Genomic DNA, 72,089 nt, shown 5'->3' on the forward strand with positions numbered 1-72,089 from the left:
CAAGATTATGTGATGATCAATTGTTATGGACTTGAATCTTTTCAACAGTGTTATGATTCCAGGCAATTTCCAAGAGTTGAAATGGAAAGAGCTATCTGCATCCAGAGAAAGAACTATAGAGACTGAATGTGGATCAAAGCATAGTATTTTCACCTTTTTGCCATTGTTGTGTCTTTACTTGTTTTTTTTTTCCCCTTTTGATAAGATTTTTCGTGTACAACGTGACAAATTTGGAAGTATATGTAAAAGAATTGCACACATTTAATCCAATTAGATTGCTGTCTTGGGAAAGGGGGAATTAAGTTTGTAAGGGAGAAAAATTTGGAATACAGTCTTGCAGATATGAATGTTGAAAACTATCTTTATATGTATTTGGAAAGATAAAATGTTATTGAAAAAAATGTTAAATAATCCAGACTCAAACCCAGATTCCTAGGCCACTTCACGGGACATGTCTTTTCAAGTTTCTATAGATTTCTTTGGATCTGGACATTTGACCAATTCCAAATCCCACTTACCTTTATTATCATCTTGTTAACATTCCTTCATTTCATCCACAGTCAGGGTAAGAGAAATTCTGACAATGCCTTGATGAAATCTAGGTAAATTTTGCCTCCAGGGTGGATTTTGAGTCCAGGCCCCACAGCTACTGTTTCTGTTATGATTGTCTGACACCTGGGAGATACATATTAGGCAGCTAGATGTTATAATGGATAGATCTGGAGTCAGGGACACCCAAGTTCAATTTCAGGTTCAATCACTTACAAGTTGTATTATCCTGGGTAAGTCAAAATCTGACTCATTTTCCTCATTTGTAAATTGAGGATAAGAATAGCATTTATCTTCCAAGGTTATTGTGAGAATCAAATGAAATATGTATAAAGTGCATTTCAGACCATAAAATATTATTGTTACATCAATTTTGGAAGAAGATGAAATTATTCTACTAATCTAAGAAAACTAAAAGAGAGAGATATATAAGAAAAGGCTATTATCTTAGGAAAGTAGTTGAAAGATAATTTCTGGGTTTATTTAGTCAAGTAAATAGAACCAATCTCTCCCTGGAGAAATGTAACTTCTACTCAAAATTTTAGCTCATAGGTCCTATAGAATATAAGTGGCATGAGTCAGAGTGTATGACATCTCCCAGAAGCAAACTATAGTTTGTCATCTGACAGAAGACATCAAGGAAATGGAAAATCACACAATCTCAGATTCTGTAGGAATACACAGTCCAAATAATTTAAGCCACCCCCAATTCATATAAGATCAGCAAGTGATCATCCATCCTTTGCTTGAACACCTACAATAAGGGAGAATCTACTACCTCTAACGTGAGCTCATCTCACCTCTGAACAAAGCTCATGTGCCTAGGAACTTTTTTTTTAACTGAAGATAAATCTGCTTCTCTGAAACTTCCACCTAGCAGTCTGAGATTTATCGTCTGGGGCCATGCAGAAAAATCTAATCTTTTCTCCATGAAAGCCTTTTAAATACTTCAGGATAGTCAACATATCTCCCCCCTACATTCTACCCATCTTCAAGCCAGACATTCCCATTTGATTTCTATAAGCATATCAGCCAAAATTTCCTTCTCTTTCTCTTAGCTGTGTTACTCATCTAACCTAGATTAATGCAAGCAAGGAAAAGGAGGTCACAGAGATGGCAGTTACTGTAATAACTCCCTGTTTTAGGGTGCTAAAGGTAATCCTGATCTGAGTGATCTATCCTTCTTGCTGATTACCAGTGAGTCCCCACTGGTGTGCTTTCAATTTAACAAATTAGCTGACTGAATTTTATCAACTCTTAATCATTTAATTTAATTTAATTTAAAAAGGAGACAAAGCAAGAATATCAATAACTTAACATTCCATGTTTAAACTGAGGATGTTTTGTATCACTAATGCACATTGTCTATATCCATGGAATGAGTGGGTAAATTGAACCATATAATAGAGAGGACTAGGACACATATGCCCAGGTCAACTCACAGTTCTGTACTTTAAGCCTTGATTTCCTCTGTCTGCTTCAGGAAGGATCTGAACAATTAATTGATGGAAAAGATTGTTTCTCCCTTGGCTACATCAATTCATCTTGTCTTTTGAGCCTCTATATTTTCCTTTTGGATCAGGCTACTGCTCTCTTGTTCTGCTGACATCCTATTACCTTATTTCAGGAAAAACAAAAACCTCTAAATTAGGATCCAAGGAGTTCATCAGAACTGCTTACTTAGCTGGATTCTGAAAAGTTTTTCCCACTCAGTAGATGCAGCTCAGGCAAAAGCCCAACTTGTTCCATGTCACTCTGCCAAGTATCATGGTCATGCAAAATCTATCTTACTCTCTAGCTTGCTTTTCCAAGTTACAGATGTAAGTACAGATGTACAATCTCAAGTACAAGCAAGATCTCTTCATTGAGGTGACTTGTCCCTTTCTCATGGTGATAAACCCCAAATCCACAATCCTACCAACTATATTGAAATTTGAAATATATATTTGCCACAATCACAAAACAATTTTAGGAATTAGTTTTCTACCTATTGCCTTCAAAGTCCTTATTCCAGTTTTATGCAAAGGTACATTGGAACCAGTGCATATGGGCTCACAAGAGCCAACTGGTAATTTTTAGTGTGATCATTATTCCTAGAAAATCAGAAAATATTAAAAATCAGGGATTTATTGTTTGATTTCTATACTTTAAAAGTGATGGAGAAAATATTAACAATGAAGATTAAACTTAAAATTGAGTTGGGTTTTTGAAGAATTGGTTGTTAAACAATCACTGTATGAATCCTGATGTATGCAAATTAAATACTGAAAAATAGAACACTTCAGGCCATCTCTACATAGAAGAAATTGCTCTAAAGAAAAAAAAAGCATGAAAGTAGAAAGATCAGTTGTGAGAAACTCTGCTTTCTTTCCATTGGCCACACTGTCTGCATCTGAAGGAGATGAAAAGGATTGATGACTACACTTTAAATCCAGTCATTCAATTGATTTCAGTTGTATCTCATGCCTATAATTCAGTTGATATCACTTTAATCCATAAGGATAAATGGAATCACTTTGCCAAGCACTTTCATGAAATATGAGTGTATCATTCACTTAGTATTTTGCTTTCTAGACTTCCTCTATCATTTTCTAAGTTAGATGCTTAAGTCTAGGGAAGTGATTGTGATCCCATCAAGTACTTCAGTCTACTATCATAGTAATGGATCTTTCATCTTCTCTCATCATGATAGATATTTATTAAGTGTTTTGTAGATGTCATGAACTGTGTTAAGCCCTGGGGACACAGAAAGAGCCAGAAATATTGTCCCTTCTTCAGGGAACTCACATTCTTTTTTATCTATCTATTTATTTATTTATTTAGAATTTTTTTCCCACAGTATATATGCATGAGCAATTTTTTAAAATAACATTATCCCTTGTATTCATTTTTTCCAAATTATCCCCCCCTCCCTCCACTCCTTCCCCCCGATGACAGGCAATCCCATACATTTTACATGTGTTACAATATAACCTAGATACAATATATGTGTGTAAATACCATTTTCTTGTTGCACATTAAGTATTGGATTCCGAAGGTATAAGCAACCTGGGTAGATAAACAGTAGTGGTAACAATTTACATTCACTTCCCAGTGTTCCTTCTCTGGGTATAGTTATTTCTGTCCATCATTGATCAACTAGAAGTGAGTTGGATCTTCTTTATGTTGAAGATTTCCACTTCCATCAGAATACATCTTCATACAGCATTGAAGTGTACAGTGATCTTCTGGTTCTATTCATTTCACTCAGCATCAGTTGATGTAAGTCTCTCCAAGCCTCTCTGTATTCCTCCTGCTGGTCATTTCTTACAGAGCAATAATATTCCATAACCTTCATATACCATAATTACCCAACCATTCTCCAATTGATGGACATCCATTCATCTTCCAGTTTCTAGCTACAACAAATAAAGCTGCCACAAACATTTTGGCACATACAGGTCCCTTTCCCCTCCTCAGTATTTCTTTGGGATATAAGCCCAATAGCAGCAATGCTGGGTCAAAGGGTATGGACAGTTTGATAACTTTTTGGGCATAGTTCCAAATTGCTCTCCAGAATGGCTGGATTCTTTCACAACTCCACCAACAATGTATCAGTGTCCCAGTTTTCCCACATCCCCTCCAACATTCATCATTATTTGTTCCTGTCATCTTAGCCAATCTGACAGGTGTGTAGTGGTATCTCAGAGTTGTCTTAATTTGCATTTCTCTGATCAGTAGTGATTTGGAACACTCTTTCATATGAGTGGATATAGTTTCAATTTCATCATCTGAGAATTGTCTGTTCATATCCTTTGACCATTTATCAATTGGAGAATGGTTTGATTTCTTATAAATTAGTGTCAGTTCTCTATATATTTTGGAAATGAGATCTTTGTCAGAACCTTTAACTGTAAAAATATTTTCCCAATTTGTTACTTCCCTTCTAATCTTGTTTGCATTAGTATTGTTTGTACAGAAACTTTTTAGTTTGATGTAATCAAAATCTTCAATTTTGTGATCAATAATGATCTCTAGTTCTCCTCTGGTCATAAATCCCTTCCTCCTCCACAGGTCTGAAAGGTAGACTATTTTCTGTTTCTCTAATCTATTTATTATTTCATTCTTTATGCCTAAATCATGGACCCATTTTGATCTTATCTTGGTATATGGTGTTAAGTGTGGATTCATATCTAATTTCTGCCATACTAATTTCCAGTTTTCCCAACAGTTTTTTCCAAATAATGAATTTTTATCCCTAATGTTGGTATCTTTGGGTTTGTCAAAGATTAGATTGCTATAGATGCACCCTTTTTTGTCCTTTGTATCTAATCTGTTCCACTGATCTACCGGTCTATTTCTTAGCCAATACCAAATGGTTTTGGTGACTGCTGCTATATAATATAGCTTTAGATCAGGTACACTTAGACCACCTTCCTCTTACTTTTTTTTCATTAGTAGGGAACTCACATTCTAATGAGAAAGAAAAAATAATCATTATATACAAATTATATATATATAATGTAAATGCCAGACTCAGGGAATGAGGTAGGGGTGATGCAGGGGCTCAGTATAGCTTTCTGTAGAGGGTGAAATCAGAGATTTTAATCTTGAAAAAAACTGAGAAATTTGAAATCAGAAGTAAAGACCAGTTGCAGGACATGAAAAGAGTAGAGAGAGGGACTGCAATTTTGGAGAAAGAGTAAATGTGATTCCATCATTAAGTCATAAAATTATTCAGGAAAGGGACTATTTCCCTCATCAGAAAATGGAGTCACTAAGAAATTATGTTTTCATTCTTCCACCAAACTTAGAGCTCCAAGAGAGAACTTAACACAGAATTAGTACTTCCTTAAATCTACTTAGGGGCATTTAGAGAACATTATAGTGTGCCTCGAGTCAGGAAGACTCATTTTCCTGAGTTCAAATCTAGCCTCAGATACTAGTGACCCTGGTCAAGTGGTCAAGTCACTTAACCCTGCTTGCCTCAGTTTCCTATCTATAAACTGATCTGGAGAAATAAATGGCAAAACATTCCAGTATCTTTGTCCAAAAAACCCAAATGCTTCATATAGAGACATGACTGAAAAAAAAAATCTCTTAATGAACAACAACAAGAACAACAAATAACTTAATTCAACCAACATTTGCAAAAACCATCTATGTTCATGCTCTTCATCTCCCCATAAACACCTGGTGGTTATATTGTTCTATGGTTTCCTCTTTTCACCACAGGCTCCATTTCACTTCTACTTGAATACCTGCCAGGATGTGGCAGGCCCAGATAATGATGATAGGAGGGCAGAGCCTTAGACCCAACCCCAGATGGAGAAGAGAATGGGGCTGGGAACCCTGGGGCACAAAAAAGCCTCATTTCCCTCTCAGTCATTGACAGAAGAACAGAACATGGGCACTAGTGGCTACAAAAATTGAACTGAAATTGGAGGAAACCAAAGAGTCTCCAGCAGAATAGAATGGTGAACTGGAGAAGAAAGCAAAAGAGGTCATTCTTATTCTGGATACTCATTCTAGAGGTATTTGTTCTGAGAGGGAATGAGGCAGGTGAGCTGGGTGAAGAAAAGGGGGCCAGCCTTAGAATATTGAACTCTCATTATGATGGAAGAGATTCAGTCATTGCTCTTAAGGAACACCTAGTCTTGTGAGGGTGACATAGTCCATGACTTTAGGTGACTAATAGAGAGAGCTGATCTGATGGGGAGAAGAGATGCAGACAGCATGAAGGCAATGTACTAAGAGGGAACTAGTAATAGACAGTTTTTCCCCAAAATCTGTTCTCATTCTGAAGGGAAGATTAGCCCTTTCTGTAACTTTTCCCCATTCTATTAGTCATTTATGAAAGCATAGGGAAGTGAACCCATTTTTATAGGAAAGAGATTATCTCTATTTGTTAATTCCTTTTCTTGTCATTTACATAAATTTTATATCAAAGCTAAATGTTCTTATTCTTGGGTTGATGTCCCCTGCATCATCTGGATGGGCAGAATGGGCTATTGAATTTTACAAGCCTTTGATGAGCATACAATAATTGTGAAGCACAATGCTAGATGCTAGAGATACAAAAAAATGAGCAAGAAGCTCTAATTTTGTATTTACCATATTTCTGTGATTAATTTTGGGGGAATTCCCAGAAAACATTGTATAACCACAAGCTAGGACCTCATTAAAGCAAGAGTCCTTATTCTTTACCACTTTTTCTTGGAACTTTCTCACTCTCTATTTGCAGAATTGTAAAGGTTCACCTCATTCTCTTGTGAGGATAATTAAAGGATAATCCTTAGAAGGATAGGCTAGTTGGAGGTGAAATTAAGACTAAGAATGGAGTTAAAGTTGTCTCTATATAAGGAAAATGTCATAATAATCAAAGCTAACCCAAAGCGAAGGGGCTGCTTCATAAAATGGTGAGATCCCCATTATCTAAGGCCTTTAAGCCAATGGTTATATGATCTCTTGCTGGGGATTCTTGAGTAGCAAAATTCCATTTTTATGTGATGTCTACTAAGGTGTCATCAAGGTCCTTTCCAGCTCTAAGAATTTGTGCTTCTGGAATTCTTTTTAGAAGGTGCAGTATTGCAAATAGCACCCCCAAAATATGAACTTGTTCTGTCCCTTGGCGATCTTGCCTTTCTACCCCTTTCCTTCTGTCCACATACATGTGGACTTCCTCTTCTTTCATGTAATGAATGCACCAAAATAAAGCCTATCAGGACACTCGGAGTCACAACCCAAGGTTTCTTCTTAGGGGACTTTATAGGAGCTGCAGGAAAAGAGCCAACAAATTAGTAATGGAAGGCAATATTTGTAGTGGGGGTGGAATATATGTTCAGTGGGATATTAGTCAACAGGCCATTTACTTTTAGTGATAAACATGAAAGCATCATATCTAAAGCTCATTAAGATCTGTTCTTTTCCTTGTACTCTGTACTTCCCTATTCTTTTTCAAGCATTCTGTATATATCTTGTTCCAAATTAATTGCATGTAATCCTATTCATTAGGATAGATAGTCCATGAGGACAATGACTAGTTTCACTTTTTTAAAAAAAGTTTCCCAGTTTTTATCCCACTGCCTGGCACACAGAAGTACTTAATAATTGCTTATTATTATTGTTAGTCATGATAAGCTATTAACATATGGAATGTATTACCAGAAGAGAGATTGTTTTCCCTCTCATTGTACTGCTTTTGTTCAAAGGCTAGATGAGCAACGGTTGGGATTGTTTTCAAAGTAATTATTTTTTCAAAAATGAGATGGCCTCCGAGGTCTTATCTATTCTGAAATTCTGAGAATCTGTCAGACCAGGAGATGTTTAAACCAAGTTCAAGGAGTAATAAGCATCTTACCTGTTATACAAGTTTAGGACCATAATCTTCCAAAAAGCTCAATACTTACAAAGATCTGCAGGTGTATCTGTAATTTTCACTCTTCAAGTGAAATTTGAATCCCTCCAAAATGTTTTAGATAAATGTGGCCCAAAGGATTCATTAAAAGGAGAAGAGTAGAGGACACAATTCTGAGCCTTCCTGAAATTAGCTATATTAATCTTTGCCCAAATGATGCATGATCTGCCCTCATATCTCTACTCAAAGTTTAATCTGCTCAATAAACCAACCATAATAAACTGGTGCTTAGCTGTTGTTGCCTTAGATCATAGTTCCCTGCCTGTGAACCATTAGTGCCTGGTGACTTATTCAATGATTCAGTTTAAGAAATATAGTTACAAGAGAATATGGTGGAGTGGAAAGGATGCTGAGTTTGGAGTAATAGCATAACATCTGATTAATTGAAATCCTGCCTCTGCCTTTATGAAACTTTGGACAAGTAGTTTCACTTCTCAGTTTCCTCTACAATGATATGAGAGGGTAAGGTTAGAGGGCCTCCGAGGTCCCTTCAAAACTCTAAATCTGTGAGCCATGCAGAATTGGAAGGGAACTTAGATAACATTTAATCCAAACCCTTCACTTTACTGAAGGAAAAATTAAAATCCAGGGAAATTAAATGTTTTCCAGATTCCTATAGCAGATCTGAGATTAGAATCAATGCTCTATTTTATATATTTTTGATAAACAATAAAAATGTCCACATCTTTGTGTATATATATATATATATATATATATATATATATATATATATAATTTATCAAATATATGTAATTCTGTCCTCATAATTGTTTGTATTATGTCTTATTACCTTTGTAAAGGTGTTTTTGAATCAAATAACCAACTCTTGGGGTTTTTTCCTTTGTTCATGTGATACACTATTCCATTCTTTTTACAATATAAAATAATCCTGGGTTCTTCAAATTTACTTTCCTTATTATTTGAACATCTTTCTCCTTGCGACTTGCAAAATGTGTTTGTCGTTGAAACTGTTAAATTTAACCACCACATATTTTGGAATGGGAAGAGTAATTTGCATTCTCTCAATCTGTGCTTGATTGTGTGTTTAAAAAAGTCCTACATGATTTTGTTATATTTTCTACATTATAATTGTAATCGTTTGATTTTTTTGTTTTCTTCTGGGAGACCTATGGTCCTCAAATTCTCAGTATATCCTATCTTCAAAGCCAGCTGCTTCAGCATATATAAAATTTGCATTTTTATGTCTCTTCTGACAAATTTTCTCCATTTTAGAAATTTTGTTTTCCAAATCTATTGTTGATATTACAAGGTATACACTGGGTAAGGGCTCATAAGAGATCAAAGTTCAGAGGAGAAATTTCTCTTATGACTTATTTGGATTAATAACAGAATATAGATGAGGATAAAAGAGGAATTATTCATTAATCAGGGAAATAGACAAATTCCATAAAGAAATACAAGACAAAAAACCACGTATTTTGTCCTTAAGGGTGAAAATAAAAACCAGTTGAAATTCTACCCTCTATATTCTAACCTATTGGTCATCTATCTGTCTCCTTTTTTTTTCTTCTACTCCATTCTCTTCAAAATCTCTTATCCCTTCCAGAACATCAGCAGCTCACTTTATTCTGAAAGAATTTTTCTGGTTATCTCAGCATGGTCTAGTTCACTTCGGAATCATTCCAAACCCTTTCCTGAGTTTCAGGTTTTGTCCTTGTTTGTGTGTCTCTATGTATGTATCTTCTGAATACATTTTCTCTCCTTTCTCTGATCTGAGAATATTTGAAAGGAAATGTTGTTTCTCTTGTAGAAGGTCATTATCTCTGTCTTCCATTTCCTTATCCTGGTCTTCCTTGACTTATTTGCCTGGACCTAGTTGAGGGATCCACACTAAGCAAGAGTATATAGAAGGTGAATGAATGAGTTCCTTTCCCTCCATGATTCTCTATTTCTATTCTGTAAACAATTTACTGGTCTATTTATCAATATTTGGTTGGGGAAATTGTTGATCTTTAAATCTTGTAGCCCAGATATTGTCTACATGGGAAATATAAATCTTTTATTCTCGAGGACTCTTGATCTCTCATCCTTACTTGGATTAGGGAAGGCTCAAATAAGATTTTACCTTCCTATCATTGTGTAGGGGAAGGGGTTTGGGAAGGGGCTAATTATAGAAAAAATAGCCTCTTGATGGTAGGTTGGAAGTGAAAATGGAATCTATAGGAATTGCAGAAACCCCTCAGAGAGACCCAGAGCAAGAACCAAGATAGTGCCAGTAACATTAATGACATTTCAAAATGTTAGTAGAAATAGATTTACCTAAGAAACTCCTATGGTTAATGAGGAAGAAAAAATAGGTCTTTGAAGAAGTGTCAGAATAGTGAGGAAGATTAAGTACTAATATGTTCAACTCTTGAACTCTCACTGCAATAGTAGGTTGTGTTCTCGTAGATAGAATGGGGACTGTTCCCATCAAAGTTAGAGAGATGATTTTTGAAGAGATAGCATATTGGACAAGCTCTCATCCATTGCGCTCCCCATCTAACAGCTCATAACTGTTCTTGCCTCACTCATCACCAGGAAATTAGATTTCATCTAATCTAACCTCTTATATTCTACTCTAACCAGCTCAGTATTCAGTTAAAAGATTCCATCCTCATGCAGCAAGCCAACAGGAAAGTCATGGAGTGTCCAGGACTGCTCTGAATCCAGGAAATACCCTGCCTAGGAGCATCTTACCATTGCTCCAGCTGGCACTAGGCAGAGCACAGTGTGCTTCCTCAAAAGTCTGGACCTAATTACCTAATCCCCCTCCCATCAAATTTGATTCTGTCTTTTAAAAATTCTTTTTCTGATTCTTATTCTTCTTATTATTATTATTATAGCTTTTTTGTTTTTTTTAATTATAACTTTTTATTGACAGAACATATGCATAGGTAATTTTTTACAACATTATCCTTTGCACTCACTTCTATTCCAACTTTTCCCTTCCCTCCCTCCACCCCCTCCCCTAGATGGCAGGCAGTCTTATACATATTAAATATGTTATAGTATATCCTAGATACAATATATGTGTGCAGAACCAAATTTTTTGTTGCACAGGAAGAATTGGATTCAGAAAGTAAAAATAACCTGGGAAGAAAAGCAAAAGTGCAAGTAGTCCACATTCATTTCCCAGTGTTCCTTCTCTGGGTGTAGCTGATTCTGTCCATCATTGATCAATTGGAACTGAATTAGATCTTCTCTTTGTTGAAGATATCCACTTCCATCAGAATACATCCTCATACGGTATTTGTTGAAGTGTTGTTGAAGTGTATAATAATCTCCTGGTCCTGTTCATTTCCCTCAGCATCAGTTGATGTAAGTCTCCCCAGGCCTTTCTGAATTCATCCTGCTGGTCATTTCTTACAGAGCAATAATATTCCATAATCTTCATATACCATAATTTACCCAACCATTCTCCAACTGATGGACATCCATTCATCTTCCAGTTTCTGGCCACTACAAAGAGGACTGCCACAAATATTTTGGCACATACAGGTCCCTTACCCTTTTTTAAGATCTCTTTGGGATATAAGTGATGAGGGAGATTCAATTCGTGCCCTCCAGGAGTAGTTGATTTAAAATTGTAGTTGCTCCTAGAATAATAGTCTGTTAAACATGTTCATTTTGTCCAGCAAAAAGGCATATCTTTATCAATGACTGAAAACACTGCTTTCCTGGAGGGCAGAGACTCTCTCTACCTTTTCTCAGTATCCCTAGCTTTTAGTATTTCTGGCATATATTGTAGTAAGTGCCTGCTGATTGAATAATAGATTGATTTTTGAGTAACTTTTGTGAAAAGGTTTCTGGTATTAAAGAAATACTTGAAGTGTTTGAAAGTGAAATGTCAGTGTGTATTTATCCTCTTATGAATAGATGGCAACCCACCTGAGGACTCCAGCTAAAGTTGGAATCTGGAGGTAGAGAGAAACATTCTTCATGGAGCTTCAGTGAGTAGCAACTGATAATGACCAAAAGACCAATGGGGCAGGAATAGCAGCCATATAGTATCAGCAAGGACCAGTACTTATCAAAGATTATTCACTGACAGGGATGACAAGAACAGTACACTCCTTGTCATTCAGGATTTTAAATTTCCAGGCCTTGGGAAAGAAAGCAACAGGTTGACCTCCCTAGGATATGACTTTATAGCATTACAGGCATGAATCATCTCTTCATGAGTGTGCTTGATCACTTATGTCCCTTATGTATGTATTCTTACATGCATATTCTTTTTGCATGTCTTTAAATATACTTTCTGAGTTCTCGCCATTGTTGATTGTTTTTATGCATGTGCTTGTGTTTCAGAATGTGCTCCAACTTTATAAGGGACACATTTTCTTACTAATTTTCTTACTATGTACTTTCAGTAAATGCCTTTAGTTTGAATTGCATATGTCCTCTGGCTGATTACTACATCTAAACACAATGGTGGGGGGTTTACAACCTATGACTTTGAGTAGAAATGGATCCACAGAATACCTTCAACTCTAGATAGTTTTGTTGAAGGATCCACCATGTAAGTTGGATTTGCCTCCACATGTTATACTTTATAAAAGCATATAGTTCACAAAAGTCTTGGTGAAGTATTAAGCCTTAATAATACTAGTTCTTTTAAGAACCTTTGTATTGTTTAGAATTTTCTTACAATTGCAGTCATCATTTGTCTATAGTTCAAGAAGTCTGACACATCTATCTGAACTGATTTCAAATGAAGCATGCAAATCCAAGAAAATAATATACTCTGGGTTTATAATTATATAATCAAACAACAACAGCAAAAAGAAACTAAATGTGAGTGTTTTCTAAGATTATCACATTTCTACTTTGTTGGCAAGTAGGTAGCATAGTGCTACCATGGAAAGGCTGACTTGAAATCTCAAGTCAGCAGCTCTGTGATCCTGGCTAGATCTTAACCTTACCCCCTCAATTTCCTTATTTGTAAAATGAGGTTAATAATAGTCATCACAGGGTTGTTGTGAATATCAAATGAGATATTTGTAAGCACTTTGTAAACCATGAAGTGCTATAGAAATATTAGTTATTATTTTCTATATACCTATATATGTTGTAAATTTCATTACAATGTAAATTCTTTGAGGGCAGGAACTATATTGTGCTTTTTTTTTTTACTTCCAGAAGTAACAAAGTAACCTAACATATAGTAAGCATTTAGTAAAAGTTCTTTGATTAAGAATGCATTCAAAGGCAGAGCTTGACAATTATGCTTTTTTCTCATATCTCCTAAAGTCATTAGTCTAACAATAAAGTATGTGATCTGGAAATAATTGGTTAACTTCATCGTTTTGGGGTTTAGGAATGATTATTCACGTACTGGAGATTTAGAGTCTTGTAGAAGTAGTGCTAACTGTTCCCAGACATCTTCAGAAAGAAATTTTGTTGCATCAAACCATAAATCTATTGAAGAGGATAATGTGTTCCTGCATGATGGGACCTGGAGAAGTGGGAGAGATGGTGTTGAGAAAGAGAGACAGAGACAGAGAGACAGAAACAGAGAGAGAGAGACAGAGAGAGACAGAGAGGGAAGAAGAAAGGGAAGAAGAAGAAGAGAGAGAGAGAGAGAGAGAGAAACAGAGAGAGAGACAGAGAGGGAAGAGGAAGAAGAAGAAGAAGAAGAAGAAGAAGAAGAAGAAGAAGAAGAAGAAGAAGAAGAAGAAGAAGAAGAAGAAGAAGAAGAAGAAGAAGAAGAAGAAGAAGAAGAAGAAGAAGAAAGAGAGAGAGAGAGAAAGAGAGAGAGAGAGAGAGAGAGAGAGAGAGAGAGAGAGAGAGAGAGAGAGAGAGAGAGAGAGAGAGAGAGAGAGAGAGAGATTCACAGGAAAAGTCTTTATACCCCTGAACATGCCTTTCACTAAGAAATGATTTCATTTTATGCTCCTCCTACCTTTCTTTACCTCATAATCTACTCTTTAGACATAGTCTTCCTTCCAATACTAACCTCTTGGTTTCTGTGGTATCTGGGGCTCAGCCCACCTCTCACACTGACAAAGCAAACCAGGAACTGAGAATTTAATCAGAGAGAAGCCTTTTGGTGGTGAATCAATTGTTGGCCATTACTGGGGAAGTGAGTAAAACTATATGTCAAGTAGGTGTCTGTGAGAGGAGAATTAGACCTCAGGTTGTGGGTAGAGGAACTCCAAGGAGGAAGAAAAAGGGAATTTATAGAAGACTCTAAGGTTATCTCAGAGTCATTTGCTAGTCACTTGATTCCTACTGAGGGAGGGGGAAGGTATACACAAAATTTATACACAATATGAAGGAAAGTGAAAAAATGAAAAAGGTCTAGGGAAAGTGTTATGAAAAATTTGATGAAAGATCACTTTTACTGAGTCAGTACTAAGGGAAGGTAGCATGAGTAGCACATGAATTCAACCAGTAAAGAAAGAAATATACTTGACAGATTGAAATTGGAGGCAGAAAGGAGTTTATTCCATAGAATGAAGACTGCATTACCTAAGATGTTGATATAGGAGAAGACAGGATAAAAACATAATGTAGAGAAAACTCCAGTTATTTCTAGAATATAGGTAACAGGGAATAGAAAGTTAAGCCAGGAAATGTAGGCTAAAACTACAGTAAGCAAGCAAACAAACAAACCATTTTAATGCTGAAGTTAAGGATTTTTATGGGTAGCTCCCCACAGATTTTTGTAAAGGAATGACTTACCCAGGGTGGGATATGAGGAAGATTAAATGGTTATGCCCAGCAAAAAAATGGGAAAGATAAAAGAAGTAAGAAAGCCTATTAAAAACCATTAAAACAGAATAAGTGAGATGAAATGAAGCGTTGAAGAAGGACATTTGGTGTCCTTCACCATCATTCATGTGGAAAAAAAAATGCTCAAACAAGAAGAATATCATAGAGGCTGAATCCATAAGCCATGGTAGCTGGATAATTGAGGTGGTTGAGGTAATTCCAAAACTGCTTACGATTTGGGGAACTTGGTAACTTCAGCAATGTGACTAGAGAAGTTAGAAAAAGGAATAGGTTTTGTTATAAGATGATGTATTTATAGGACTATAGGATCAGAGAAGGGCAATTAGGTGGCACTGCAGTGGATAGTGCATCAAGAAGACTCATCTTCCTCAGATACTTACTAGCTATATAAGTCTGGACAAGTCACTCAATCCTGTTTGCCTGAGTTTCTTCACCTGTAAAATGAGCTAGAGAAAGAAAGGGAAAACCACTCCAGAGTCTTTGCAAAGAAAACCCCAAATGGAGTAATAAAGAATCAGACATGACTGAAATTACAATAAAAGGAACAGAAATCTAGAGCTGGAAGGGATCCAAATGGGCATTTTGTCTAATCCACCTATTTGACAAACAGTAGAACTGAAGCTCAGAGATGTTAAGTGCTTCCTGATGTCACAGAGGGAGTAAATATTCAGGTAAATACCCAGATCTTTAGGAATTTGAACACTCATTCATCTTTCTGTTCTACTCTGTTGACTTAGACATCTTCTTGGCCTTTCTGCTGACTCTGACATTGTGTATCACTCTCTTCTCCTTAAGATTCTCTACTTTCTAACTTTCTGTGACTCTGCTCTCCCTTGGTTTTCCTCCTACCTGTTATACTGCTTTTCCTTCTTTGTTTTGCTGAATTTCTATTCATGTCACACACAATAACTGAGATTATCTTTCAAGCTTCTGTTTCAATTCTTCTTTTATCATTAGCTTCTATGCACTCAGTTGCCATCACTACACAAATGATTCTCAAATGTATTTTCCCATCTACTGTCTTTCCTCTGCATCAATTCTTTATCATCAATTTCCTATTAGATATCCTGTTGTCATCTCAAACTCAGTTTGTCCAAAACAGAATTTATTACCCTTTCCTCCAAATCCTCTCTCTTTGTAAATTTCACAGTTATTGTTGAGAACACCACTATCCTTTCAGTCACCAGGGTCTTACTATGCCTTCACTGATTCCTTTCTCTTAAACAAAATACCTATCACTTGTTAAATATTGTAATTTCTTTCTCTGAAACATCTTTTGATGCCATCCATATCTCTATTATATAGCCCCCATTCTATTTCAGACCTTCATCAACTCTCCTCTGAACTATTTCAATAGCCTCCTAACTGATTTCACTGCCTGAAGTTTCTCCCTACTCTGAACCATCCCGTACTCTGTGGCCCAAGTGTTTTCCTAAAGTTGAGGATGTCAATTCTCTATTCAATAAACTCCAGTAGTTTCTTATTACTTCCTGGGGAAAATTACTTTCTCATTAAAAATTTATCATAACCTGTTTCCCAACATGTCTTTTCAAAGTCTTTCTGCTACATTCCAGATATCCATAATAGCCTCACTGTTGTTATTTGTGTATGACATTTCATCTTCCATCCCTCCTAATTTCTGACCTTAGGATTCCTGAGTTCCTTTTAAAACCCTCCAGGAAGTTTTTCCTCAGCTGCTAAACAAATTAAAACTCTAATGATGATTTTGTGAAGCTCTGCCTCACTTAAATCTAATTGGTGATGTTATGATCCTCTTTGATAATGAAGGACTAATAACAACAATAACTATTTTGACTTCCTTTGAATCTTTGGTATTTAACACAATTCCTAATGAGAAATGAGGTTGGTGACTTTGTACAGCCCTCCCTCACTTAAATTCAATTCACTTGCATGTCCCTGATGTCATAGTCCTTTTTAAGAATGAAGGACAAACAACAACAGTTCCTGATTCATGGTAGGTACTGTAGAGGGTCACAGACAGTGGAGAATCCTGGGCAATGTATAAGACCCTTTAGTACAGTAAAAGAAACCTTGCTGATACATCTGGTTTAACTCCCCATCCCCCGAGGGCATTTCAGCCTTCCTGAGAAGTCAGGAGACATGTTATAATTAAAGCAGAGTTACACTAAAGTGGCAAGGAGACATCTGCACACAATAGCAAGTTGTTTATATGTTCCCACATGTGCAGTATATAATTAGCACATGCACACTGTGCATATAAGGGTATTAGGGTATATAAGATTGAGAGAATTTGGAATAAACAAACTCAAGAATTCCGCCCCTTCATTCCTCATTCATGATCAGGATTGGGGTTGGTACCTAAATCATCTAGTGAGCAGGTCTGGATATGGTACCTAAGAAATATTTTTTCATTGGTTGTTAATTGATTGGCATGAGCAGAGCACCTGAGGTTTACAGGCAAAGCTACTTATGAGTCAGTTAGAAATACAGGAGCTAAGCTCCAGGAAGATGAGATGAATGCATAGTTAAAGTAATTACCAGTGTGTGAGTAGCAACTAATACCCTGGGACAAAAATGAAATAAGCCTCTCTATGATCAGCAGCCAAGGACCCTACATTCATGCAGATCCATACACTGGGATGAGATATAATATAGTTGTAAGAAAAAAACTTATCTTCAGACAGACAATAGAACGCAAATCTTACTTGTGAGGTTTAGTGACAAATTCTAAGAAATAACCCAATTAATTAAGATCCTGATACTGTAGAGACTGTGACCACTGATAATAAAGTTATTGTTGTTATTATGTTATTATTGTGTCTACATCTATGTGCCCACTGTGCTTTGTACATAGTAGATGCTTAAAATTTGATGAATTGGACTGAATTGAATCAAATGTAATAAAAAGATCTTTGGCTTCATAAAAAAATGCTAATTTGTCACCTTCTCTCTGATGACTCTGTTTCTATAGCATCACTGCATAGAAGGCTGGCACCAGAGAACTACAGCCCCTTGTTGGCATAAGTGATTGGACATGAACATACATCTAAAGGTATCTATGGTTTTAAATTCTCTTACGGGGAGGAATAGCATTTCCCCCATTGATGGCAGGTAATTCCAAGTACTTTGAGAACAACTATGTTCCCCAGAACAACATCCCAGTCCCCACAAACCTTTTCTTTTGTGGAGAGGTGACCTCTCAACCATCTCTGTAGATTCTCTCTGTCCCCTGCTCCTCAGCAATCACTGATCCTGAAGACCCGCCCCACTGAAAAGCAATGTCTAATCACCAAAGCCCCCAGCACTATCTGGTGTTTTGACATGAGAATTGGTTGTGATTTTGTCGATGGAGATGATATTAAGGAAGAAACATTATCTCTGTTTTACCACTGCACCCATGGGATCTTTACATCTGGCGTCCAGATGGCAGCTCCTATGTGTATTATTTATTATAATATTATTATTATGTCTTTGTATCCACATTTCATAGAATGGTGCTTTGTACATAGACCTTATTAATTTATTTTAATTCATTAAACCAAGTTTTCCCAAAGCTTAAGAATGCTTTCCTCATTGGACTGTGAAATCCCTTAAGGTATATTTTATCTTAATTTGAATTCAATTGACATTTACAAATGTGAATGGCACAGTGCCAGCCACCATTCTGGGAAACACCACTTAACAGTGATTAGAATCTGGGGTTTCCTGCCCTAACCATAGACTCTATTTCCCTTTCTCTCTTATACATACCAGACTGAGATGGGTTCTGCCTGGTGACAAATGTCCTAGTTTGTACTGACAGGAAGGCAGAGTCCTGGAAGCACCAATACCCATCTGAGCATGGCTGAGGAATTAGGAAATGCATATATAGGGTCACATTTCATACCTGGGCACTACTTTTCTTAACTCCTGCAGAGGCAAGGAAGCCCTCTAAAATATAGAAATGGAGAATAAAAGGATGAGGAGGAGAGAATCATTCACATGTTGGCTGCTCATGCTAGGTGTGTTTGGTCTGAATGAGCTCCAGGCAGGTAAGTCCAAGGGGAGGAGGGAAGGAAGATTGAACAAATGCATTTGGGGTTTAAAAAGGGAGAGAGAGCTCTTGTACCCAGTGCTTATCAGAGGGAAGGTACAAGACTGAGAAGATACAGCTATACAAATAGACAAATCAAAATAAAACCCAAACCTAAACAGGGCTTGGGATGTTTCTTAAGTGAATTCAACCAAGTAGAGTTAATTAGAAAAATGTTTCAGAACAAAACAGTGAGCTTCCTTAAATATACAGGGAGGAAGTAACAAATCCAGATTTGGGAGAGCCTCTAAAGGCAATGAAGGAAAAAAATAAGGAGCTATAAATTGACAATCTTTGGAGACAATCTAGAGGATGAGAATGCCATAAATTGCTGACTGGAACTTCAGCACTCTATTATTATTTTAAAGTTTTGTACCCTTTGTGCAGAAGCCACTTACTGGTAATACAATCTATAGAATACTGAGACTAGAGTCAAGAAGATGAGTTCAAATCTGATATTAGACACTTATTATGACCTTTGACAAATCCTTTTGCCTTGGTTTGCCTCAGTTTCCTTAACTGTAAAATGAGGATAATAATAGCATCTACCTCACAGAGTTCTTATGAGGATTAAATGAAATAATATTTGTAAAAAGTGCTTAGTCAATGTGTTAGCTGACACATAGAAGATACTCTATAAATGCTGATTCTCTTTCTTTTTCCCTATTTTATGATCACTTTTTTTTCTGATATCACTTTTGACCATAAGGTGTCTCCAATAATTAATTAGGGCAGGTCAAAAAGGAAATCTCTCTCTTGACCCAAGGAGAAGCAAGTGGTAATCTCTTCTGAGGTCAAGATTGTGTACTTCTTTAGAATTAGTAAGAAGTGAAGTAAATAAGCATTGGAGTCTGGATTGTGGAGGCAGCAGGAGCCAGACCCAGGATAAGAGGAAGTGTATAGGAGACAGAGAGGAATTCAAAGGAAATAGAAACAATTCTGGGTTTTCTGTGTCTGCCAAGGTTGACTTTGAGGTTCATCATTATTACTATAACTGGGCTTTTCCTTGATAGCTATAAGACTGGGCCCAGCCTCAAACATTCAGATACAAGATAGAGAGACATAGTAGGCAAGTAGCTGATCTACTAAATGGATCTGTAATTTGGCTTTAAAAACTTGTGGCAGCACATAATGAATGAGGAAGTTGTTCCTTTCTTACCTGGTTCTACATCTGTGGGGACCTCTAGAGAATGGAGATCAAGTAAAGCCTGAAATAGCAATACTCCACTTTAGCTTAGTAATAGTACTGTTGGACAAAGGAATACTGTTATGCTTTCATTTATTCCAATATATACCACCCACAGACCCCTCATTTTACAGGTCTGCATTTTTCTTCCTTAAATTTTATCTCACTTAATTTTATCTCTTGTTACAGTCTATATAATATTGGATCCCAAATCCCATCCAGAGTCATATTATCTTAAAATTTTATAAGAATGCTTCCTGTACCTTCATGCAAAACATTGATAAATATGTTGGACAGAATAATGCCATGGACAAATTCTTGGCACAGTGGACCCAAACCCTGACTCCTGATTGATATTAAATAATGTAAAACAATACTTTGGGTCCAGTCATTTTACCAGATCTGGATCCAATAGGAGGCACCTCTTCATTTGATCCTCAAAGATGCCATGAAAAATACTGTCAAATATCCTGCTGAAGTCCAAATATACTATGCAGAATTCTTTTCATCCATCACCCTGGGAACACTAGTAAAAAATGAAATGGACTTGATCTGCCAGATCTGAATCTGATACACTCACATTGACTTATTGGGGTCATTACTTCCATTTTTGAACTGTTAGCAATTATCTCTTGAATAATGTATGATAGACATTTCCCATTAAATGGATTCAAAATCATTGGAATATAGACATAAGAAACCACCTTTTAGAAAATTGGATAATTTATATGTCTCCAATTCTGCATTGTCTTTCCCATTTTCCATGATACGTCAATAGCAATTCAATAAGACCACTTGTGATTTCTTTATTGGTGTGGTCTATGGTGTGGTTTGTCCAAATTGAATGACTTTACCCCATTGAGAACAGTTAGAGATATATCACCTTCTCATTTATCTTGGATTTCAATGACATGTTTATCCCATTTGTTCTATCCATTCATTTATAAAGATGATTCTCTATGGTAGAGAATATGGACACAAAATGGGAGTTGAGGTCCTTCAAATCATCTTTCATTATTATTATCCAAGCTATGTGAAGAATGAGTCTTGCATGCTCTTTGATCTTCCTTTTGTTCCCAACATAGTGCAAAATCCTTTAATATTTCCATGGCATTCCCAGGGAGTCTCAACAATTACGACTCAAATTTAATTCAAATTTCAAGTGAAATTTAATAATAAATATTTGCAAAATGTCCATTATGTATAAATTCCTATACTCAGGAACTTAACTGTGGAAAAAAATGAAAGAGCCTTGTTCTTGTATTCAGTTCATCATTATTACAACTAGTACCTATAGAGCACCTACTATGTGCCAGGCACTATGCCACACACTTTACAAACATTATCTCACTTGATCTCACAACCACCCTGGGAGGTAAATACTATTGTTGTCATTTTCCAGGTGATATTGAGACAAATAGAGATAAAGTGACATTTCAGTCATTTCAAGTGTGTCCAAATCTTGATGACCCTCTTTGGAGTTTTCTTGGCAAAGATATTAGAGTGGTTTGGTATTTCCTTCTCTACCCATGATCACACAACTAGCAAGTGTATGAGGCCGCATTTAAACTTAGAAGATGTCTTTCTTCTTCCAGGTTCAGTGCTCTAGCTACTGTGCCACCTAGCTGTCCATTAAGTGATATATAACAAGCGTAAGATAGAAGACATATCCTCACTGACTTAAATTATTCTGGAATTTCGTAGTTCTGATATTTTTACAGATTATGTCACTATTTTGTGATCATTCCATTATCTACCCTTAATTCTGAATTTTGTATTTTTTTAGTCTAAATCAGAAAGTCTTTCTTGTGACTCCTAAGATACTTCCACAAATCTTTGCTTCTTTATTGAAATCATTTGTGCTTATTTTGTGAGAATTTTGGTCTTGAAAGGATCCTACAATTAAAATAGCACTGGCTCTAACCTCTGAAGACTTGAGTTCAAATCCTCCCTCTAATGTTCAAGTGATCACGTGATCTTGGGTATGTCACTCAACTTTGCAAAGAAGTTAAGGAAGCATTAGTCTTTCAACTCTACTATAAAAGTCAAGTTTGTCTATTATCATTTCATAATGTTTAATTTCTTTTTCTTTTTACCCTGCTGTAGTTATTGATTACATTATTTTTGTGGTTCTCCTTTTTTTCTCTGTATCAATTCATGCCTTCCTAAGCTTCTTTGAATTCTTCATATTCATAATTTCCTAATAGCATAGTAACATTCCATTTCATTCATGTATCACAAGATGTCCAACCATTCACCCACTGAGACACCTCCTCCCTCTCATTATCTATTCCTCTCATATTTTCCTTGTAATTTGAAATGGCATAATATATTTCTTCCAGAGTTCTAGTATTTCTACTTCAGCAACCCTTAACTCTTTTTTTCCTGAGGCAATTGGGATTAAGTGACTTGTCCAGGGTCACACAGCTATGAAGTGTTAAATGAACTCACATCCTCCTGACTTCAGGGCTGGTGCTCTGTCCACTGTTCCACCTAGCTGCCCTAATCCATAACTCTCTAATAATCAAAATAACATACATAATAGCATTCTAACTTGTTATGAGGGATAAAGTTTTCAGTAGATGAACAAACCCTTCAGTGCTGAATAAGGTTGGCTTGAAGCAAACGGTTCCTCATTCTCAAAGCTTTCAAACAATCACTAAAAGCAGATTTTCACATCCTCTGTAGAGTTCTAAGCTAAAAGGAGTGATATTATTAAGTCATGGAATTATAGGATTTAGAGTAGGAAGAATATTAGTAATCCAAGGATATAAAATTCAAACAGCAATGGATCCATGAAGACCATACATCTACTTAGAATACCACAAATTAAGATTATATATGTTGTATTTTATTTATTGTGTTAAATATTTCTTAATTACATTTTAATCTGGTTTAGGCTAAAATCTAGAGTTTCATAAGCTACTCGTGGCCTGTTGCAGCTAGTTTGGCATTTCTATGACCAACTGACATTTTAAATGGAAGAAACTGAAGTTCAAAGAAGTGAGTAATTTGCCAGGCTCATATAGACAGTCAATAACAGGGCCAGAACTCTAGGGTGAGTTCTCTAACTCCAAATCCCTCATGGTATATCACCCTCATGACTGGACCCACAAGCCAATAAGTCAAAAAGCATTTATTGCTTACCCTATGCCAGGTACTTTTGTGAGGATTATCACCGCAGGTTCTCTCATGTGCTACAAATGAGTGGGACCTTTAGGTATTTTAGAGAAACAGTTATAACCTCATGAAATGTATTGGGGAATCACTGACAAAACAGTCCCTTGTTTCCCTTTTCAGAGGAAAATAAAACTAGCCTAGCACAAGATCCTACCCATGTGGATAAAAATCCTGAAGAACCCAAAACACTGAAAGGTATGTTAACTGAATGCCCTACCTCACTCATTTTCTTTGTCAACCCTGACTGTGCCAGTCCATAATTGCAGAAAGATAATGGGCCAGTCTCTTGGACACCAGCATTGCTTCTCATCCTTAAATTCAATGACCGTCTATGAAGCCAGAATGAATGAAAATGCTATTATTCTCTACGAGAGCATTACCCATGTCTACTCCTCTAGCACTCTCATATTGAAGCCAGATTACCATCCTGTCTTCACTAATGCTTCTAATGTTTACATAGTCTAATCTACTCCTTGATAAAACAGAAGACTAGGATTAGAAAAGTACTTATCCCACCAAGGAAGAACTGACACAATCTGTTAACAGATTAAGTAGTCTTGCTGTGCACTCAGTCTAAATGCTATATACCAAATAATGCCAGGTACACTTAGCTCTCCTGACTATTTCGAGGGAAATTGTCATAGTTATCCTACTGATACAGAGAATGAAAGGGAGATGAATAAGAGGTATGATGTATGGTACTGAAACTTCCTTGTTTTTTTTCCCCTTCTTGTCATGCAGGGTATCACAGGCACGAGGGACAATTTATTGCAATGGGAACAAAACATCATCTCTTCAACTTCACCATAATTCATGTTATCGATGATGTGCAGGCGTGCTCTTATGATAAACAGGGCACACAAACTATATTCAATAAAGCATGGATCACCGAGGCACTAGGGAAAGACTACATTAAGCATAAGAAGGAAGTTAATTTAAGCACTCAGACTTATTTCAATTGGCTCCTCAAGTTCCTTATACGGAATGACACCAAAAGTGATGGTAAGTGAGCCAATTGGAATCCATACATTCAGAGTTAGAAGGGACCTCAGTGGTCATGTGGTTTAACCTATTAATGAAAGATATCTCTGCTATACCATACCCAATAAGTACCTATCCAGCCCCTAAAGATATCCCAGAAGGATAATTGCACCATCTCTTGAAGCAGTACATTCAATTTTTGGCCAGAAGTGTTTATTAGGAACAGCTTAAATTTCCTTCTTATTATCATCTGTAGGGCCAAAGCAAAGTCTAGTCATTTCTCCACGTCATAGCACTTCATATTTTCAGACTGCTATCATGTCCCTGCTCTTGCTACCAAGTTTTCTTTTATCTAAGTTTAATATGTCCAGGTCCCATACCATTCTGGTTGCCCTCTTATGTACTCTCACCAGAATATCAATAACATGGTTTATATGATGTCCTAAAATGAACACAATACTTCAAGTGAGATCTGACTAAGACAGAACACAATGATATTTGTTATTGATGCTTCAGTAATTTTATTATGTCCAACTCTTCCTAACCCTATTTTAGCTTTCTTGGCAAAGATACCAGAATGGTTTGCCATTTCCTTCTCCAGCTCATTTCACAGATGAAGAAAGTAAGGCAAATGGAGTCTGATGACTTGCCCAGGGTCACACATCTAGGAAGTATCTGAGGTCAGGTTTGAACTTGTGAAAACGAGTCTTCCTGACTCCAGATCAAATACTCTTAACTATGTGCAACCTTGTTGCTTGCACACTGGCATTATCACCTCCCAATTTCTGAAACTGATGTTTTTTATATTACATCTCAAGATCACATGAACTTTTTGTCTGTTGTATCATATTGGTGACTCAAATTAAAATTGAAAATTATGAAATTATGATATGCTGATATTCTTTTAAAAAAACTACTCCCTAACTCAATCTCTTCTATTATATTTTTAGTTGATAATTTTGTACTAGAGTGCACGATTTTTTACCATTTTATGCAGTGTAGTACTTTAGTCTTTTAAGATCCTTGTGGATCCTGATTCTGTTGCCCAATAGGTGTCACGTGCAAATTTGATAAATATGCAATCTATGACTTCATCTAATTAATATTTTAACCAATATGGGCAGCTGGAATTAAAAAATTTAAATGTAGAAGGTGCATTGCTATAGAAAGAGAACTGTATTTGAAGTCACTAGGTTAGGGAAAATTTCCTAACAGCTAGAGCTGTCCAGCAGAAGTGAGATGACCATATTGGATTGAGATAGATGGATTCCTCATGATCTGAGAGTTGATTAAATGACCCCTGAGATTCTTTCTAATTTGGAGATTCTGTTAATCTGTGAAGAATTCAGATCTTCAGGTCTTGTCAGTGATGGTGCACATCAAGGAAACTCCTCAGGAAAGACATTTTTCAGAGTAATAAAATCTTAGAATTTGTCCACAACCCCCAAAACCATCTTGTCCCCTTTCCATTGTTGCTTTTTTATGGCCACAACCACCATGTCCAACTGATGAGTTCTAGATCACATTACCCTTCCCTTTTCTATTCCCTAATGCTAAAAATATCCTCAGATAACAATTGTGTTTTAAAAGTTTGTCTCCAAGAATGTATAAATTCAGAAAGTATACAGTAAGACATGGTTGGAATGAGGAAGATTCGGTGTTTGAGGTCCCACTTTAGTAACTTATTAGCTATATGGCAAGTCACTGGGCAAATCACTTAGCATCATTCAGCCTTGAGTGCTCATAAAACGAGTACAAATATCACCTCTATAAAATGGGCTTGTAAAAGTTAGCTGTGATGATACTCTATATGTAAAGTTTTCTGAAAATCTTGATGCTATTATGTAAATGTTGGCAATTGTCACCATGATAACTTTGAGGGTTAAGTGAATTACTCAAGGTTATATAGTTAGCAAAAATAAATGACTGCATTCATATTGGCCCTTCTAACTTCAATTGCAATCCTGATTCCATTACATCATACTTACTCATAAATGGTTCTACAGAGAATCACATCATCCAGCTCTTTGCAGACTGTGAACTGGATAATGATATTGAGATTGGCAGCCATGTCAAGTTTGCCATGGATGGTGAAGATTTTATAAAGACAGATGATCAGGATAACCACTGGACCGTCATGAAGCCTGAAGCGGAGAGTTTCAAATCCTTAGCAGAAAGTAATTTGGGGGCCAAAATGAGAGAGAAAGCTATGAAGAAATATTGCTTTGACATGATGCGGAAAATCCTGCAGTACTCAAACATGAAGGAGAATGGTAAGTTGTCAGTCCTTTCTGTTCCTGCCAGGGTTCACTAAGGCCATGAAAGCAAAGCACAGGCTCTCAGAAATTTTATAAACTGAGAAAACTATGACCATGGGCTTGGGACAGACTGTCTCTTGTCAGAGAATCAGTCTAGGTAAGTGTTGGGATTGTCATCAACAATGGAGTAGTCACTAGGTAATAATTCTTCTAATTTACAATAACTGAAGAACATGTATTTGGTATGGTATGGTATGGTATGATATGGTAAGAGTATACTCAGCAACAAGTGAGAGAATACTCTCACTAAGGGTAACATCAATCCTTCCAGGAACTAAAATATGCAAGATTCTGTTCTTAATCCATGAGAATGATTGCTTTAGGGATCTAATAATATAATCATGATCACTATTGACAAATATTCATTAAGAGGCCTCTGTGTCCAAAGTACTATTGTAGGTACTGAATAAAGAAGTATAAGTTACTACCTTAGCCTTCAAGGAGTTCAAGGCCCCTTGAGTCTGAGAGCAGAATGAATGAACATGTGAATTAATGAAAACTGGAAAGAAAAGGTGTTTATCAACTGTTTATGATGTACCAAGCCCTGTGCTAAGCTCTAATTACACAAACAGAAGAGTAAAACAATCCTTTCTGTCAAGGAATTCATAATCTAATTGGGCTATGTTCTACATTAGCAAGGCCCCAGGGATCATAGTGTGCTCTGACATACTCTATGGAGTGTAGGGCTTAAAGAAAGAGAAGCTGATAAAGCCCAGTGATTCTTCATCTTACCAGAATAATTGCAGTTTGTAACTCCTTGGTCATCTAAATAAGCATTGTGAATAGTCATATCCACTATGAGGGTATTTTAAAAGGGGGGGATTACAAGGAATCAGTCCACAACATGTGAGAAGAAGAGAATAGACCTAAAGTTCAAATTAGAGTGGGGCTCTGGTTCTCCTTCTCCCTTGAAAGAGACAATGGGTAAAAATTAGTGTACAATCAGGAGGTAAAAAGGGAAGGAAACTTTGGAAAGAAGTAGGGGAAGTAGGCTTCCAGTGGGCCATCTGGTGCCAAAGCTAACAAATCAGAATTGGGTCTCACATGTTCTAAAGGTTTCATGGTAACAGGTTTAATTTTGTTCACCTGAATTCTTTAGAATCTATCCATTTAAATCCTGTTATTATGAAAGAAATGGTAGGTTAAAAAACTAATGATTTCAGAATGTCCTAGATTCAGAAAGAATGAACAATATATTATATGAGTACAGGATTATTTTCACTTACAATGCTGGAAATAAAAGCAAACCACTGTTATTAATGTGTCAGAAGCAGCATTGGAATGAGAAATTTGAGAACTAGGGCCTAAGGAGAAGATGATTTTTGCAGCAGTTAAAATAATAATAGCTGCCATTTGACAAAGTTAATATTAATAGAGAAAAGAGGGTCAAGTAATGTGGAAGGAAAGGAAAAGAGTTTATAAAAATGATAATAAAAGAACAGAATGTCACTGGTCTTTGGAGGTAACACTTTCTCTCTTGACTTCTCTCTTCAGTGGCCCCTGAAGTAATTGTGTCCCGCCATGATGCTCCAGATGGTGGAGTCACTTTCAACTGCATAGCCACAGGCTTCTACCCTCACTCTATCCAGCTGCATTGGGAGAAGGGTGGGCAGCTGGGTGTGTGGGGGCAAGAGAGCTCCAGTGGCATTTTGCCCAATGCTGATTCTACCTTCTACCTACATATCACACTGGAACTTCCTCCTGGAGATTCAGGGACAGACTACAGCTGTGTGGTAGAGCATATTAAGCTGCAGAAACCAGCTGTGTATCCTGGTGAGTGTTTTTCCCAAGCTATGTGGGCTATGGAATGGGATGTTTCAACCTTTCCCCTACCTTTTCCACACTGAGTAATGTTTAACAAAGCATGTTTTTCACTGCTCGAATTGCCTTCCCTCTCAAAAACGCTTCTTGATTATTTGTTGCCTTTCACACCTTGTAGTCCCTGAGAAGCCCCCTGTGAAGAGGCCATGGGGAATGGCCCTGGGTCTCCTAACAGTCATCATGCTGGTGCTGGGCTGTGCTGGGGCCTTCATCATATGGAAGAAGAAGAAAACAGGTACATTTGTGATGGTAGAGTGGGGAAACTAATGATGCAAGGGCAAGATGAGGAGAAAAAGGAGTATGGGTGAGGATATGACATTGTCCCTAAGCTTCATAGATTTCTTAGGAGAATAATGTTTCTCAGAGACTTAGAGATTGAAGAGATCCTAGATTGTATATCTAATGCAATTGGTATAACTTCCTTGAAAAATGGGCATCTAAATTTTGCATACCCTTTGAGCCAGCATTGCTATTACTGGGTCTGTAGCCCAAGGAAATCATAAAGGAGGGAAAAGAACCCACATGTACAAAAGTTTATAGTGGCTCTTTTTGTGGTAGAAAAGAATTGGAAAATGAGTGGATATCCATCAGTTGGGGAATGGCTGAACAAGTTGTGGTACATGAATGTAATGAAATATTATTGTTCTATAAAAAATGATGAACAAGTTGATTATAAAAAGGTCTGGAAAGATTTACATGAATTGATGATGAGCAAAACAAGCAGAAACAGGAATACTTTGCACACAATAACAGCAAGAATATGTGATGATCAACTGTGAAAGACTTGGTTCTTCTCAGTGGTTCAGTGATCCAAAGCAATCGCAATAGACTTTTGACAGAAAATGTCATCTGCATCCAGAAAAAGAAATAAGGAGACCAAATGTAAATCAACAAATGCTATGTTCACTTCTTTTTTTCTGTTTTTTTTTTTTAATCTCTTTCATGGTTTTTCCCTTTTGCTCTAATTTTTATTTCCCAATGTGATTCATAAAGCAATGTGTATTAAAAATACCAAAAAAAAAAAAAAGAAAGGAAGAAAAATGGACCTCAAGTTCCAATTTATTAACCTCCAATGACAGGGAATTTACTTCTTCCTAGGATAGTCTATTCAACTTTTAGACTTGTAGGAAAGTTCTCCTGACATGAAGCCTAAATCTCTGATTTGTGAGTAAACTCACCAAATTTCTTTTAGTTCTCTTTACTGGGTATAAGAAGGTCAGTTTGATTACCTCTTTCAGTTGGCAGTTATTTAAGTATTTGTATCACAATCACCCGATTCCTCTATCTTTTCTTCTCTAATATCTTCAGCAATTGCCATAGTTTCTAGCTCTTTTGCCATCAGAATAGATCTCTGAATTTCATTCCTGAAATGTAGCATTTAGAATTGAACATGACATTTCAGATGTGATCTGACCAGGAATAATGCAGAGGTCTATATCACCTTCACATTCCTAATTTCTTAATTAAATCTAAAAATAGCATTAGGTTTTTCATATGGATTCATACTTGCCTCTATGACATATATCAACATGCCACCTGTCTTTTTACTATATATTTAATCTTTTATTATCCTGAACTACATAACAACTCAGGATTAAGAACAAATAATTTCTTATTAATTAATAAACTTATTTTCAATTTCCCATTAATTAATTAATTTCAACTAATTGAGGCTGTACTCTAATTCATTGAATATTAATAATTTTATAATTAGAGAAATCACCTCTCACCCTAAATTGCTCACATATAATTTAATAACAATTGAAAACAATAGCAAAGCAAAAAAAAATTTGCCATATTTTGAGTAAATGAATGTTCCCAGCTTGTTACCACCAAATCTCAGTGTAATGCTAGGTGATTCTTCTGAAAAATCTTCTCTGAAAAATATGATCACACACCATTCAGCTTCCTTTGGTTTCCTTCCTCCAAAATGTGCATTTTCATGTCTTTTTAAAGCAAGAGTCAAATTTAGTTACTCAGTAAATAAGTTAAATTATGTTTTTTTATTTATTGCTTCAATAATCTTAGGAAACAAAATGCATTCTACTTGCCAGCTCCTAATAGACATTTCATAGAATCCTCTTTGTACAAGTTCTTTGTAAAATAACTCTTAGGGCAGTGCAAATAAGGAAAAAGTTTTACTTCACTTCCTCTGTATCTTCTCCATAGAGTTCTAATGGATCTTCATAGATCATAGATAAAACATAATTCTAAAGGAAGAAGTCCATTATAGTAAAACATTTTTCAACTGTCACTTCAAACTGCCAAATTCACCTATAATCTATGTGAAAAGCATTTGAGGCAGCACTTTTTATTCACATTAATTATGCAGTCTCCCAAAAGTCTCAGAAAAGTTTCAGAAAAAAGTATTCCCTTCATCTTATATTTTTGAAGTTAATTTCTCATATAATTCAAGAATAAGACTTCATAATTATTCCTTTTTTATTATATATTTTACAATTATATTTTATTTTGTAAAATAATATTTTACAATTATATCATTTTGTTACAATCAGCATGGTATAATGGAAAGGATGTTGGACTTGGATTCAGTAGAGAGCTGAGTTTCAATTCCTCCCATCCTGTTCCAAACATTTTTAGCATTTTGGCCATGAGTAAATATCTCAACCTACCTCTCTGAACCTCAGTTTCCTCATTTGTAAACTAAAAATATTAATATTACTTCAAAAGGGTGTCACAGAATCATGAAATTTGAATTGAAAAGGACCGAATGGCCATGTAGTAAAAACCTTTCTATGAAAAGAATTACCCATGTTGCATACCTGAGAAGTAGTTTCCAGACTCCAACTAACAACCTTCAAGGAAGGAAAATCAACAAGCTCTTGAGGCAAACCATTTTATTTTCCTATAGTGCTGTTAAGAAGGTGTTTTTGGACATCAAGACAAAATTTGTTTCTTTGTAATTTCCATCCACCACTCTTTGGAGGCTCTTTAGGTCTCTGGAGTCACAGATCAAATCAAAATGCTTCTCCAGATAACAGTCCTTCAAACACTTGAGGACAGTTTTAATGCCTCCCCTCTCTTCTAGAGTGTTGTTTTCCAAGCTTAACATCCTTACTGCTTTCAGTGATAGCTCACATGACATTTATTGATATTGATCTTTCTTCGTTCTGGTTCTTCTTTTCTTAATACTCTCTTAAAACTGTAGTAATCAGAGTCTCTAGGAGAAAGGGTTGTGGGACTACAACCTCTTTATTATTAGAAGCTATGACCCTCATAATGTAGTCCATGATTGGCTACTATATCACTTTGCCAAATCAGATTGAGCTTGTCGTGCACTAAGGCCCTAAGATTAATTTTTTCCCAGAACAGCTGCTGGCTAACTATGCCTCCCACATCTTGTACTTGTATTTGTGAAATTGATGTTTTAGACATAAGTATAAGTTTTTTTTATTTAAGTCTATTGAATTTCACCTTATATTCACCCAATATTTTAGCCTAACTCTATTATGCAATGTATTAGCTATCCCTACTAACATTGTGACACTAAAAAATTGATAAATATGCCTTTATCTAGGCCGTTGAATGTTAAACAGCGTAGAATTTATGTTGGTATGATGGTCAAAAAAGATTACATATGCAAAACACTCTGTGAAGTTTAAATTGATACCTGTCAGTTACTATGAAGGAAGGACCAGGGTGGAACACATCGCTGTGGTCTATTGAGTCTTTTTTGGGTCCTGAGCCTTTCTTTCTACAAGTTAATTCTCTTTGTAAGCTTTGTGTAACTTGGCAATCCAACATACATGCCATCCATGTAATTGGAAAAGTAGTTTTTGTAGTATAGAATTTATAAAATCATAAATTTAGAGCTTTAAAGGACATTAATATCATTATTTTACTGATGAGAAAATTGAATTGAGGGAAGAGAAAGGAAAAAGGATTTATTAAGCACTTACTATATACCAAGCATTTGTTAAGTGCTTTACAAATATTATTTTATTTGATCTCATTTGACTTGAAAGATTAGTTAACTTGCTCAAGGTCACAAAGATAGTGTCTGAAGTGGTGTTGAACCCAAATCTTCCTAATTCAATGTTCACAAATGACAGATAACTCCAGTGTATGCAGGAAAGTGCTGGTCTGTCCTTATAAACTCTCAGGTATGATAGGAGATACAATTCTTTCATTCTATTTGGAAAAATGCACAGTTATCTTTGGGAAGTATATTATAGTTTGGAGAAAAAATACTAATAAGATATAGATTTAAGTGTTTCCCAGACTGTGGGCCTTCTACATTTACCTCTATTTCTCTTTCAGGTCCCAGAACTCATGAACAAGCCACAGTGGATGGTGATGGAAGCCTGTAGAGGGAGCTAGAATTTGCCCAATCAGTATCTACAGTACTGAAGAGTCTATGGGCATATAAATAAGTTCTACTATCCTTCTCTCTCTCTTAATCTCTCTTAATCAAGATAGGTCTTTTTAATAATGACAGGAAACATTTACAAAATATATTCTACTTGTCAGCCCATACCAGATTCTTTATAGAATCCTCTTTGTAATAATACAGTTGGGAAAGTTCTGATGAAGAAAAAATTTACCTCATCTGTAAAATGAGCTGGAGGAGGACATGGCAAACTACTCCAGTGCTTTTGCCAAGAAAACCTAAATTGGGATCACAAACAATCATAAAAGAGTGAAAAATGACTAAACAACAACAATATCTGGCAACTAATAGTCAGTTTTTATTGAATTGAATTTCACTGAAGAGAACTGAATTGAATTGGGATGTCCTTAGAAAGGTGGGAAGAATTAATGGTCTCTATTCCTCCTCCTCTTCCTCTTCCTCTTCCTCCTCTTCCTTTATTGCTGTTGCTTTATTAGGCAAATGAGAACTTTCCTTCCTCAGATCTTTGTAGAGGTTCAAAGTGACAGTCCTGAGAAGTCAGATGATCAAATGGAACAAGCAAGGTTGGGAGTCACACAAAGACAAAACAACCAAAATGAATCTGAGAAAACCCTATATTCTTTAGGGTAGAGGAAGATTCACCTCTCTCATATGAGTTCTTCCACTCTCTCACTCTGTCCCTAGGAATTTTGGTAACTGGAAGTGAATAGTCATATAATTTGAACAAGTAGGTACTCCATTTGCTCCAAAATATAATTTTCAGTCTTCATGTTCTTCCTTTTCCATTCCACTGCACATCTTCCTTGATTCTGGAATCTGGGAACTTAACCTGAAAACTTTTCTCCAGGAACTCATTAATAGGATCTAACAACCAGAAAAGTTCTTAAAAGAGATCTGAAAGTTCTTCTCTGGATGATACCAGACCACTTGTTGGATATATTATAGTGAAGATCCCTTTCAAATATGAGTTGGACTTGCTAGTTCCTGAGGTTCCTTCCAAAATTGAGATTCTGTGATTCTGTGAACAGAAATCTCCAACCTTCTTGCCAAATGCTCTTCCAGTCATTTTGTGAAGACCTTTAAAAGCAAATACCTCATCAGGTAGCCCACTCAAATTTAGAGCAGCCCTAATAACAATTAGCAAGGCCTCCATAACTACCAGCATAAATGGGCCTCTCTCCAACTTTCATTTATTATTCTTAATTCTGCCACTGGAGTGAAGGGGAAACTTAAATTCTCTTGGATATGAAAATCCCTCCCATACTTGAACACCGTTAGCCTGTGTTCTTCAGACCTCCAAAACCAATGCCCCTACTTTCTATGATAGATACTCCCATAGCAGAGTGTTCATCCCCCAAACTGCCCAGTTTGTCCTCATTGGTGCATGTTTTATAACACAAAAGTCAAGATGACTGGTGATGTCATTCCAGGATAGATTAGCATCTTTGATTTCTTAAGCTCCAAGCCCTTCATGATACTTGCTTCAGCCATTTTCATGGCTGGTGGAACAAATTGTTCTTGTCCACACATTCTCCAAGGAGATGTCTTCACATGTTTGGAGTAGACATCCCTGTAGAGCACCAACTGGTTTTAAGCCTATAGGTTCCCCTCAATCTAGTTGAGCCTATCTGATGAGTTGGCTTTACCTTGGTGAGGCCACTGCACATGCTACATCTTCTTGGAGTTACAAGAGAAAGTTGGGTGAGCAGTAGACACAAAAGGTGGATTGTCCGGACCTGCTCACTGGAGGATTTCATTATCAGCCCAAATCCTAATCATGGGTGCAGGGAGGTGAAGAGGCGGAACTCAAGAAGATGATCAAATAGGAATCCATTTATTCAAAATTCCCTTAGCCTTATATACCTTAATACTCTTACATAACTATAGCATACTGCACATGCACTAACTGTATACTGAGCACACAGAATCACATAAACAACTTGCTATTGTATGCAGATGTTTCCTTGCCATTTAGTGTAACTCTGCTTTAATTACAGTACAAGTTGTCACACCCCTTGAGTTCTCAGGAAGGCTGAGATGCCCTTGGGGGATGGGGTTGGGGAACCAAACCAGATACTTAAGCAGATTTCCTTCCTGGGCTGGAGGGTCGAATACCTCACCCAGAATTCCCTCACTCTCTGTGACCCTCTACAATGAATGAGCATCCTGAAAAGGGTTCACACAAGCCTTCACACCAAAAATTCTGGTCCTTCCTCAATACCCCCCTTTACATAACTCTGAAAATAGGGATAATAAGAATCCAAAAAGATGATATAAGTGTTATGTAAAGACCTTAAAGCACTAAATGTGCTAGATATTCTTATATACAGGTAAAAGACTAGAATATGTAGCAAACTTAAAAGGAGATAGAATAAAGTCATGTTCTTAGGGAAGTAGTTCAAAGGAATCTTCATTCAAGATTTAGTTAAGGAAACACAGCACAATTCTCCTTAAAGAGTGAAGTGCAATTTCTGCCCAAAATATCAGGTAAGATAGAATATCTTTTGTATCAAAAGTGATATGAAATGGTGACTGAGTAAAACCTTCCAGAAGGAAATTTGTAATTTGCCATCTATAAGAAGATTCATACATTAGGGAAAATAGTAATCATAATAAGAATTTTAAAATTCAGGTATTCCTAGATTCCCCCAGTTTCTACAATATCAGCAAGCAATTGTACATCCTTTGCTTGAAGATCTTCAGTAAAGAATCCGCTACTTCTGGAATGATCCCATTGCACTTCTAGACAATAATCATGCTTTAGAACTTTCATTAATTGAAGGCAAATTTACCTTTTCCTGATTACCACCCAGCATTCTGAGATTGTTCCTCTGGGACCAAGTAGAACAAGTCCAATCCTTTCTTCAAGAAGTCCTTTAAATATTGTAAGGAAGTTACATATTCCACCTAACCCTTACTCTTCTTAATGATAGGCTTCCTCATTTAATTTCCATGTACTACAAATACGGAAATCAAACCTAATTTCTCTCTAGGTTGAATCACTTATCTAACCTAAACTAAGATTAGCAAGGCAGAAGACATTACAAAGATTTCAGTTACCACTATCAGGATTCTACAGGCAACTCTAATCTATATAATCTCCTCTTATTGCTATTATTCTTATTCTTGAGCTTCCTATTGAGTATGCTTCCCATTTGATAGATTAACTAACTGAACTCAACTCTTAATCAGAAATATTTACTAAGCAAAAGACAAAGCAAGAATACCAATCATTTAACATGCCATCTGTAAACTAGGGTTATTCTGTATCCCCAATGCACAGTGTCCATAGGAGAGAGTGGGTAGTGAACCATATCAAAAGGCATGTGCCTAGGAAATATATATGCCCAGATCAACTCAGAACTCTGTGCAATAGATCTTGATGTTTTTGTCTGCTTCAGAAAGAGTCTGAACAATTCATTGATGGGCAAGGCTGCTTCTCCACTAGCTGCTTCTCCACTAGCTGCTTCAATTGAGCTGCTTCTCTTCTGAGTCTCCATTTTAGGTAGGGTCAATTCTCTGCTAGTTAATCTGTTTGGGTTCTTGTTCTGTTGGGGTGCTGATCTTTTACTACCTATTTCAGGAAAAACAAACCCCCCTGAAGACTTCACCAGATTGGTTCACTTAGTTAGATTCTGAAGGGTTTCTATTACTGAGACAGGAGATGACAGCATGGGCAAAAACTTGATTGACTTGTTCCAGGAAAGCAGCAAGTGACCATGTAAAATCTTTCTTCCTCCAGTTTGCTCTTCTAAGCTACACATGTCAATCTCATGCACAAAGCAGTATTACTTCATTGATATGATTCACCTTTCTCATGGTGATGAACCAAAATCCATGATACTACAAACTATATAAAACTATACATTAAGGAACTTGGTATGCAGCCAAAAATAACTTACCCAGAAAAATGAGCATCTTTTTCCAGGGAAGAAGATGGACATTCAATGAAATAAGTGAATTTCATCTATTCTTGATTAAAAAACCAGATCTAAACAAAAAGTTTGATCTCCAAATACTCAAGAGATTCCTAAAAAGGTAAAAAGAAATCTTGAGAACTATATTTCTGCCATAAAGATATATAAATAAAACATGTATAATTTGTTCTAGAAACTAGAGATGGAAAGGATATTGTACCAGAAAAAGGGTAAAGTGGGGGGCACTACATCTCACGAAGAGGCAAAGGTAACCTATTATATCTGAGAGAAAGAATGGAGGGGGATGAACATAGTGTGTATCATATTCTCATTAAAATTGACTTAAAGAGAAAAATAAAGACATATTCGATTTATGGTGAAATTCCTTACACTTCATTGAAAAGTGGGAGGGGAAAAGTTAAAAGGGAAGGAGTAAGCTAAATGGAAGGGAATACAGAAATTGTGAGGAAAAGTGGTAAAATAGGAGGAAGAACTCTAATGTGGGGGAGGGATACTAAAAAGGGAGGGCTGTGAGAAGCAAGTGGTGCTCACAAGTTTAATACTGGGGAGGGGGGTAAGGAGGAAGAAAAGGAGAAAAGCATAAGAAGGGCTTAACAAGATGGCAAGTAAGACAGAATTAGTAATTTTAACCATAAATGTGAATGGGGTAAACTCCCCCATAAAGAGGAAGTGGTAAGCAGACTGGATTAAAAGCCAGAATCCTACAATATGTTGTTTACAGGAAACACACCTGAAACAGGGTGATGCATACAGAATAAAGGTAAAAAGTTGGAGCAGAATCTACTATGCTTCAGGTGAAGCCAAAAAAGCAGGGGTAGCTATCCTCATCTCAGATCAAGCAAAAGCAAAAATTGATCTAATTAAAAGAGATAAGGAAGGGCACTATATCTTGCTAAAGGGTAGCATAGTTAATGAAGCAATATTAATATTAAACATATATGCACCAAGTGGTGTAGCATCCAAATTCTTAAAAGACAAATTAAGAGAGCTGCAAGAAGAAATAGATAGCAAAACTATAATAGTGGGAGATCTTAACTTTGTATTCTCAGAATTAGATAAATCAAACCACAAAATAAAAAAGAAGTCAAAGAGGTAAATAGAATACTAGAAAAGTTAGAAATGATAGATCTTTGGAGAAAACTAAATGGAGACAGAAAGGAGCACATTTTCTTCTCAGCAGTTCATGGAACCTATACAAAAATTAGGACGTATATTAGGACATAAACTCAAATTCAGTAAGGCAGAAATAATAAATTCATCCTTTTCACACAACAATGCAATGAAAATTACATTCAATAAAAAGCCAGGGGAAAACAGACAAAAAATAATTGGAAACTAATCTCATACTAAAGAATGATTAGGTGAAACAGCAAATCATAGGCATAATTAATAACTTCATCCAAGAAAATGACAATAATGAGACATCATACCAAAATGTGTGGGATGTAGCCAAAGCAGTAATAAGGGGAAATTTTATATATCTAGAGGCCTATTTGCATAAAATAAAGAAAGAGAAGGTCAATGAATTAGGCTTGCAACTAAAAATGCTAGAAAAGGAACAAATTAAAAACCGCTAGATAAACAAGAAACTTGAAATTCTAAAAATAAAAGGAGAGATTAATAAAATTGAAAGTAAAAAAAATTATTGAATTAATAAAACTAAGAGTTGGTTCTATGAAAAAACCAACAAAATAGACAAACCATTCGTAAATCTGATTTAAAAAAGGAAAGAGGAAAATCAAATTGTTAGTCTTAAAAAAAGAAAAGGGAGAACTCGCCACTAATGAAGAGGAAATTAGAGCAATAATTAGGAGTTACTTTGCCCAAATTTATGCCAATAAATTCAATAACTTAAATGAAATGGAAGAATACCTTAAAAAATATAGCTTGCCCAGATTAACAGAGGAAGAAGTTAAACAGTCCCATCTTAGAAAAAGAAATAGAATAAGCTATTAACCAAATTCCCTAAGAAAAAATCCCCAGGACCAGATGGATTTACATGTGAATTCTACCAAACATTTAAAGAACAATTAACTCCAATGTTATATAAACTACTTGAAAAAATAGGGATTGAAGGAGTCCTACCAAATTCCTTTTATGATACAGACATGATATTAATACCCAAACCAGGTAGGTTGAAAACAGAGAAAGAAAATTATAGACCAATCTCCCTAATAAATATTGATACTAAAATCTTAAATAAAACATTAGCAAAAAGATTACAGAAAATCATCCCCAAAATAATACACTATGACCAAGTAGGATTTATACCAGGAATGCAGGGCTGGTTCAACATTAGGAAAACTATTAGCATAATCGACTATATCAATAACCAAATTAACAAAAAACATATGATCATCTGAATAGATACAGAAAAAACATTTGACAAAATCCAACATACATTCCTAATACAAACACTTGAGAGTATAGGAATAAATGGACTGTTCCTTAAAATAGTCAGGAGCATCTATTTAAAACCATCAGTAAGCATCATATGTAATGGAGATAAACTGGAACCTTTCCCAGTAAGATCAGGAATGAAGCAAGGTTGGCCACTATCACCATTACTATTCAATATTGTACTAGAAACGCTAGCCTCAGCAATAAGTCATGAAAGAGTTAAAGGAATTAGAGTAGGTAATGAAGAAACCAAACTATCACTCTTTGCAGATGATATGATGGTATATTTAGAGAACCCCAGAGATTCTATTAAAAAGCTATTAGAAATAATTCACAACTGTAGCAAAGTTTTAGGATACAAAATAAATCCACATAAATCCTCAGTATTTTTATACATCACCAACAAAATCCAACAGCAAGAGATACAAAAAGAAATTCCATTCAAAATAACTGTTGATAGTATAAAATATTTGGGAATCTATCTACCAAAGGAAAGTCAGGAATTATATAAGCAAAATTACAAAACACTTGCCACAAAAATAAAGTCAGATTTAAATAATTGGAAAGACATTCAGTGCTCTTGGATAGGCTGAGCGAATATAATAAATATGACAATGCTCTCTAAACTAATCTATTTATTTAGTGCTATACCAATCTGACTTCCAAGAAACTATTTTAATGACATAGCAAAAGTAACATCAAAATTCATATAGAAGAACAAGATTCGAGAATTTCAAGGGAATTAATGAAAAAAAAATCAAATGAAGGTGGCCTAGCTGTACCTGATCTATATTATATTATATACTATATTATAAAGCAGCAGACACCAAAACCATTTGGTATTGGCTAAGAAACAGATTAGTTGATCAGTGAATAGGTTAGGTTCACAAGACAAAATAGTCAATAACTATAGCAATCTAGTGTTTGACAAACCCAAAGATCCCAACTTTTGGGATAAGAATTCATTATTTGACAAAAACTGCTGGACAAACTGGAAATTAGTTTGGCAGAAATTAGGCATGGACCCACATTTAATACCACATACCAAGATAAAATCAAAATGTGTCCATGATTTAGACATAAAGAACGAGATCATAAATAAATTAGAAGAACATAAGATAGTTTACCTCTCAGACTTGTGCAGGAGGGAGGAATTTGTGACCAAAGAAGAACTAGAGATCATTATTGATCACAAAATAGAAAATTTTGATTATATCAAATTAAAAATAATGATGAATGTTGGAAGGGATGTGGGAAAAGTGGGACACATGCATTATTGATGGTGTTGTGAACGAATCCAACTATTCTGGAGAGTAATCTGGAATTATGCCCAAAAAGTTATCAAACTGGGCATACCCTTTGATCCAGCAGTGCTACTAATACTAAAGAAGGGAAAGGGACCTGTATGTGCCAAAATGTTTGTGGCAGCCCTTTATGTAGTGGCTAGGAATTGGAAAATGAATGGATGCCCATGAATTGGAGATTGGTTGGGTAAATTGTGGTATATGAATGTTATGGAATATTATTGTTCTGTAAGGAATGATCAGCAGGATGAATACAAAGAGGCTTGGAGAGACTTATATGAGCTAATGCTGAGTGAAATGAGCAGAATCAGGAGATTATTATACACTTCAACAACAATACTGTATGAGGATGTATTCTGATGGAAGTGGATATCTTCAACAAAGAGAAGATCTAATTCAGTTCCAATTGATTAATGATGGACAGAATTGGCCACACTCAGAAAAGGAATACTGGGAAATGAGTGTAAACTGTTTGAATTTTTGTTTTTATTTCCGGGTTATTTTTACCTTCTGTATCCAATTCTTCCTGTGCAACAAGAAATTCAGTTCTGCACACATATATTGTGTCTAGGATATACTATAACATATCTAACATGTATAAGACTGCCTGCCATCTAGGGGAGAGGTTGGAGGGAGGGAAGGGAAAAGTCAGAACAGAAGTGAGGGCAAGGGATAATGTTGTAAAAAAAATTACCCATGCATATGTATTGTCAAAAAAAGAGTTATAATTATAAAATTAATTAAAAAAAACAAATGAGGAAACTGAGGCAAACAGGATTAAGTGACTTGCCCAGGGTCACATTGCTAAGGATCTGAGGTCTGATTTGAACTCAGGTCTTCTTGACTACAGGTTCAATAATTTGATCCACTGAGTGGCTAACTTGTCTCAGATAAAAGAGTTTTCACAAAACAGATTGTGGCTGCCTATGCCTTACTTCAGGGCTTTTTAAATTTTTCTCCTGAGAAATTTTTATACAACTTAGGTATATTGGTATATAGGTACATAAATTAGATATGCAAACCAAATATTTGCTGGAAATAAATCATAAAAAATTTATTTTAAAACAAAAAAATAATTTTATAACTATGAACTTTCAATAAATGCCTTTGTTTTGAATTGCATGTGTCCTCTGATTGATTAGTATGTATAAACACATTAGTGGGGGCTAATAGTCATCACAAATTATGACTCTGTATGGAAATTGATTCACAGAATCTACCACAGGGATCTGCCGTGGAGTTGGAATTGCCTTTACATGTTACATTTTAATAACAAAAAGTGTCACAAAAGTTTTGGTGAAGTTTTTAAAGTCTTGATGTCACTAAGACTTTTGAGACCCCTCTACTTTGCAGAATTTTCTAAGAATTGTAATCATTTGTTTATAGTTGAAAAATTCATCTTTTCCTTCTTTGAAAATCTGTCTATTTGGTCTTCTCAAGTCTGACACAACTTTCTGAACTGATGTCAAATGAAGAATGCAAATCCAGGAAAATAATATACTCTGGCACAACAACTATATAATAATTTTTAAAAATAACAGCAAAAAGAAACTCAATTTGAGCATTTTCTAAGATTATGACAATTCTATTTTGTTGTAGAAGACATGAGACATGGAAGGGCTGAATTGAAATCTCACCTCAACAGCTCTGTGATCCTGACAAAATCTAATCTTTTCCCCCTCAATTTTCTCATCTGTAAAATGAGGATAATAATAGTACTTATACCACAGGGGTTGTTGTGAATATCAAATGAAATAAATTTGTAAATACTTTGTAGTCCATAAAGTGTTACAAAATATTAGTTATTTTTTTCATGTACCTAAGCTCTTTGAAAGCAGAAATTATCTATATCTATACACACACATACACACACACATACACACATATATTATTCCACCATTAACATATAGTAAGCAATTAATAAAAGCTCACTGATTGATTAATAATGCACTCAAAAGCAGAGACTGATCAATCATGCTTTTTTCTCACATCTCCTAAAGCCATTAGTGCAGTTCTAATAATACAGCACGAGAGCAAAAAAGAATTAATCAGCCTCATGGTCATAGGCTTCAGGAATAATTGTTTACATACTAGGGGTTTAGAAGCTTTGTATATGCCATGCTAAGTGTGCCCAGATACCTCTAGAAAGAAATTCCATTGCATCAAATCACAAACCTACATTGGTTTTGGGGAGGGTAATATGTTCCTGCAGATTGGGTTGATGAATCCTGAAGGAGTGAGAGAGTAATGATAGAGACTTCACAAGAAAATCCTTTCTATTTCTGGTCATCCTTTTCACTAAGAAATTATTTCATTCCTTTATGTTCCTCCTACTGCTCTTTCCCTCATAATCTACTCTTCCGCCATGTAGTTTTTTTCCTTCCAATACTAATCTCTTGGTTTCTGTGGTATCTGGAGCTCATCCCACCTCTTCTACTGAAAAGGCAATCCAGGAACTGGAAATTTAGTCAGAGATAAGCCTTTTGGTGGTGGATCAATTGTTGACCACTACTGGGGAAGTGAACAAAGCCATATGTCAAGTAGGTGGCAGTTAACAGGAGAACTAGACTTCAGGCTGTGGGTAGGGGATACAAAGTGGATCTTCAAGGAAGAAGAAGAATTGACTAAGGTATTTATAGAAAACCCTAAGGTTGTCTCAGAGTCACTTATTAATCACTTGATTCCTACTGGAGAAGGGAGAGGGTATGCACAAAATTAACTATAATATGAATGAAAGTGAGAAAATGCAAAAGGTCTAGGAAAAAATGCTATGAAAAATCTGATGAGAACTCACTATTCCTCAGTCAGTACTGAGGGAAGGCAACATGAATAGCACATGAGTTCAAGCAGTAAAGAAAGAAAGACACTTGATAGATAGAAATTGGAGTAAGAAAGGAGTTCATTCCATAGGATGAGGACCATGTTAGACTATATAGAAACAGGAGAAGACAAGATAAAAATACAAATACAATGTGAAGAAAACTCCAATTATTTCTAGAATGAATATAAAAGAGAGAAGAAAGTTAAAAGACTGGAAATGTAGACAGAAGCCACAGTACAAAGAAACCAACAAACAAGCTTTAATGCTCAAATTAGGAATTTAATGTATAGTTCTCTACAGAGTTTTGTACAGGAATGACTTGCACAGAGTAGGACATGAGGAAGATTACATGGCCATGCTGAAAAAAAAGATGGGAAAGATGAGAAGTAGGGAAATCTATTAAGAAACTATTACAATAGAATAAATGGGAAGAGATGAAGAGTTCAAGAAGGACATTTAGAACTCAGTTGGAAAAGTGTGGTCAGACATGAAGAATATCATGGAGGCTGAATCCACAGGCCATGGTGGATGGCTGGACAACTGAGGTGGTAGAGAAAGGATTCCAAATTTGCTCATTTATTTATGATTTATGATTTATGATACTGGGAGACTAGTGATTCCAAAATTAGGATTAGAGAAGTTAGAAAAAGGAATAAGTGCATTCATAGATCTTCAGTATCATAGAGGGGCTGCTAGCTGGTGTTGCAATGGATACTCTATTAGGAAGACTCAGCTTCCTAAATTCAAATCTGACCTCAGACAATTACTAGCTTTGCGACTCTGGGCAAATAACTTAACCCTATTTGCCTCAGTTTCTTCACCTATTAAATGAACTGGAGAAGGAAATGGAAAACCACTCAAGTGAATTTGCAAAGAAAACCCCAAATAGAGCCATAGAGAATTAGACATGTCTGAAATGACTCAATAACAACAAAAGTAGCAGAAATCTAGAGCTGGAAGGGGGTCACAATCTGATAGCTAGTCCAATCCTCCTGTTTGACAAGCAATGGAGCTGAGGCCCAGAGATATCAGATACCTTCCTGAGATCACAAAGGGAGCAAACATTCAAGTAAATTTAAATCCAAGAGATCTGTTGACTCATGTATCTTCTTGATCTTTCTGTAGATCATTTTTTTCTCAAGATTCTCTCTAGCCTTCTGTGACTCTGCTCTCTCTTGGTTCTACTCTCATTTGTTACAATGGGGCTCCTCTGTTTTTCTGAATTTCTATTCATGTCCCATACAATAACTGAGGGTATCTTTCAGGCCTCTTCTCTAGCCACTCTTTTATTATTTGCTTCTATGTGCTCAGTTACCATCATTACCAAATGATTCTCAAGTCAAATTTTCCTGCTACTTTCTCTGCTATACGCCAGTTCCTCATCATGAATTTCCTATTAGACATCCTGTTGACAAACCCAGGATGTCCAAAACAGAATTCATGACCTTTTCCTCCAAACCCTCTCTCTTTCTTAATTTCACTGTTACTATTGATAGCATCACTATCCTTCCAGTCATCCAAGGTAAGACACAGGATACCTCTCTATTACACAAAACACAAATTTGATAACTTGTTAAATATTGTAATTTGTTTCTCTACAACATCTTTTTAATATAATCTATATCTCCATTATGTAGCCCCCATTCTAGTTCAGTCCCTCATTAACTCTCCCCTGAACTTTGTAATAATTTCCTAATTGATTTCACTGCCTCAAGTCTCTCCCTATTTAGAACACCCTGCTGCCCAAGTGTTTGCCTAAAGTTCTGATCACTTCAACTCTCTGTTCAATTAACTCCAGTGGTTTCCTATTATTCCCTAGAGAAAAAATATTGTCATTAAAAACTTATCATAACCCTAACATGCCTTTCCAAACTTCTTAAATTCTACTATGTTCCAGCCTCATTTGGTTTGTTATTTGCACATGACATTTCATCTTCAATCTTTTCCAATTTCTGGCCCTTAAAAATCCAGTAGGTTTTCTCTGGTCCCTCAGTTACTAAGCACTCTAATGATGACTTTGTGAAGCTCTGCCTCACTTAAGACCAATCAATGATGTGATCCTCTTTGAGAACGATGAATAATAACAATAACAGTCTTCCATTGATTCTATATTTACTTAAAATATTTTGGTTTGCATATGTTGTTCCCTCATTAGAATGTAAGTTCCTGGAGGACAGAAACTATTTTGATTTCTTTTTTATATCTTTGGTACTTTGCGCAGTGCCTGGGGAGAAGTGAGATTGGTGATTTTGCACAGCCCTCCCTCACTTAAATCCAATTCACTTGCATGTCCCCGATCTTATGGTCCTCTTCCTGAATGAAGAGCAAACAACAGTCCCTGTTTCATAGTAAGTGCCTAATAAAATCTTATTTAACTGATTGGTATGAACAGAGCATCTGGGGTTTACAAATGCTGAGCCCTAGGGAGAAGTTGAAGTGAATACACAGTTAAGGTGATCATCATTGTGGAAGCGGCAGCCAAAACCAGGGACAGATTGGAGGCAAGACAATATAAGACCAGCAAGCTAAGGCCTGGCATTCACACAGATTCACACACGGGGATGAAATATAATATAACTCTAAGAAAAAGCCTGATCTTCACTATACATTTCAACAACGATAAGATATTGTATGAAAATATATTCTAATTGAAGTGGATATCTTCAACATAGAGAAGATCCAATTCAGTTCCAGTTGATCAATGATGGACAGAAACAGCTACACGCAGAGAAGGAACACTGGGAAAGGAGTGTAAAATGTTTGCACTATTGTCTTTCTACCCAGGTTACTTATACCTTCAGAATGCAATTCTTACCATATAATAAGAAATTTGGTTTTACACACATATATTGTATCTAGGATATACTGTAACACATTTATTATATATGAGATTGCCTGTCATCTAGGGGAGGGAGTAGAGGGAGGGAGGGGAAAATTTGGAAAAGTGAATACAAGGGATAATGTTGTAAAAAAAATTACCCATGCATATGTACTGTCAAAAAAAAGTATAATTATAAAATTAATAAAAAATATATATCAGGGAATTCAAAGACAGAAGTATAACAATCTCTTCTCTCAAAGAATTAAAATTTTGCTGATAAATATTTTAAAAAGTAAATAAACTCTTAGCTTGTTTCAAAAAGAAAAAAAAAGAAAAGAAAAGAAAAGAAAAGAAAAGAAAAGAAAAGAAAAGAAAAGAAAAGCCTGATCTTCAGACAACTAGACACCATCATTCAAATATTACCTGGGAGGTTCAGGGTCAAGCCCAAAAGTAATCCAATTAAAGTCCCAATATTGTAGAGATTGTGGCCATTGACAGGAAAGCTCCTTCCAATTATGTGTCTACTCTATGTACCTAGTATGCTCTGTATATAGTAGATGCTTAAAGTTTGTTGAATTGCCCTGAATTGAATCAATTGTAGTCAGGGACCTTTGGCTTCATAAACAAAGCTAATTTGCCACCTTGTCCCTAATGACTCATTTCTATAGCATCAGTGATGGCACTAATGAGCCATAGCCTTTTGTTGGCCTAAGTGGTTAGACATAGACATATATTTAAAGGGATTTATGGTTTTAATCTAAGGGTTCCATTGAGGGGACTCCCCCACTGATGGCAAGTAAGTTCAAGAACCTGAGAATAACTATATTCCCCAGACAACAACTCTGCTAATAACCCAGTCCTTGTAAACAACTCCTGTTATGGAAAAGTCACTTGTTAATCACCTCTGTGGGGTCTAACCCCATCTCCTGCTCCTCAACAGTCACAGATTCTGAACACCCATGAAAGAAAACTGTAATGACCAAAGCCCTCAGCATTGTTTGGTGTTTGGACATCAAATTGCTTATGATCCATGGAGATGATATTAAAGAAAAAGCATCATCATCTGCTTTACCATTGCACCCATGAGTTCTTTCCATCTCACTTCTAGACAGCTCCTGTGTCTTGTCTCCTTCATTATAATATTATTATTTTGTCTTTGTATCTACACTGCATAGAATGATACTTTGCACATGGTAAGTTCTTAATAATTTATCGTAATTCATTTATTAAACCAAGAATTCTCTAACAATTGGGAATACTTCACTCATTGGACTATGGAATCCCCTAAGGTATGTTTTATCTTCTTCATTTGAATTCAGTTGGCATTTACACATGTGGATGGCACTGTGCCAGTCACCAATTTGGGGAACAACACCTGATGGGGAATAGACTTTAAAGTTTCCTTCCCTAACCGCAGACTCGATTTCCATTTAATTCATATTTACAAGGCTGACATAGCTCTCCCTGGTGACCAATGTCCTGCTTTGTATTGACAGGAGGGCAGAGCACCAATACCCGACTGAGCATGGATGAGGAACTGGAAAATTATATATATATAAAAGGGCCTCGGTTCATAACTGGGAACTACTTCCCTTAACTCCTGCAGAAGCCAAGAAGCTGTCTAAAATACAGAAATGGACAATAAAAGAAAGAGGAGAAAATCATTCACATGTTGGCTGCTCATACTAAGTGTATTTGCTCTGAGCGAGCTCCAGGCAGGTAAGTCCAAGGGAGGGGGCGAGAGAAGAAGGACTGAGCAAATGACATTGGGGTCTAAGGAGGGAGAGAGAGCCACTGAAGCCAGTTCAGGGAAGGCACAAGATAAAGAGAGAAAGTAGACAAAAGAAAATCTAAAACTTTTAAATAGTTTGGGATATTTCTCAAGTGACCTAAACCAGGTGGAATTAGTTAGAAAAATGTTTTAGAAAAAGCAAAGTGAACTTCCTGCAATGAATAGGGAAGAAAGGACAAATCCAGTTTTGGAAGAGTCTTTAAAGACAATAAAGGAAAAAAAATTAAGGAGATACAAACCAACAACATTTAGGGATGCTCCAAAGGTTAAAAATGTGAAGGGTTGATGAGTGGAATCTCACCTTTCTATGTATTATTATTATTATTAAATTTTGTACCTTTTGTGCAGTGGCAATTAATTGGTGGTATACTTCATAGAGTTTTGGATCTATAGTCAAGAAGACCTCAGTTTAAATTTGAATTCACTTATTAATTGCATGATCCTAGGCAAATCCTTTAACTTTGGTTGGTCTCAGTTTCTTTAACTGTAAAATCCAAATAATAATAGTAATAGTATCTATCTCACAAAGTTCTTGTCAGAATCAAATGTAATAATATTTGTGAAAAGTGCTAATCACAGTACTTGAACCATAGTAGATACTCTATGAATGATGATTCCCTTTCCCATTCCCTATTTTATTATTTGTTTATATCACTTTTGACCATTAATGATTAAGGCAGACCAGAAGGAAAATGTGTCTTTCTCTTGAGCCAGGGAGAAGCAAGTGGTAATGTCTTCTGAGATCAAACTGTGTACTACTTCTTTTTTTTTCTTTATTATAGCTTTTTATTTACAAGATATATGCATGGATAATTTTTCAGCATTGACCCTTGCAAAACCTTTTGTTCCAATTTTCCCCCTTCTTCCCCTCACCCCTTCCCCCAGATGGCAGGTAGACCAATATATGCTAAATATGTTAAAGTATATGTTAAACACAATATATCTATACATGTCCATCCAGTTATTTTGCTGCACAAAAGAATCGGACTTTGAAATAATGTACAATTAACCTGTGAAGGAAATAAAAAATGCAGGTGGACCAAAATAGAGGGATTGGGAATGCTATGTAGTGTGAACTCATTTCCCAGAATTCTTTTTCTGGGTGTAGCTGATTCTCTTCATTATTGAACAAATGGAACTGATTTGGTTTATTTCATTGTTGAAGAGGGCCACGTCCATCAGAATTGATCATCATACAGTATTGTTATTGAAGTATGTAATGATCTCCTGGTCCTGCTCATTTCACTCAGCATCAGTTCATGTATGTCACTCCAGGCCTTTCTGAAATCATCCTGCTGTTTATTTCTTACAGAACAATATTTTTCCATAACATTCATATACCACAATTTATTCAGCCATTCTCTGATTGATGGGCATCCACTCAGTTTCCAATTTCTGGCCATGACAAAGAAGGCTTCCACAAACATTCTTCTACATACAGGCCCCTTTCCCTTCTTTAAGATCTCTTTGGGATATAAGCCCAGTAGTAACACTTCTGGGTCAAAGGGTATGCACAGTTTGACAATTTTTTGAGCATAGTTCCAAATCACTCTCCAGAATGGCTAGATGTATTCACAATTCCACCAATAATGTATCAGTGTCCCAGTTTTCCCACATCCCTTCACATTCCTTATTATCTTTTCCTGTCATCCTAGCCAATCTGACAGGTATACAGTGGTATCTCAGAGTTGTCTTAATTTGCATTTCTCTGATTAATAATGACTTGAAGCATGTTTTCATATGGCTAGAAATAGTTTCAATTTCTTCATCTGAAAATTGTCCATTCATATCCTTTGGCCATTTATCAACTGGAGAATGGCTTGATTTCTTATAAATTAAAGTCAATTCTCTGTATATTTTGGAAATGAGGCTTTTATCAGAACCTTTGAGTGTAAAAATATATTCTCAGTTTATTGTTTTCCTTCTAATCTTGTCTGCATTAGTTTTGTTTGAACAAAAGCTTTTCAATTTGATATAATCAACATTTTCTACTTTGTGATCAATAATGATCTTTTGTTCTTCTTTGGTGGCAAATTCCTTCCTCCTCCTGTGTACTTCTTTAAAGTAAGTGAGAAATGAAGCATTTAGCATTTAGCTGGATTGTGGATTTGGGTGGTGAGGAGAGGGATCCATGATGATAGGAAGGATGGAGGAGATAGAGAGAGATTTATAGGAAATTGCTTCTATTTCTTATGGGTTTTCTGTGTCTGCCAAAGATGGCTTATATGCTCACTAAGTTAAATAATTCTGGATTCTGGCATTTCCAATATTCTTATGAGATTATTTGGTTTTCATCCCAGTACTTACTCTCAATTGATTTTTTTGTCTAAATTGTAGTCTTTTTTTGGTCAATTTCCTGTCACTTGAGATACTTATCACACTTATCTGCTTTTTTATTGAAATAATTTGTGTTTATATTTCATTGATCAACTAGTCTATTTCTTAGCCAGTACCAAATGGTTTTGATGACTGCTGCTTTATAATATAGCTTCAGATCAGGTACAGCTAGACCACCTTCATCTGACTTTTTAAAATTAATCCCCTTGAAATTCTTGACCTTTTGTCCTTCCATATGAATTTTGTTGTTATTTTTTCTAGGTCATTAAAATAGTTTCTTGGGAGTCTGATTGGTATAGCACTAAATAAATAGATTAGTTTGGGGAGTGTTGTCATCTTTATTATATTCGCTTGGCCTATCCAAGAGCACTGAATGTTTTTCCAATTATTTAAATCTGACTATTTTTGTGGCAAGTGTTTTGTAATTTTTCTCATATAATTCCTGACTTTTCTTTGGTAGATGGATTCCCAAATACTTTATACTCTCGACAGTTGTTTTGAATGGAATTTCTCTTTGTATCTCTTGCTGTCGCATTTTGTTGGTGATGTTGCTTACCACTTTCCAGGCACTACTTTTCAGAGCTTGGAGACAGAATCATCACAATGTTCCTAGTGTGACATATATTCCTGGATATTTTAAGGAAATAGTTATAACCTCAGGAGGAATTGTTGATAAGACCTCCCTTTCTTTCCCTTTTCAGAGGAAAACAAAACTAACCAAGCACAAGTGGCTAATAACTCTGAAGAATCCCAAGCACTGAAAGGTATGTTAACTGATTCTTTCCCTTTGTCTCCTCAGACTGCATCAGTCCCTTTTTTTTATTGAAGCTTTTTACAAAACATATGCATAGGCAATTTTTCAGTATTGACCCTTGCAAAACCTTTTGTTCCAAATTTTTCCCTTCCTTCACCCCACCCTCTCCCCTAGCTGGCAGGTAGTCCAATAAATGTTATGTATATATGTGTGTATATACACACACACACACACACACACACACACACACACAATTATCTTGTCTGCATCAGTTTTTAACTGTAGAATGATAATGGGTCATTTTCTTGGATATTAGTATTACTTCTCATCCTTAAATTCAATGACTGCCTCTGATGTCAGAATGGATGAAAATACTCCTATACTCTACCAGTGCATTAACTAAACCTGCTCCTTCAACACTCCCTTATACAAGGTGGGATACTAATTTCTCTCTACACTAAAATGTCTCATGTTAATGGCCCAGTCTGCTCCTTAAGAAAACAGAACACTGGAGTTAGAAAAGTACTTGTTATGTCAAGGAAGAATTTCTGACCCAATCTGTTAACAGATTACCTACTGGCGTTGTGCTCCAAGTTATCCTAGGGACACTTCATTCTCTTAAGTGTTCCCAGGGTAGTTGTCATAATTATCCTATTGATACAAAGGCTGGAAAGGAGGTGAGTAGGAGGACATGATAAGATATAGGGATATATTTTTTGAAAATTTGTTTTCCCCTTTCTTGTTATACAGGCCACCACAGGAAGGAAGATCGATTCATTGCAGTGGGTACAAGACATTCTCTCTTCAACTTCACTGTAGTTCATGTTATTGATGATGTGCAGGTGTGCTCCTATCATAAAGAGGACGAGCAACTTGTGTTCAATGAAGCATGGGTCACCAAGGCACTAGGGAAAGACTACATTGAGCATAAGAAGAAAGCTCTTCTAAGAGCTCAGATGGATTACAGTTGGCTCCTCAGGCTCCTGATCCAGAATGAAACCAAGAATGATGGTAAGTGAGACAAATGAAATTCATACAATCAGAATTAGAAGGGCCTTCCTTGGCTATAGAGTTCAACACATTCATGAAAGAAATCCCTTCTATATCATATCCAACAAGTGCTCGTTCGGTCTCTGAAGACATCCCAGAATGATGAATGCATCACCTCTTAAAGCCGCACATTGAATTTTTGGACCAAATTGATTGTTAGGAAAAGCTTAAATAATTCAACCCAATGTACAGATCACTCTTGAAACTGATTAAAAAGAAATAATTTTCCATATTTACTCCTTGCTTCAATTTACCTGTCCTACAATATTCTATTTTTCTAGAAGACCCTAATAGGTTCACATATGAATAATCTTTTCCTCTGAATAAACCTAGGAGACAGAGTACAAGTATTGTTACACCTATTATACAATAGGAAAAATTATGTTTAAAGGTAACATACAAAATATTTTAGATAATTTTACATATATGGGAGGGCAGTATGAAGTGTGAAGTCTGAGAGACAACTGTAGAGTTGGAAGGAGAAAGATTTGTTTTTGAATTCCACTTTAGGCATTTATTAGCTACATGGCATTTCATTGGGTAGGTTACTTAAAATCATTCAATCTCGGGTCCTCATTTGCAAAATGAGGACCATAAAGCACATATCTCTATGGTCAACAGTATGATGGTCAACAGCAATAATACTCTCTATATAAAGTGCTATGAAAATATTTAAGGTACTATATAAAAATGTTCAATATTGTCATTATGGTAAACTTTGAGGGCTTAAGTAAATTACTCAAGATTATATAATTAGCAATATACTGGATTCATATTAGCACTTCTGACTTCAATTTCAATCTTGATCCCATTATATCATAATGACTCCTTGATCTCTCTACAGAGATTCACACAATGCAGCTTGTTGTAAATTGTCAACTGGATAATGGAATCGAGGTAGGCAGCCATGTTTGTTTTGCCATAGATGGTGAAGATTTTATGAAGACAGATGAACAGACTAACCACTGGATTATCATGAAGCCTCAAGCAGAGCACATCAAATACATGGCAGAAAGTTATTTTGGGATTAAAATGAGAGATAGGACTATAAAGGCATATTGTTATGATATGATGAGGACAATCCTGGAATACTCAAGCATGAAGGAGAATGGTAAGTTCTCCGTTTTTTCCCATTTCCTCCTAGACTTCTCTAAGATCATGAGAGCAAAGCACAGGCTCTAGTCAGCTTTATCAAGCTGAGAAAACTCTTGAGTTTGAGCTTGGGAAAGACTGCTTCTTGTCAGAGGATCAGTATAGCTAAGTGTGGAGATTTTCATAAACACTGGAATTATAAAGATGATAATGTAAGGCAGTGACTCACATGAGTTCTCCCCCAAATTCTTCCCAATACCTTTAAATAATGACTCTACACAAATTCGGGCAGCAGGACCCTCAAAAAGACAGAGCAAAACATTTTTCCAAACCAAGACAACTTAGAAGGTCGGCAGAAAAGGTCTGTTGCTATCCAGCACAGACCAAGCCAGCACAGCCCTGATCCCAGCAAACCAAGAGCAGCCCCTGAGAGCCCTTGAATCAGCAGAGACTGTAGCTGCTTCTCGAGCTCTCTGCTTACAGAGAATAAAGGAGTTACACAACTGTTCAAAAGAAGATTACAGGGTCTCTTTGCTAGCATTGAGGCAGGACTCTGTTGCTTTGCTCATTCTCAGGTCTGGGTTACAATGTTGGCTAACAGTCCCAGGGTGAGGAGGAGCACTAGAACACCAGAACTTGCAGCAATAGTGGAGCATGAACCCACCTCACAATTCTAGGGTAGAAAAGAGTTCTTGTGGTCACTAACAGACACGGGTATGGGCCAGGAGAGTAATAAATGGCCCTCTCCTTAAATCATTCCACCATAAAAGAGCTGCAAACTTACAGGACCCTAGAAGTATCTTTGAAAACAACTGCACAAACCCCCTGAAGTTTGGGACAGTGCACCCTGCATCTTGGAACTATTTTTTAACAAAGAATTAAAAAGCCAATTAATAGGTTGGGAAAATGAGTAAACAATAGAAGAAAAATCTGACTATTATAAAGACAATCAAACTACATAGAAGAAGGCAACAAAATCAAATCTCTTACATCCAAAGCCTCTAAGAAAAACATGAATTGGTCTCAGGCCATGGAAAAACTCAAAAAGGATTTTGAAAATCAAGTAAGAGAGAGACAGAGGAAAAATTGTGAAGAGAAATGATAGTTAGGCAAGAAAATCATGAAAAGCCAGAGGCTTAACAAAGGAAACACAAAGAATACACTTTTAGAAGAGTTGCTTTAGGGATCTAGTAAAAATAATTATGATCACTATTGGCAAATATTTATTGAGTATTCACTGTATGCAAAGTACTATCCTAGGTACTGTGTAGTATACAAATAAGTACGATTTAGTACCTTAGCCTTCAAGGAGCTTTGGAGTCCAGTGAGTCTAAGGAGAGAATTAAGTAATTAATTAATTAAGTAAAGAATTGGAGAAATAATTTATCAAGTGTTTTTGTATGCCAAGCATTGTGCTAAGCTCTTGGGGAACAAATAAAAGAGTAAATCAATCCTTACTGTCAAGGAAATCATAGTCTAATTGGGAAATATAACACATATAAGAATGCTCTGTATTAGAATAGCCAGCAATGCCCAAGAGTTCATGATGTGCTTTGACATACTCTTTGGGTTGTAGGGGAAGGCCCAGTAGTGCCTCATCTTATTAGAAGGATTACAGTTTGTAACTCCCTGGTCTCCTAAAAGCCTAAGAATCAGATTATAGTGGGACTTTGGGTTCTCCTACCCAGTTGGGGGAAATAATGAGTCATCAGTGTGCAGTCAAAAGATTAAAAAAAGGAAGGAAACATTGGTAGGAAGGTAGGGGAGGTGGATCTCCAGTGGGCCATCTGATGCCAGTGCAAACAAATAAGCACTGGGCCCCACATGCTCTAAAGGCAGGTTCCATGGTAGCAGACTTGAATTTGTTCATCCCAACTAGATGTCTCAGAATCACACATTTAAATCTTGTTACCCTGTCAGACATGGTAGGCTCGTAAATTTTAATGATCTCAGAAAGTCCTAGGTTCAGAAGGAATAAACATATATGATACATAAATACAGAACACATGATACATGAGTACAGAATCATTTCACTTACAGCGCTGCAAATAGCAACAATCCACTGTTATTAATGTGTCAGAAAATAGGCAGTGAATGGAAAAGACAGAAGTTTGAGAACGTGGGCCTTGGAAGATGACCTTTGCAACAGCCAAAATAATAATAGCTCCCATTTGACAAAATTAAAAGTACAACAAAGTTGGTAAAGAAACAGGATAAAGTAATAGAGAAGGAAAGGAAGACTTTATAAAAGTTATAATAGAACACCAAGTCGCGGAGTTTTGGAAATAATACTTTCTCTCTTGACTTTTCTCTTCAGTGGCTCCTGAGGTGACTGTAACCCGTCATGATGCTCCAGATGGTAGAGTCACCTTCAACTGCATAGCCACAGGCTTCTATCCTCCCTCTATCCAGCTTCTTTGGAAGAAGGATGAGCAGCTGGGTGTGTGGGGGCAAGAGAGCTCAAGTGGCACTTTACCCAATGCTGATTCCACCTTTTACCTCCAAATCACACTGGCACTTCCTCCTGGAGATTCAGGGACAGGCTACAGCTGTGTGGTAGAGCACATTAAGCTGCAGAAACCAGCTGTGTATCCTGGTGAGTGTTTTTCCCAAGATATGTAGGCCACACGAATGTTCCAGAGAGCAGGGTTTTCACTGTTTTTCCATTGTCTTTCCTTTAAAAACACCTTTTGTTTATATGTTGCTTATTACACCTTGCAATCCCTTTTTCACACCTTGTAGTCCCTGAGAAACCATCTGTGAAGAGTCCATGGGGAATGGCCCTGGGTCTCCTAATAGTCATCATGCTGGTGCTGGGCTGTGCTGGGGCCTTCATCATATGGAACAAGAAGAAAACAGGTACATTTGTGATGGGGGAGTGGGGAAACTAATGATGCAAGGACAAGATGAGAGAAAGGAGTATGGGTGAGAATATTACACCATCTCTAGACCTTACCAAGTTCTTAGGAGAAGGATATCTCTCAGAGACTTAGAGATTGAAGAGACCTTAGATTTTATAGATAATACAATTACTGTAACTTTCTTGAAAAACAGGCATCTAAGATTTAACTTATTGACCTCCAATGAAAGGGAATTCACTTCTTCCTAGGACAATCTATTCAATTTTTAGACTTTTAGAAAACTTCTCCTGACATCAAGCCTAAATCTATCTCTGAGCAAACTCACCAAATTTCTTTTAATTCTTTTTACTGGGTATAAGAAGGTCAACTTGAATACCTCTATTACATGGCAGTTATTTAAATAGTTGTATTTAATAGTTAATTAAATAATTAAATAGTTAATCACCTGCCTCCTCTGCCCTGGTTTTTCCAATATCTTTAGCCATTGCTAAAGTTTCTAGCTCTTTCACCATCAGATTAATCTTCTCTGAATATCATTCCTGAAATGTAGCATTGAGAATTGAATGTGGAACTCCAGATGTGGTGTGACCATGAAGAATACAGGGGGTCTAATCTTACCTCATTCCGAATTGCTTAATGAAACCTAAAAATAGCATTAGCTTTTTCATATGGATTCATTACAATCGCCTCTGTCATATACCAACATGCCACATGTCTTTTTACTATAGATATTTAATTTTTATTATCCTGAGCTACTTAACAGCTCAGGGCCAAGAACAAATCATTTCTTATTAATTAATAAATGTAGCCAATTTCCATTAATTAACTTCAGTTAATTAATGAGGCTGTGCTCTAATCATTAAGTATTAATAAGTTAATAATTAAAGAAATCACCTTTCACCCTGTTACTCACATATAATTTAATAACAATTTAAAGCAGTAACAAGCAAAGAAATTATTTGCCATATTTTGACTAAATGAATGCCCCCAGGCAATTGTCACCAAATCTCAGTGTAATGTTAAATAACTCTTCACTTCTCTAAATAATATAATTCCATATCGTCAAGTTTACTTTGGTTTCCCTCTCCCAAAAAAAATTGCATTTTCATGTCTCTTTAAGGCAAGAGTCAAATTTAGTCACTCAGTAAATCAGTTAATTATGTTTTTTTATTTATCTCTTCAATAATCTTAGGAAACAACATTTACAAAATGCATTCTACTTGCCAGCTCCTAACAAACTTCCCAGAATCCTCTTTGTAAAAGTTCTTTATAAAAGAACTCTTAGGGCAGTGCAGATGAGGAAAAAGTTTTACTTCACTTCCTCTGTAGCTTTTCCATGGAGTTCTAATGGATCCTTCTATATCAGATAAAATTTAATTCTACAGGAAGAAGTACTTTTTAATAAAAACATTTTTCAACTGTCACTTCAAACTGCCATATTCACCTATAATCTATGTGAGAAGCATTTGAGACAGCATTTTTAATCACATTATTTTTATGCAGACTTCTAAAAGTCTCAGAAAAAAAGTACTCTCTCCATCTGGTATTTTTGAAGTTAATTTCTCATATAATTCAAGAATAAGACTTTACATTATTTCACAATCATTAAATGTGATTTCGTTACAATCAGCATAGTATATTGGAAAGAATGTTGGACTTGGATTCAGGAGACAGCTGAGTTTCAATTCCTCCCATCCTGTCCCAAATATGTTTAGCATTTTAGCCATGAGTAAGTAGTTCAATCTACCTCTCTGAACCTGTTTCCTCATCTGCAAACTAAAAATGATAATATTACTTCAAAAAGGTTTGTCATAGAATCATGAAATCTGAGTTGAAAAGAACCCATTGCCCATGGGGTAAAACCTTTCCATGAAAACAATTCTCAATATAACATACCTGAGAAGTCATTTCTAGACTCCAACTGAAGATCTGCAAGGAAGGGAAATCAATAAGCTCTTGAGACAAATCATTTTACTCTCCTATGGCACTGTTAAGAAGTTATTTCTGGACATCAAGCCCAAATTTGCTTCTTTGTTATTTCCATCCACCACTTTTGCTTCTGGTCTATTTAGAGTCACAGATCAAATCAAAATGCTTCTCTAGATAGTAGTCCTTCAAACACTTGAGGACAGTTTTAATGGCTCCCCTCTTTCATAGAGTTCTGTTTTCTAAGCTTAACATCTTTACTTCTTTCAGTGATTGCTCACATGACATTTATTCAATATCTTTCTTCATTGTGGTTCTCCTTTTCTTAATACTTTCCTCCTTAAAATTGTAGTAATCAGAGTCTCCTGGAGAGATCTGGGAGAGTTATGGGACTACACCCTCTTTATCATTAGAAGCTATGACCTCATAATGTAGACGATGATTGGCTGCTATATCACTTTGCCAAATCAGATTGAGCTTGTAGTCCACTAAAGCTCTGAGATTATTTTTTCCCAGGACAGTTGCTAGCTAACTATGCCTCCCACATCGTGTGTTTGTGAAATTGATGTTAGATTTTCTTCAAGAAGAAGATTTTTTTAAATTTAAGTCTATGAAATTTCATCTTATATTCACCTAATATTTTAGCCTGACTCCATCATACAATATATTAGCTATCCCTACTAACATTGTGATACTAAAAATTGATAAATATGCCTTTTTCTAGGCCACTAAATATTAAGCAGCATAAGAATAAATGTGGATTTCTGTTGGTATAATGGTCAAAAAGGTTATATATGCAAAACTGTTTGTGAACTTGAAATTGATACCTGTCAGCTGTTATGAAGGGAGGGCAGGATGGAGCACATCACTGTACCCAGTCTATTATAGGAAATACTATGTCCTGAAGAAAAGAGACTAAATAAGATGTAGTGTTTCCCAGCCTGTGAGCCTTCTACATTTATCTCTATTTCTCTTTTAGGTCATAGAACTCATGAACAAGCCACAGTGGATGGTGATGGAATCCTGTAAAGGGAGCTGGAATTTGCCCAATAAATAGAATAAAACACCAAAAAGAGCTTATGGGCATATACATAAGTTCTACTATCCTGCTCTTTCTCTAAATCTCTCTTGAATCAGGATAGGTCTCTTTAATAACAACTGGAAACATTATTTACAAAAGGTATTCTACTTGCCAGCCTCTACCAAATCCTTTATAGAATCCTTTTTGTAATAGTTCTTTATAATAATTCAGTTGGGGAAGTTCTGATGAAGAAAAATTTTGCTTCACCTTCTTCCTCTGTCATTTATGTGACCCAGGGCAAATCACTTAACCCTTTTGCCTCATTTTCTCATCTGTAAAAAAAGCTGGAGGAGGAAATGTCAAATCAATCCAGTGCTTTTGCCAAGAAAACCTAAATTGACATTACAAAGAGTCAGAAAAGAGTGGAAAATGACTAACTAACAGTATTTGGCAACTAATAATCAATAAATTGTTGTTAAATTGAACTTCACTGAAAGTGAACTGGGATTTCCTTAGTGAGAAAGGTGGGAAAGATTAGTGTTCTCTCTTCTTCTCCTTCTTCTTCTTCTTCTTCTCCTCCTCCTCCTCCTTTTCCTCCTCCTCCTCCTCCTCCTCCTATTTTTCTCTCTATCCCTGCTCTTCCTCCCCTTCCTTCTCCTTCTTACTTTCTCCTTCTTCTCCCTCTATTCTTTTCTCCTCCTTCTTCTCCTCCTCCTTCTCCTCCTCCTTCTTCTCCTCCTTCTTGTTCTTGTTCTTCTTCTTCTTGTTGCTGTTTCTTCTTTGTTCTTTTTCTCTGCTGCTGCTGCTGCTGCTACTGCTTTATTAAACATCTGAGAACTTTTCTTCCTCAGATGCTGGTAGAGTTTCAGAGAAATGCTAAGAAGCCAGATGATCAAATGGAACAGGGAAGGTAGGAAGTCACACAAAGACAAGACATCCAAAATAAATCTGAGAAAACCCTATATTCTTTAGAGTAGAAGAAGGCTCACTTTTCTCATTCTGGATAAAGGACAGAGCTATTAAGAAAAAGCTCCAAGTTCTTCCATTCTCTCACTTTGTCCCTAGGAATTCTGGAAACTCAGAAATTTTGATTCAGGTTGGTTCATGAAGAAAGAGCAAAGAGACTTAGATTTCTGAAAACAAATCTATTAAGAGTACCTTTAGAGCTAAGGACCTATTGTCAACTCTTATCAACAGTAGAGAAGTGTTGCCTCGTGGGATTCCAATGAGGAATAGGGCATTTGGATTAAAGCTTATTATTCCTTCTTCTTTCTTAGCATACTGAGAATTTCCCTTCTCTTTTCCTTCTATCAAAAATTGACAAATGAATATGCTTCCACTGAATATGAATATTCACATACCTTAAAGAAGTTGGCATTCCATTTGCTGTAAAATGTAATCTTCACAGACAATTCTCAAATGCAAAAATTGAAACTATTTCTAGCCATATGAAAAGATGCTCCAAGTAATTATTAATAAGAGAAATGCAAATTAAGACAACTCTGAGATTACTACTGCACAGCTGTCAGATTGGCTAGAATGAGAGGGAAAGGTAACACACAATGTTGGAGGGGATGTGGAAAACAGGGACACTGATAAATTGTTGGTGGAATTGTGACTACATCCCAGCCATTCCGAGAGCAATTTTGGAACTATGCTCAAAAAATTATCCAACTGTGCATACCCTTTGACCCAGCAGTGTTACTACTGGGCTTATATACCAAAGAGATTTTAAAGAAGGGAAAGGGACCTGTATGTACAAGAATGTTTGTGGCAGCCTTCTTTGTGGTAGCCAGAAATTGGAAACTACATGGATACCCATCAATTGGAGATTGGTTGAATCAATTGTGGTATATGAATATTGTGGAATATTATTGTTCTGTAAGAAATGATCAGCAGGATGATTTCAGAAAGGCCTGGAGAGACTTACATGAACTGATGCTGAGTGAAATGAGCAGGACCAGGAGATCATTGTATACTTCAACAACAATACTATATGATGATCAATTCTGATGGACATGGCTCTCTTCAACAATGAGATGAATCAAATCAGTTCCAATTGAGCAGTAATGAACTGAACCAGCTACACCCAGCAAAAGAACTCTGGGAGATGACTATGAACCACTACATAGAATTCCCAATCCTTCTGTTTTTGTCCGCCTGCATTTTTTATTTCCTTCATAGGTTAATTGTACACTATTTCAAAGTCCGATTCTTTTTGTACAGCAAAACAACTGTTTGGACATGTATACATATATTGTATTTAATTTATACTTTAACATATTTAATATGTATTGGTCAAATAAAAGGTTTGGCAATTGTCAATGTTATAAAATTACCCATACATATATCTGGTAAATAAAAACTATTAAATTTTTAAAAATGTAATCTTCAATTTTCATGTTCTTCCTCTTCTGTTCTACTGAACACCTTCCTTGAATCTGGTATCTGGGAACTGAAACTGAAAAACTTTCCCCAGGAACCCTTTAAGAGGATCTTACAAATAGTTCTTGAAAGAGACCTGAAAGTTCTCTGGATGATACCAGACCAGCTTGTTAAACATACTGTAGTGAAGATCCTTTTCAGCTATGAGTTGGACTTGTTGGTCCCTGAGATTCCTTCCAAAATGAGATTCTGTCATTCTGTGAACAGAAATCTCCAACCTTCTTGCCAAATGCTCTTCCAGTCACTTTGTGAAGACCTTTAAAAGAATAAACTACTCAAGCAGCCCACTCAAATTTAGAACAGTCCTAATTACAATTAGCAAGACCTCCGTAACTACTACCCTAAATGGGCCTCTCTCCAACTTTCATTTATTATTCTTAATTCTGCCACTGGAATGAAGAGGAAACAAGCTTAAGTTCTCCCATACTTGAACACAGTTAGCCTGTGTTCTTCAGACCTCCAAGACCAATGCCCTCATTTTATATGATAGATACTCCCATGGCAGAGTGTTCATCCCTTAAACTGCCCAGGTTGTCCTCATTGGTGCATGTTTTATAAGACAAAAGTAAGGATGACTAGTGACATTTCAGGATACATCAGCATCTTTGATGTCTTGAGCTCTAAGCCCTTCACAACACTTTGTTTCAGCCATTTTCATAGCTGTTGGAACAACTTGTTCTTGTCCACACATTCTCCAAGAAGAAGTCTTCATGTGTTTGGAGTAGACATCCCACCTAGAAAGCTTTCTGGTTTAGCCAGATTGATGAGTTGGTTTTACCTTAGTGTGGTCACTGTACATGCTACATCTCTTGGAATTACAAGTGAAAGTTGGGTGAGCAGTGGACACAAAAGGTGGATGAACAGTCCTTAAAAGGGCTCAGCAAGCCCTCATACCAGAGATGTTGGTCCTCCCTCACATCCCCCTATACACGCCTTCCAAAATAGGGATGATAAGAATCCAATAAGGTGCTATGTAAAGACTAAATGTACTAGCTGTTCTTACATATATGGAAGATGTAGAAAACTTAAAAGAAGAAGGAGAGAGAAAGTCATGTTCTTAGGGGAGAAGTTCAAGGGAAATTCTTCATTCATAATTTAGTTAAGGAAACAGAGCACAACGCTTCTTAAAGAGTGAAGTGCATTTTCTGACCAAAATATTAGATCATAGACCTGATAGAATAAAAGTGATATAAAAATAGTGACTGAGTAAAACATCCCAGAAGGAAATTGTAATTGGTCATCTACAAGAAGATTCATACATGAGGGAAAATGGTAATCACACAGTCAGTAAGGATGCAAGAATTCAGGTATTTCTAGATGCCCTCAGTTTTTTACAATATCAATAAACAGTTGTCCATCCTTTGCTTGAAGATCTTCAAGAAGAATCCACTCCTTCTGGGATGATTCCATTGCACTTGTAGACAATATTCATATTTTAGAATTTCTTTAATTGAAGGCAAATTTACTTTTCCCTGATTACCACCCAGCATTCTGAGATATTCCTCTGAGGCCAAGTAGAACAAGTCCAATCCTTTCTTCAAGAAGCCCTTTAAATACTTCAAGAAAGTTACATATTCCTCCTAAGCCTACTCTTCTTAATGATAGGTTTCCCCATTTAATTTCCATGTACTATAAATATGTAAATCAAACCTCATTTCTCTCTAGATTGAATCACTTACCTAACCTAAACTAAGAAGATTAGCAAGGCAGAAAAAGTTACAAAGGTGGCAGTTACCACTATAAACACTCTTTCAGGATTCTAAAAGTAATTCTAACCTATATAATCTCCTCTTATTGCTATTATTCTTATTCTTTGGGTATGCTTCCCATTTGACAGATTAGCTAACCAAACTCAACTCTTAATCAGAAATATTTACTAAGCAAAAGACAAAGCAAGAATACCAATCATTTAACATGCCATCTGTAAACTAGGGTTATTCTGTATCCCCAATGCACAGTGTCCATAGGAGAGAGTGGGTAGTGAACCATATCAAAAGGCATGTGCCTAGGAAACATATATGTCCAGATCAACTCAGAGCTCTGTGCAATAGGTCTTGATGTCTTTTGTCTGCTTCAGAAAGAGTCTGAACATTTCATTGATGGGCAAGGCTGCTTCTCCACTAGCTGCTTCAATTGAGCTGCTTTTTTTCCTGAGTCTCCATTTCAGGTAGAGCCAATTCTCTGCTAGTTAATCTGCTTGGGTTCTTGTTCTGTTGAGGTGCTGATCTGTTACTACCTATTTCAGGAAAAACAAACCCCCCTGAAGACTTCACCAGATTGGTTCACTTAGTTAGATTCTGAAGAGTTTCTAATACTGAGACAGGAGATGGCAGCATGGGCAAAAGTTTGATTGATTTGTTCCAGGAAAGCAGCAAGTGGCCATGTAAAATCTTTCTTCCTCCAGTTTGCTTTTCTAAGCTACACATGTTAATCTCAGGCCCAAAGCAGTATTACTTCATTGATATGACTCACTTTTCTCATGGTGAGTCCATAATTCTGCAAACTATATAAAACTATACACTTGTCCCTTAATTATGGAGCAATTCTAGGAATCAAAGTTTTTCTACTTATTCTTTTAAAAGTCTTCCTATCAGTTTTATGCAAGGGTACACCGGAGCTAATGCATATAAATATGCAAGAGCTAATTTCTAAGTTTTTGATTTGGACACCATGCCTCAGAAATCAGGGAACATTAAAAATCAGAGCTTGATTTATTGTTTTATTGATTTCTAAACCTTTGAAAGTGATGGAGAAAATAGTAATAATTTAGATTAAAATTAAAAATAAATTGTATGATTTCAGTTAAATTTTTATCAAATCACCCCTGATTATATGCAAATTAGGTGCTGGGAAATAGGACACTTCTGCCATCTTTACCTAGAACAAGGTGCTTTTCTTTTTGGAGATGCTTTTTTCCATGTTTCTCTTAAATTGTTCTTCTTTCTGTTCTTTTTAAAATCAATCACATTATCCTCTGAAAGATTGCCTTCTTATTCTTGTATGGCACAATCTTCAAATGTATTATTATCACAAACATTCTTGGGTAGATGAAGCTCATATAATTTGGGTTAACTTCTTTCATAATTTTCTTGGATTGATTTTTTAAACCTATTTTTCCTTAATTTCTCTTATTTGATTGGTAAGTTCCTTTTTTAAGTTCTTCCAAGAGTTCCTTTTAGAGCTTATACCAATTTGACATTTCTCGTTGGGCCTTTTCCTTTGTAGCTGATTTGAGTAGTTATAATATTCAGAATAATTTAGTTGTTCAAAATTATTCTTCAAATAATTTCTCTTTATGCAGTATTTTCTTAGTTCTTTTCATTTCATTCTTAATTATTTCAAGCAAGTCTTTCCATGGTTTTCTAAAATCAGTCAGCTCATCATGTCTTATAGCATAGGAGTGTCCCATCACAGTCACAAACCACAGCTTATTTAGCCATTCCCCTATTGATGTTGTTTGCTTCCAACGAGAGAATTACTAAAATATTTTAGGACATAAGTTCTTTTTCTTTTTCCCCAATCAACTTCGAAGCGAGACCTAATAGTGATATTGAATGGTCAAAGATGTGTACTTTTATAACTTTTTGGACCATAATTCTATCAACAGTATAGTAGTATCTCAAGCTATTTTTCTCATTGTATATCTTGGACTTTTGTTAATACTTAAAAAAATTCCTCACTCTGACTTATTGTTCATGATTGAAACATATGTCAACCAGGATTGATTCCTTCCCTGATTTTATTTCTACAAAATGACATGGACTGGCCAATTTCAATGATCTTTTGCATTGAGTCAATCCAATTATTGTAGGTATCCCTTCTTTCTTGGCCTCCTTTGCAAGAGAAGTATGGCACCCAGGTAGAGCAGAGTAACCGGATTGTGAACTATGTGAATGAATGTAAGTTATAACAAGACTGGAAAGATAAGAAAGGACAAAGTTATAAAGAACTTCAAATGTCAGTGTACTTCATATTAATTTTGGAAGTAAGGGGAACTACCCGAGCTTGGTGAGTGGAGAAGTATATAGTGTGACATGCACTTTGGAAAAATAATTTTGGCAGCTGAGTTGAGGATGGATTAGTGTAGGAAAAGACTTGAGGCAAGGCAAACAAAAAGAAAGCTACTGTAGTACTCAGAATGAAATGAATAGGTTGGAAACTTCAATCGAAGGGGCTCTATATGCAAGACGTTCTGAAGGGAGAAACGCAAGATTTAACAATGGATTAGGTGAGCGGAGTGAGTGTGACAAGTCAAGGATGGCACTCACTTGAGACCTATCACGAGTAGGGTAGAATTAACTTGCTCTGTGACAGCATTAAGTTTTCTCCTCTCTTTACCTACACTCTTCTGGATTCCTGGTTTCACGGTGACTTCCAAACTGTGGTTTTCCCCAGAAATCCCTCTGGGGATAAATGGTTTTCTTTTCTTCCTGATTGTAGGTGGCAGTTGGCAGACCACAGACAGTGGGACATGGGGGAATCCCACAGCTCAGGGGAAAGCCAAACTGGTGGGCAGGGTTCTAGAGTATACACTATCAAGATATTATATACATATATATATATATATATATATATGAGACAGAGAGACAGAGAGAGAGACAGAGAGAGACAGAGAGACAAAGAGAGAGAGAGACAGAGAGACAGAGAGAGGCAGAGAGAGAGAGAGAGACAGAGACAGAGAGACAGAGACAGAGAGACAGAGAGACAAAGAGAGAGACAGAGAGACAGAGAGAGGCAGAGAGAGAGAGACAGAGAGAGAGACAGAGACAGAGAGAGAGACAGAGACAGAGAGACAGAGAGAGAGACAGAGAGACAAAGAGAGAGAGAGACAGAGAGGCAGAGAGAGGGAGAGAGAGAGAGAGAGAGAGAGAGAGAGAGAGAGAGAGAGAGAGAGAGAGAAAGAGAGAGAGAGGAAGGGAAGGAGAGGGAGAGGGAGAGGGAGAAGGAGAAGGAGAAGGAGAGAGAAAATCTTTTTTTTTGCTGGTTTTCAGGGATTTTCTCCTGGATAAAGTTGCATGTTCTCTATTTTCCTCATATCTTGGAGAAAATTTGAATTATTATATGAAAAGTTAATAATGCAGACTTCTGCATGCACAGACACATGCAATCTTATCTATCTCTGATAGCACGAGTTGTCCACATTTCAAACCGTGATTTCTAGCAAGGAACTGACTTATCTATGTACCTCAATAGTCACTAACAGTAGAACACTTGGGATAGCTTCTTCAGGACAGCTCACTTTTGTTGGTTTACATTGTCCAGGGTTAGTGATCTGATGTCTAAAAGGCAAAGTACAGCATGAGGTGTAATTCTTAGGGAGACAAATCAGAACCATATTGAAAGTCATTAAAGTGGACAATGGTAAACAAAGAGCTAGCTTTATATAAAGGGAAGTGTAGGCTAAAATTCATGAAATGTACATTCTATGGAAGCCTCATGCTCAGTACACTATCTGGGATGACCCAGAATAGGAGAACACAAGCTGAAGAGGAGCCCAGAGCAGAAGCTTGGTGGTCAAAAGAGTTCCATAGATTGTAAGTTTTGACCTGTTTCCAGTTTCTGTTTATTTGTGATCCTCCTGAGTCTTAGATCAAGCTTAAAGTTTCCCTGATGACAATTACTACTTCACTCCTCTCTGCAAAACCTTCTTCACTGTAGAAGCTGCCTAAATGATCTTCTTAGCATCTGATTCTCATTTCCCAGTCCTTCCTTCATAGTTTCCAAAGTAATAGCTCTGAAACCCAGTACTAACTATTTCATTCCACTATGACTTCCATTTGGTCTCTAAGATAACACATTAGTCTAGCATATTACTCCCAACTCTTAACCCAACCAACTTTTTTAGATTTGCGATGGACCAATTTCTAACAAGTTTAGAAGAAACAAGATCAAAGCCAGAGACAATGGCAGAAGATGAGAGCTGAAATTCACAATCAATTATATCCAGAAATAGGGACCAATGATAGATGCCATGGACTGGAAAGCATTTCAGTCAGAATCAAGTTACAGACAACAAACAATAAGCAGCTGGGCTAATTGCTTCATCAAGATCTTCACAGACACTTTCCAGTATGGGAAGGATCACTTGTGGGTAGCAATTATATTTAAAGAGACTTCACCAGGGGAGCTGCCAGCATCCTATGAGTGAGATGAGCAAGACCTCATATCCTTAGGGAGAAGCAGATGGGCAAGAAGAGCATAGAGGGTTCAAGTAGAAGCCATTCTCTGCAGTTGTGTTCCTAGTCTAAGATCAGACCCCAGCTTTGCTTCAGACAAAGACAAAGTCTCAGAAAGAAAAAGAAGCTAGAAGATTTTTTCCCCTTTCAATGTTATCTTGGAACCTGTAGTTTTTTCTAACAGTCCCACTCTTATTGTCACCTAAGGCTCCCTTCTCTAGAGGTAGTGGTGATTATAGTGGCTCATAATTCTTTTTTATGTTATATGAATTTATTTTTTAAATTTTTAATAAAGCTTTTTATTTACAAAACATATGCATGGATAATTTCTGGAACGTTTTGTTCCAAATTCCTTGCTGGAAATCACAGTTTGAAATGTTGATGGTTCATGTTCCCCCACCTCCTCCTCTGGATGGCAGGTAATCTAATACATGTTAAATATGTTAAAATATATATTAAATCATATATATATATATGTTTATACAGTTATCTTGTTGTGCAAGAAAAAATGGATCAAGAAGGGAAAAAACTGAGAAAGAAAACAAAATGCAAGCAAACAACAACAAAAAGAGTGAAAATGCTATGTTGTAAATCACACTCAGTTCCCACAGGCCTCTCACTGGGAGTAGATGGCTTTCTTCATAACTGAACAATTGGAACTGGTTTGAATCATCTCATTGTTGAAAATGGCTCATAATTCTTTATCACTTTTCAGTTTATAAAAGATGAGTGAGAAATAACAGACAAAGTGTTGGAGCTATCTGCATTTGAATCTTAGCTATGATACTTGCTAGTCTCATTACTTGTCTCTCAGCTTCTTCATTGGTCAAGGGAGATATTGTAAAGAAAGGAGTTCCCTTCTCCATCTCATCTATTATGGTCACAGAAGACTTAGAATGCAGTCACAAGCTATTAATTAATTTTTTAATTGACCACAGAGATCTATTTATGTCCTTGTGCTTTTATCTAGTATCAATACTTCGGATTGGGTTGAGAAGGAAATGGTGAATTTGGCCGATCAAATAGGTTAGCCACATCTTGGGGAACATTTAGAAATGTTTTAAGTCTTTTATGAGTTTTGGATTTCAAGAGAGAGGGACATTGAAAAGCAGAAACAGAAATATGCATTGTCAATAGTAAATTCTGAGAGATAGCTATGTAAGAGAAGAAGTTTCAAGGAGAAGAGTCCATTTCAATCAAAACTCAAGTTGAGGAAAGGCAGATTCCTGAAGTCAGCACGAAAACTCAACAAAAAGAGAGGGGGCTTCCAACAATTGTGAATTGCCTTACATCATGTGAATCATACATTCATCCCTATCATTGTACTTTAGATGGATGCCCACCCCTCACTTAGATGATGAATTCCCTGTGTATATTTGTAGGAGAATGTGTGCCGGGTTTGTGAGAGGAATACTTTGTAAATAATTCTTCTTATGATTCCATCATAGTAATTACCTTGGCTAACATGGGTGATTTTTAATAGAAAACAAGAAATCGACTACCTTTTGGTAGTATCAGCCACTCTTTGATTATACAATCTATCCAAGTAAGTGAAAGTTAAAGGAACACTCCAGTTACCTTGTACAATGATAATATCTCTGGGATCCCCTTCACAAGGTTGTGAGATTTGTATGAGATAATATGTAGCACTTTAAAAAATTTAAAATGTTATGTTAAAGGCAGGTCTTGTTATAATTACAATGTATTTTTCTTATAACCACACCTATCAATTAGAGAGAGAGCTATATATTTTTAAACCAATAAGTAAATACTTTCAATGTTACAAATTTAAATATATGAACATATAATAGCACCACCTTGCTACTGTTTCACTATCTAGTATAAGTTCTGCTTCTAACTACATCAACATGTTTCTTTTCATATCATGATGTTCGAGATGCACCATGAATTACTATGTATTGCCTTTCAACTAAATTCAAATTCCTTTGCCTATAATTTAAGACGCCACACAATTTTCACCACCATGTTTCTGATTTTAGCTTGTATCATTGCCTCCATATAGCCTCCACTATCAATTAATCCAGATAGACAAATAGTGCAGTATTCAAAAAGGCAAAGCATGTAGATTTCTCAACATATAGTTAGTTCTAAAAGTTAAATTTGCTTTCTTGAAAATTTCTATTATAAATCATTAAAGCTATTTAAAGCTATTATTCAAAAATAAATCATCCCAGAATAATCTCACTTTTTTTGTGTTCACAGATTTACTAGCCTGGTAGAGCAGAAGAATGTCTATTTTTCAGTGAGGCATTGGAAAGAGGTACTAGTACTATGCTAGTCTACAAGATAGTTAAAAAGATTTAGGGGTTGACTTATCAAACCCAAATAATTAATAATAGTATAAATATGTAGAAAACTGTGTCATAAAATGGCCCAAGGTTTTGATATTAGACCTATTTTGTTCAGTGTTTTTTTAAATCAATGTCCTTGACAGAAACATAGAGAGGATGCTTATCCAGTCTTCAGCTGAAACTCAAAAGATTAGCAAATATGCTGAATAAAATGGGTGAGAGTCAAAGTGAACTTTACAAACTCTGACAAAAGAATGACAAAAATAAAATGTTATCGTATGAGAATAAATAGAAAGTCATATGTTTGGAATTTTACAAAAAGTCATGTACAAAATAGGTTATGGGAGTCATACCCAAACTGCCATTGATTTGTGTGAAAGATAAAAGACTTTTAGAGATGGACAAGCTCAATATGAGTCAACAGTGTATTGCGGCAGCTAAAAGAGTTAATGTCGTGTTGTATAGCATTGAGAATGTGCTAAGAAAATTGTCAGCAGCTTCTGGGTTCATTTTATTGAGGATGTATTTGGAATCATGTTCATCCTATAGCATCCGATAGCCATTGAACAGGTGGCACTTTTTTAAGATGAAGGTCATTGGAAAGGTGAATGGGCTAGAAACCAAGTATGAAAGGACCAGAGTTCAAACATAATTTCTCTCTCTTTTTTTTCAAACTTTGAAAAGTTGTCAAGTGGAAAAGAAATCAAAAGCTTTTTCCTTGGTCCCAGAGGATAGAATTAGAAGCAATAGGTAGAGCTTATAAGGAGAAAGATTTCAATTCAACATAAGAATTGCTTAAAAACTGGAGCTATCAAAAAATATTGAGCAGGTAGATATCACAATGGATAGGAGTACTAGTCAGAAGCAGGAGTCCGAAAGACGAGCTCAAATTGAGCTTCAGACACTCATTAGCTATATACTTTTGTTATTGTTGAGTTGTTTTTCATTCATGTTCAACTCTTCTTGATCCCATTTTCTTGACAGAGATACTGGAGTAGTTCCATTTCCTTTTTCAGCTTATTTTACAGATGAGGAAACTGAGGTAAACAGCATTAAATGATTTGTCCAGGGCACAGACAGGCCATATTTGAGGAAGATAAGTCTTCCTGATTCCAGGCTCAGCTTTTGATATCCTAGCCAAGTTACTCTGTTTGCTTCAATTTCTTCATCTGTAAAATAAGGATAAGAGTAGGACCTAACTTCTAGAATTGTTGTGTGGATCAAACAAGATAGTAATTGCAAAGTACTTAGCACAGTTCTTGGTACATAATAGGTGCTATATAAATGGTAGGTATTATTGGTCAGTTCCCCATCACTGGACATTTTCAAATGAAGGGCTGAAATTCATAGAGAGATAAAAGGAGGTAACTCTGGACCTAAGTCCTTTATTGCATGATTTTTCCTTTAGAAGAATATTTATAAATATAACTTTCCATCTAAAGTGTCTTCAGTTCTCTTGATCCCAATATTTCTTTTGTTTTTACATTACAATTCTTTATTTATTTTAACCTTTTTTTTTATTAAATACTGAGTACCAAATTCTCTCATTTCCTTCCATCCTTTTCCATATCCACTAAGAAGACAAGCAATATGATATCAACTATAAATATGAAGTCATGCAGAACATTTCTATTTTAGTAATATTAAAAAAGAAGAAAGGTAGTAAAGTATACTTTAATTTGTGCTAAGAGTTTAATAGTTCTCTCTCTGTAAAGGAATAGCTTTTTTCATCATGAGTCCTTTGCAATTATCTTGAATCATTTTATTGATCAGAATAGCCAAGTCTTTCATAATTGATCATCATTACATTTCTATCACTGTGCATAATGATATCCCAGTTCTTCTCACTTCATATTGCATTGGTTCACATAGTTCTTGTCATTTTTTCTGAAATCATCTCTTTTATCATTTCTTTTACCACAGTAGTTGTCCATCTCAATTATATGCCACAACTTGTTCAGCTAATCCCCAATTAATGAGAATCCTTTTGATTTCTATTTCGTACCAAAAAAAAAGAACTGCTATAAATATTTTTGCAAATATAAGTCTTTCTCTTTTCTCTTTTATCTCTTTGGGAGTATGGACCTATTAGTGTTATGTTGGGCCAGAAATTACATACAGTTCTATAGCCCTTTGTACATAATTCCAAATTGTTCTTTAGAATGGATGGACCAGTTCACTAACTCTACCAGCAGTTCATTAGTGAACCTATTTTTTCCTCATCCTCTCCAGTGCATCTGTCATTTCTAATAAGTGTGAGGAACTAACTTATGGTTCTTTAATTTGTCTTTCTCTAATCAGTAGTGATTTAGGGCATTTTTTCATGTGACTATAGAAAGTTTTTTTTCCTGAAAATGCTTATTTAAGTCTTTTGACAATTTATCAATTGGGGAAGGGCTCTTATTTTTTATAAATTGGGTTCAGTTTTATAATTAGTATTGTTA

General features: G+C 36.1%; 1 protein-coding gene across 1 annotated transcript; it reads left to right on the forward strand.

Moving 5' to 3' along the window:
* The first annotated feature begins 13,909 nt into the window (after positions 1-13,909).
* Positions 13,910-32,725, forward strand: LOC141553141 (zinc-alpha-2-glycoprotein-like). Its single transcript, XM_074284983.1, has 9 exons — positions 13,910-14,030; positions 17,637-17,717; positions 18,581-18,696; positions 23,224-23,298; positions 23,845-24,105; positions 26,091-26,357; positions 27,897-28,175; positions 28,342-28,458; positions 32,505-32,725. The coding sequence occupies exons 3-9, from the start codon at positions 18,609-18,611 to the stop codon at positions 32,552-32,554; spliced, it is 1,137 nt and encodes a 378-aa protein (XP_074141084.1). The 5' UTR covers positions 13,910-14,030; positions 17,637-17,717; positions 18,581-18,608; the 3' UTR covers positions 32,555-32,725.
* Positions 32,726-72,089: the final 39,364 nt, after the last annotated feature.

This window comes from Sminthopsis crassicaudata, chromosome 2 (genome assembly GCF_048593235.1).
Source record: "Sminthopsis crassicaudata isolate SCR6 chromosome 2, ASM4859323v1, whole genome shotgun sequence".
Lineage (NCBI taxonomy): Eukaryota > Metazoa > Chordata > Mammalia > Dasyuromorphia > Dasyuridae > Sminthopsis > Sminthopsis crassicaudata.

What these genes read in the sequence shown, in the direction of transcription:
- LOC141553141 (XM_074284983.1), top strand. Translation starts at nt 18,609, where the DNA reads ATGGAGAATAAAAGGATGAGGAGGAGAGAATCATTCACATGTTGGCTG. An exon ending in TCTGAATGAGCTCCAGGCAG is followed by an intron (nt 18,697 to 23,223) that starts GTAAGTCCAAGG and finishes TTCCCTTTTCAG; the next exon opens with AGGAAAATAAAACTAGCCTA. An exon ending in AGAACCCAAAACACTGAAAG is followed by an intron (nt 23,299 to 23,844) that starts GTATGTTAACTG and finishes CTTGTCATGCAG; the next exon opens with GGTATCACAGGCACGAGGGA.